We start from the raw sequence: 72,089 nt of genomic DNA, 5'->3' as shown, positions 1-72,089 counted from the left end.
TACACATCCTATATTCGCATCTTGTGTGTCAGATTTATGCATTTTGCAAATTCTGCAAAAATAGTTTGCAGAAAATGACTCTATCATTCCAAGAACTCCATTTAAGCCTAAATTATCACCAGTGATAAGTGCTAATACAAAATAAACATGCTTATCTCCTTCACTACTTTTAATAGTAATACCATCATTTTCGAGTCTTTTTAAAAACATTTACAAGAGGAGCAAAGGTTGCCTTATTTTTAAAATATGGTCTCGTCCAACTTTCAAATAAAAGTACTAAAAAAATATTTTTTAGAATGGAACAACATTCTGGAGGGAGACATGGCACTGTCACATAGACAGCACCAAGTTTCCCTGAATGACTTCCTAGAGGATTGTTTACCTCTAAATCATCGAAATATACAAACAAACGAAAAACAATATCCTCTACTATATTTTTGTTTTTTTTTTTGCCCATAAGAAGCCCTGGACAAAGTTATGAAGACCCTTACTATCTTTTTCAAGGAAATCCATGTAATTTAAAGTTTCTTTTAAAGCACCAGGCAATTCAAAAAACTTTTGCAGCATAGAATCTAATGGAATATACTGACCATATACAGAAATATATTTCCCCTTCATAGTATTATTACATCTTTCTGCACAAAACATTTTACCCATTTCATATGGAATTGGAGCTACATAATCACCTGCATTTGAAAAATATTTGCAACGAAGATATTCTGATTGTAAATGTTTGAAAGAGTTTTCTAATATCTTAAACATTAACTCTATGCCTAGAACTTCATTTTGAGCGCACTGACCAGTTTGTAGAACATTTATAACTTTTTCTCTTAAAAGTGCCACTCCTAACCATTAAACTGGAATCGACAACTACTTTTTGAATTAAATTTCTGGGAAAATGAGGATTACTATAAAGTTTTGCAACAAACAAATCAACTGTCTTAGCAATGATGAAAATTTTTTAGAAGTAACAAATTTCATGTCATTAATATTGTCATTAATATTTGGCTCATTATTCTCAGTAAAGTCAAAATTAATTTCTGATATACTGTTACTATTAGGACCTTGAATAAGTTCTCGCTGTTTTTTTTGTTAAAAAAAAACATTAATTTAAAATATAAGGCTTACAATAACTTTACTCAAAGTATTGTCCATCATTAGAGACCACTTTCTCCCATCTTTCTGGCAGTAATTGAATCCCCCGTCGAAAAAACGATTCATCTTTTGACGCAATCCATGAATCGACCCATTTTTCGGTTTCTTCGAAAGAATGGAAGCGCTGCTCGCTCAAACCATGCGCCATCGACCGAAACAAGTGGTAATCCGAGGGGGCTATGTCCGGTGAATACGGCGGGTGAGGTAGAACTTCCCATTGAAGCGTTTCCAGGTAAGTTTTGACTGGTTTTGCCACATGTGGCCGAGCATTGTCATGTAACAAAATGACTTTGTCGTGTCTCTGCCCGTATAGTGGCCGCTTTTCTTTTAGAGCTCGACTCAAACGCATCATCTGAAGTCGATAGCGAGCTCCCGTGATAGTTTCATTAGGTTTCTTCGTCTTCAAACTTTGTCGGTGCTCCAGAACGTTCTTTATCTTCAAGGTCAAAGTCATTATTTTTAAAGCGCCTAAACCAGTCTCTGCATGTCGTATTCGACAGAGCATTGTCACCATATGTTTCAACAAGAATTCTGTGTGCTTCAGCTGCAGATTTCTTTTGAATAAAGCAGTGCAATAAAATTCCCCGCAAAAACACTTTATTTGGCACAAAAGTAGACATTTTCGCAATAGGTAATTAAACACGTGGTTGACACTGTGGTAAACTGTATCTACTAGAATTTGAGGTTACATATAGTACTACTTAGCTGATGCGTTTCCGTACGAAATTCCATGCACAGAGTGCCGCTACGCCATCTTTTAAGAAACAGCGAGAACTTATTCAAGGACCTAATACATAAATCATTCTCAATAGTTTTTTTCTTTTTTACTTCACATTCCATTGAAAATTTGTGAGTTGTCTGCAAATGTTTTCTAAAGGAATTTTTTAAACTGAATGTTCTAAAACAAAGATTTTCTCCACATTTGAATGTATTATTTATGAAATGTCTTATTTCAAGGTGAATTAACAAGCTTCGAATGGATAGGAGGTTTACGTGACACAAGCTACATACAGACATTTTTACTTTAATATTAATAAACTAACTAAACTAAAAAAATGCACTAAAAATAAATCATATAAATTTTAACATTAATAAACTTGCTAAATTAAAAAAAATAAACTAAAAATAAATCACAAATCGTATACATAAAAGAACATACAAAACTTGTTTTTATAAAATTTAATCTAGAAAGACAACACTAATTTTTAGAAAATTGAGAAAATTTGCGCAAAAGAGCTTCGACTCCACTATAATGAGGGTCGTATTGACGATTTCGTGGCATCTCATAGGCAGCACGCTGAAGGAACTGCCATAATTGAGCGCACTCAGGAGGATACTGAATATGTAGAACGTGGAAAATTTTAAAACAAATATCTACCGCTTTCAAAGGAGTGTCCACTTCATAATATTTTTTGACTCCTAGAACGACGAAACTCTGCTCAATACAGGCTAGTTCTGGTCCAATGATTGCCACCAAAGGTTGAAATGTACAACCGTACTGAATCAGTTTTGCCTCCCGAGCTCTGAGTTGTACTTCCAAATCTCCAATTATCTGCAAATAAAATATAATTTAGATTTTGTAAAATATTCAGCTTCATGCTGTGAGGTTTTTATTATGTTATTAGATATTAATTGAAAACTGCAAAAGATCACAAAAAATATGAACTCACTTTAACATGAAGAACAAAACTTTCCTGCACTTCAGCCTTAGATGAACTCTTTTATTTGTTTTGTTTGTTTCCTTGCATTTATAGGAGCAAACAAATAAGAAAGATTATTCAACACTTGAAGTGTCTTGAGATCTGAAAAAAGTAAACAGTTATAATAATCTCGAAAGGAACATTTTTTTTAAACTAATTTCTGACAATTTTTTTACCATCAGAAACTTCATCATTGAAAAAATCTTTTAATTTTGCAGATAGTTTTCCAAATAAAAAATCTGATAGTTTTTGCCAGTTCACAAACAATTTCATAAATTCGTCAGTATATTTCTTCTCAAAATCAAGCTCAAGCTACACAAAAAAATGTAAATATAGAAAAGATCTACAAAAAAGATAATGATAATCAAGATAATAATGATTTTAATATTAAGTATCTAATACCAAATTCCTAAATTCATTTCGTATTGGAATTGAAACAAAATCTCCAGAAAAACAAAAATTGTTATTACTTTTATACTTATGTTTTAGGTACTTGCATATTAAAAGTGTTAGCAGAATGTTAACACATGTTAATAAATCTGATGCTGTGCTCGCTTACCAGTGTGTACCCTTTTTCGTTATCCAGAGCTGGATACTGGGCCATATATTCTCCTATAGATAGGTTTTCTCTCACTAATTCGATCCACCGCTGACTTGAAGTCAGCTGCCAATATTCTAGTACTTTTGGCCAAGGTTGAGAACTGTTCCTTAGCCACAGTAAAGCATCATGAACCTCAATGCATTCATCATCATTGGGTTCATCAATTTCTAAAAAGAAATAGATTTTTTTTATTTGACCGTTTTAAATAAAATACATTCACTAAAAAAAAAAAAAAATAAGACCAAACCATCATTTTCTCTTTCACGTTTTTTACCCTTTTGATGCTCTTTTCTTCCTCCTGATGAAATAAAATTCAAACGGATAAGTTGCCGGCGTTTATTATACCATTTACTGTATAGTTTACCCTTTCCAGTGTTGCAAATACCACTACTAGCCACCTCGGTCACTTCGGCCACCCTGGTCAGCGGTCCGCTCGTCCTGTTCTTCGTTTGTATCTGAAAAATAAACATAAGTAATTAAAAAGTGCAAAATTGTATTATTTATTGCCGGTTATTATTACACTATAAATTATTGTTCAAATTATTATTATAAGACAGAAATATTAATTTTAACGAATCTAATCTAAATATAAAACACTTTTAGTATAAATAGACAAATACCGTTTTCATTCAATTGTTCTTGCAACTCTTTTTGATGTTGCTGCTGCTGCTGCTGCTGCTGCTGCTGCTGCTGCTGCAAGTACATTAGGTGGTACTGCAGCTGCTGTTGGTTTGCCATCATTTGATCTAATTGTTGCTGCTGTGCAGCGATTTTTTGCTCCAAATCTTCTGCAAAAATAAAAAGAATAAATATATAAATAAAATATAAAATTAAAATAAAAATAAAAGTCAAGTTAAATTATATAAATATAGTTAAGTTATATAAATTAAGTTAAGTTAATAAAGTTAAGTTATATAAATTTTTGACCGTATATAGAGAATATAGACCGAATATAGAGAAATTACTGAAAATAAATGTATAAAATATTTAATGTTATAAGTAATTAAATTTTCAATAATTTCTCTACATATTTTATTTCTCTATCTAAATAGCTAACAATCTTAACACACTTCTTCCGTCTGTTTCAAGGTTTTGCGTTTACTCACTCGCGTTTACGTCTCGCGGTCGACTCTGTACACATCAATAATATATAATGCCTAATATCATAACACATTGTTCACTTTTTAATAGTTACCGTCGGTTACGGTCGATTGAAAATCTTGGTTCTTATATATAAGCACATATATAAAATATTTTTCTAATACGAATAATTATAATGTTATTCTCTACTTACGGGACATTGTTCCACTGCGTGCTGCTGTTGAAACGAAACTGGCGTCTTGAAGAATTAATTCTGTCACCTTATACTGGCAAGTAAACATATTATATATGTGTTTGTCACATTTTCGTATTCAGACAGTTGACTCGCGTTGCAAGGATCCCGACTGTAAGTCTTTCGAATTATTATTTATTTTCTCTATTGTTCTCGAATTTACTGTTTTTATCTATTTTTCACTTAATTGAAAAATGGGTGATAAATCAAAAAATACACGTAAGCGAAGCTTTTCGGAATCTTGGCTTCATGATGATCGTTTTAAATCTTGGATACGCAAAGTATCATCAGATGAAAACCTTTTTTATTGTACTATATGCGATAAAAATATGTCATGCTCCACATCGCATGTTGCAAGACATGCGGATCCTACGTGTCAAAAGAATAAAATTAAAGAAAATTTATCATCGTTATCAGATAATGATGTAAGTCCGAGAACAAAAATATCACGACAATCCAGCAACTTTAAATTTCAGCAACAATGGTTAGATATAGAGCTATTTTAAGCCACGGTTACGCAAAGTGTCACATGACGAGCGTTTATTTTTTTGCACATTTTGTAATAAATCTTATATGAGTGATATATCGCACGTCTATCGTCATGAAAATTCCAAAGGACACAACGAACAATGTAAATTACAAAGAAAAATATCAAATGAAGATGTCGACATGAGAGACGAATCGCTTTTATCTTTTGAAGATTTATCTTTTGAAGAGCAAAGAAAATCAGCAGAAATTCGATATGCTGCGTTAATCGCTGATAGAAATATTCCATTTCAAACTGCGAAAGATATTCTTAATTTTTTCCAAGAAATATGAAAAGATTCTTGCATATTACAAAAAATGTGTATGAGTCGAAAGAAATGTACAAATATTATTTCTAACGTTTTATGTCCGATTGAAACGGACCGTGTGGTGAACAGCATTCAAAATACTAAATTTTCCATTTTTATAGATGAAACGTCTGATATTTGTAATGAAAAATGGATGACGTTTCTTGTCCGATTTGTTGATCCTAAAACATTAGATATTAGCACGCAATTAGTAAAATTAATTAATATCGACGCAAAAAAAGTAGCAGTGCGGACAAAATATTTAATGCATTTAAAACTGAGATGTTGAAATTAATGATCCCATTTTCAAATATTATTGCTTTGTCATGCGACAATGCGCCTGTTATGACAGGAAAATATATATCATTTAAAAGAAAGTTGGAAGAAACTTGTAAACATTTAAAACTATTTCATGTCCATGTCATTCCGCTGCATTGGTTGCACATTCTGCATGTGCTAAAATACCAGAATATTGCGAAGAATTTGTAAAAAAGATTTCAAGTTATATTAACAGTAGTCCCAAGCGTTTGGCTATTTATAGAGAATTTAGTGATTGCTTTTTGGAAACAAGTCGCAAAATTTTACGATTGTCCGATACACGGTGGCTTTCTCACCATTCATGTATTGAAAGAATTCTTGAATCTTGGGATTCTCTCAAGCTTTTTCTTACTGATATGGTGTTGACAGAAAAATCAAAGTCTGCAGAAAATTTAATGCTTATAATGCAACGTCATGATGTAAAAGCATATTTTTTATTTTTAGAACATATTTTAAATACTTTTAATTCATTTAATGCATTTTTTCAAGCAGCGGAAACTAGAGTTCATTTATTGCAACCAAAATCGGTAAAATTTCTAACCACAATCTGTGAATATTTTTTGAAACCAGAATTGTTAAAAAATGTATGTAATAATATTTAATTTTCTCAACAAGAGAATCAAAAATCTCTAAATGAAGTAAATTTAGGATTCGAATGTGAGGAATATCTCGATAAATTAATGAAAGAAGGACACACAGACATAGTTGCACATGTTCGAAAGAATTGTTTGCAATTTTGCGTCACTGCTGCAGAAGAAATTAGTAAAAGATTACCAATTAATGACAAATTTTTGTCTAAATTGAAAGTTTTAGAAGCAAACGTAGCTTTATCGGATAGTGACAGAGAAATATCATTCAATGATGTCTCTTTTATCGCTCAAACTTTTGGTGGTTTTGACGAAGATGGTTTAAAGAAAGAATGGTATCTTTTATATCATGATTTTACACAAGTAAAAAAAGAAAATCTTTCAAAATTAAATTTTGATGACATGTGGAAAGAAATTTTACAAAGTCAGAACTCTATTAACATTGCAAAATATCCCAATTTAAAATCTTTTTTGAATGCTGTTAGATCACTTCCAAATTCGAATGCTGATTCAGAAAGAGTGTTTTCTGTTTTATCAGATATAAAAACAAAAAAACGCAATAAACTTTCGGTTACCAATGTAAATGCTCTTTGTGTTCTAAAATCGGCTTTAAAGTCTAGAAAAGAAACGGTTCTAAACATGGTAATTGATGAAAACCATTTGTCTCTCATGTCGGCAAAGACATTATATGCTAGTAGCCCCATGAAAAAAAAAAGTAATATAACGCTACATGCTGCAGATATTGATGATGTTGCTGGACCGTCAATATCAAAATAACATATAATAATTTTTAAATAAAATAATAAAACATTTTACAAGCATTGCAGGCATAATAAATACAAAATATATTTTGTATTTATAAAAAATTATAAAGTAAGTAATTTTCCCAACTCGCCAATATACACGCAACGCGCAAAAGTACAAGTACAGTGAGTATACAAAGTACAGTAAGTATATAGATACAAAAATACAGTGTCAACTACTGTAAATTATTTTAACCTGTAAATAACAGGTGTAAAAAAAAGTGGTACAATAGGGCTCCAGGCGACGATCCACTTAAAAAAAAATCGAACGCGCCATAAGTGGAACCTCAAAGGTGGTGCGGAAAACCACTACTTATTAATAGTATTAATAAAATTACCAATCTACATCTATTTGACTGCAGTTTTAATATGCTACTGTGTTCCTCCACTAATCTCCACAGTACATGTATATGTAGTTACTGCAGTAACTCTTGCTAATATGCAGTAGTTTAAAATAAATAATTAAAAGCTTTGCAGGCGTGTAATTTTTTATGTTGATAAATGTAAAATAACAAGCATGGCTAAACGAGTAAGGCGAATGGCAAGAATATTAAACATCTCGTGTTTGAAAACTGTGATTTTGTAACTTTTTTTCCTTTTTTGATATTTATTTTAAGTAAATTATTAGATAATGTTTTTGGCAAAAAAAAATTATTTTATCTTTATTAAAAATATTCGCATATGTTAAATTAGCACTTTGTTGCAACATTGTAAAATAACTTCATTTTTCTATTAACAATAGCAGATCTGTATTATTTCTAAAATTGTTAGTTTAATATATGCGAATATTAATAATAAATAGAAAATATTATTTTTTTGGGCAAAAAAATATTATCTAATAATTTACTATGTTAGAAACAAATGTGGAAAAAAGAAAAAAAAGTTGCACGAAGCAGGTTTCGAACAGGTGATCTCTAATATTCCAGCCACTCGCCTCAGAATTTCTTTTATGAATCAGAAACGCTTGCTTTTAACATGCAAGTAGCATGCATTTATCGTCTGTTGTGTCGGCTCGGTGGAAGGGAGCGTTCGCTCTCTTCCATTGGTTGAACGGCCGAGCTCACACGGATACGTGACGTAGCGTTTCTGTAAAGTTGTGTGAGGCAGCGGAGCCGGGACCGCTGTGGGAAATATCGCATCACTGCTTCTAGGACTTCTGTTTCCGGTGCGATAGAGCGCGACACGAGGCGTGGAGAGAAATTTTTGGAGTGACGTGGGAAGCGAGAGGAGAGCGAAAGGAGGAGTGAGAGCGAGTAGAGGAGAGAGTGGAGGTGAGAGAGAGTGTGTGTGAGTGAGGGGAGCGCAGGGTGTGAAAGAGGGAAAGGGAAAGGACAAGGGAAAAGAAGTTATACAGATAGGCATAGAACATAAAATATAGAGACGGACACGATCGGGATTAGGAGAGAGAGCGAGGAGCACATAGAAGATAGAAGGTAATAGGTGAGGGCACGGTGTAAGAATATAAGGTGATTTTACGACCATTGTATTCTATCAAAAAATCTGTGATCAAGATGTCATAGTTAAGCCATGTCACACAAGATGTCACATTAGTACAAGATCTCAAGTAAAAAAGGATAGAAGATGTGGATAAATGTGGATAGAAAAGGATAGATGATAAATCTCTAAAGCACATCTATATATAATTATAGTCCTAAATAATACAAATTTTTTAAAATAAAACTTTTAACATTGTGTATAAAAATATATATTACTAACAAAATATTTTTTTATTTTTTTATAACAAATTATTCTTAGTTAAATTTGCAGAAAAAATAATTAATAATGTATTCCAGTCTTTATAGAAAATTAAGTTTCTTTAAGAAAATGAATATTTATAATTAAGTTTCGCAGGACAATAAAATTTTAATAAAATTTCTATATTTGTATATATATATATATATATATATATATATATATATATATATTTAAAGTCCCTCAACACGTAGCCACCTAGCGGTTCAATGTGGAACAATGACAGAAAAATCACAAAAATTTGTTGCCGTGAAATCACCTTATATTCTTAAGCCTTGTGTCCACGATGCTAGAACTCGGTCCGAGATCTCGGACCGAAAGAAAGTTACTAGAACTCGGATCATGTACACACTGAACTTGGATGCAAAACTCGAACAAGAAGCTTGAACGAAAAAATGCGTTGCGTCCCATTTTTCGGTACGAGTTATTGCGAGTTATTAGATTTTACTAGTTTCTTTTACTATCTATCAAGACAAAATATAAGATACTTATAGTGATACGAGATACTGTAAACAATATAAATAATATTTTAGTAAGTAATTATAGAATTGAAAAAATAAGAGAAATATAATTCTTAAATAAAATAAATTAATAAGATTAATAATTAATAAGATTTACATAAGTAGTTATTATTAGTTTTAATGCAGATTAAATTAGACATTAAAAATATATTATAACCTATATATACATATTATTTTTCAAGAAAAGTATAATAATATTATATATAAAATTGATTTTCAGTAAAAACTTCTTTTATAATAAAAAATGGATAATAAGGAAAATGTTAAAATTTTATTAATGTTATATCAACAACATCCTTGTTTATATGTTACAAAAAGTGTTGATTATCATAATCGTATGAAACGAGATCAAGCTTTACAGATAATCTGTAATCAGTACAAAGAATTAACAAAACAACCACTAACAACTAAAATTGCAAAAAAAAAATTAATAATTTAAGATTACAATATCTGGACCATCTAAATAAAATAAAACATTCGAAATCAAGCGGTGCATCACTTGATGATATCTATAAACCAACTTAGTGGTTGTTTGAAGATATGAGTTTTCTATAACATAGATCAGAAAATCATCGTAAAGAATCGTAACTCGATTACAACGCTAACTATATTCAGCCAAGTATAAATATTATTGTTCGAGGACTCGGACCGAGATCTCGGATCGAGTTCTAGCATCGTGGACACAAGGCTTTACACCGTGGGTGAGAGTGACAGGTGGCGACATAGCGGGATGGAAAGGAAATTGGAATTGGAAATGGAAGAAAGATTAAGAGAAGCGAGAGGGGGGAGAGTTAGACTAGAGCACTAAAGATGTAGATATTCTACCGTCTGCTCTGGTCTCCGCCATTTCTGTTCCGTTCCCCCACTCCTTGCCCTCACGCCTCTGTCACTGAGCTGACAAGTTTATGATAATTAGGTTATGGTTTCTAAGCTGTTCGAACTCTGTGTTTACGTGTATTTTGATTATCCGATGTGAACAAAAAGAGAGTCTTGGACACCAACCAAATCATCGTGCCTCTGTGAAGTAAGTTTATTCTCTTAAATTTCTAATTTACGTATTTTTTCTGTTTGTTTAGAATCATGGATCGTTTTTTTAAGTGTAGTTTAGATTTGTCATCGTTTGAAATGACATAAATATGAATAATTGTAATCAATAAGGACATTTATCTTATAAGCAGTTTTTTTATTTCAGAAACATTTTGAAGAATTACAGTTTGAGACTGCAGATAATTGGCGAAAATTAAAACCAAACGCCATACCAACACTTTTCGATATACCTGATCCACCTGCAATTAATAAAAATGAAACAGATGAACCAAATACAAATGCCATTGCTGAGAAAAACGTAAATTTTTTCATTAATCTTATGTTTATATTTAATCACTTGTACGATGTGTACAAGAGTATTAGTCACGCCCATAAATATAATAATAATAAATAAATGAATAAATAAACAAACAAATTAATACATGTCATTTCTTTTATCTTACTGTAATGTATCATAGAAACTTACGTCTTTCTCAGCAGTGGCATTTGTATTTGGTTCATCTGTTTCATTTTTATTCATTGCAGGTAAATCAGGTATATCGAAAAGTGTTGGTATGGCGTTTGATTTTAATTTTCGCCAATTATCTGCTCGATCAATCTCAAACTGTGATTCTTCAAAATGTTTCTGAAATAAAAAAATTGCTTATAAGATAAATGTCTTTATTGATTACAGTTATTCATATTTATGTAATTTCAAACGGTGACAAATCTAAACTACACTTAAAAAAACGATCCATGATCCTAAACAAACAGAAAAAGCTACGTAAATTGGAAATTTAAGAGAATAAACTTACTTCACAGAGGCGCGAATATTTGGTTGGTGTCCAAGACTCTCTGCGGAGATTACGTATCCATTGCTGTCGACAAATATTATCCACAGGAAATGCAAATACTCGAACACCTTTTTCTGTTCTATTGGTACAATTGACCGCAACGCAGCAAGGCATTTATCTTTTTTTTTTGTTCACAGTCGGATACACGCAAATACAGAGTTCGAGCAGCTTAGAAACCATAACCTAATCATCATAAACTTGTCAGCTCAGCGATAGAGGCGAGAGGGCAAGGAGTGGGGGAACGGAACAGAAATGGCGGAGACCAGAGCAGACGGTAGAATACTCACGTTTATAGTGCCTTAGTTAGACGCGGAAGTTATGGGTGCATAGAGGAGATGAAGAGGAAGAGGGAAGAGGCATGGGAAAAGGGGGAAGAGAAGGAAAAAGGCATATTTAATAAAAGTAAGAAGACAACGAGGTCACCGGGGAAAGAAGAGGGAAAAAAAGAGGGAGAGCAAAAAGGGTTAGAGAAGGGAGAGGAGGAGATGAGGAAATGGAAAGGGGAGATGGAGATGGGAGATGGGGTAATAAAGGAGGTGATAAGGATGGGGTTGGAAGAGTAAAAGGAAGAAATGAGACAGATGAAGGAGGAAATGAAGGAGGGAATAAAAGACATAAGGAAGGAAATGAAAGAGATTAGAGATAAGGAGGAGAGGTGGAGGGAGGAGAGAGAGGAAATGAAAAGATATATAAAGGGATTGGAAAGGAGAATAAAAGAGATGGAGAGAGACGGAAAGAATGAGAGGGAAGGAGGAAGGAAAGAAGGGAAGGGAGAAGAAGGGAAAATAGAAATAAGAATGAAAAAAATAGAAAGGAGGATGGAAAGGAAAGAGAGGGAAGAGAGCAGAAGGAATCTGGTAATAAAAGGAATAGAGGTAAAAGAAGGGAAAAGGAAAGAAGCGGTAGAAGGATTAATGAAGGATATAGAAGCGAAGGTAAAGATAGAAGAGATATGGAGGATAACGGAGGATAGAGAAAAAGAAAGAGAGATAGTGGGGATAAGGCTGGAGAATGAGGAGAAAAGGAAGGAGATATGGGAGAGAAAGAAAATGCTTAAGGGTAGAAAGGAAAGAATAGTAGAGGACTGGACATGGAAAGAAAGGAGGATGAGATGGAAATTGGAGGAGATAGCCAGGGAAGAGGAAAGGAAAGGGAAAAGTGTATGGATAGGATATGGGAGTGTAAGAATAAATGGGCAATGGTGGAAGTGGGATGAGGAGGAGGTGCTAAGAGACGGGAAAGGTTACACAAAAGTAGGGGGACAGGGGGAAGGGAGATTGGGGAGGGAGGGAAGCATAGGATAGAAGAGAGAAGGGAAAGGGACAAAAAGGTGAGGCGAGAGGACGGGAGGGAGAGGGAGTGGAGAATAGCCTTCTGGAATGTGGCAGGGGTGGGAAATAAAGATAAAGAATTTTGGGAGGGACTAAAGAAATGGGATGTAATAGTACTGATAGAAACATGGATGAATAAAAAAGGGTGGGAAAGGGTGAAAGAAAAGTTACCAAGAGGATACGAATGGGGAGTACAAATGGCGGAAAAAAAAATAAAAAAGGAAGGGCGATGGGAGAGATGGTAATGGGGATAAGAAAAGAGATGTTGGACAAAGGGAGGAAAATAGTAACGAAGAGAGAAGGGCTAATAGTAGGAAGGATAAAAAAAGGAAAACAAAAATGGAGGGTGGTGGGGGTATACGTTAATGGGAATATGGAGGAGATGTTACAGAGCATGGAACAGTGGATAGGGGAGAAGGAGGTGGAAGTGAGTACAATAATTGGGGGGGACTTTAACGCGCGAACAGGGGAGGAAGGAGGAGGTATAGAAATAGGGGAAGAGGGAGAGGAAGGGGGAGGGAAGAAGGAAATCGAAGGATGGAAAGATGAATAGGGAGGGGAGGGTGATGGTAGAGTTCTTGGAGGAAAGAGGATGGGGAATACTGAACGGATGCACAGAGGGTGAGGAGGAGGGGGAGTACACGTTTACAGGGGGAAAAGGGAATACGGTAATAGACTACGTGATAGCAGATGAGGATACGAGGGGGAAGATAAAAAGGCTAAGGATAGGAGACAACATAGAGTCAGACCACCAGCCAGTGGAGGTATGGGTTAAGGGAGAGGGACAAAGACAAAAAGAGAAGAGGAGCGGGAGTAGGGGAAAAGAAAAAATATGGAGAGGAGTATGGAATGAGAAGGGGTGTAACAAGTTCAAACAAAAGATGGAAGGGTTAAAATCAGGGGAAGAAGAAATGAGGGTAGAATGGGAAGGGATGGAGAGGAAGATGAAAGAGGCGATAAAGAAAGTGGAGCGGGACTTGGGGAAAGAGGAGGGGAAGAGAAGGGGATGGTGGGACAGAGAATGTGAGAAGAAGGAGGCAAGAAGGGAGCTAAGAGGGTGGAAAAGAAAAGGAGGAGAAGGGAAAGAGTATAAAGAGAAAAAGAAAGAATATAAGGAAACGTGTAAAAGGAAAAAAAAAGAGGAAAATGAAAGATGGGAAAAAAGAGCAAGGGAAGTAAAGAGGGAGAATGAGGTATGGGAAATAATAAATAGAGAAAGGAAAAGAAGGGTTAGGATAAATGATGGGATAGGAATGAAGGAATGGAAGGAGTATTTCATGAGGCTACTAGGGGGGACAGAAGGAAAAGTAGTAAAAGGGGGAGAAAGGAAGAAAGGAGAGGAGGGGGAAGAAGAGATCAGCAGAAAAGAAATAAAGGAGGCGATAAAGAAACTAAGAAATGGGAAGGCAATGGGGGTGGACGGGATACCAGGAGAAGCATGGAAATATGGAGGGGAAGAAGTGGAAGAGTGGGTCTGGAGTTGGTGTAACAAGGTATGGAGGAAGGAGGGATGGCTGGAGAGATGGAAGGAGGGAGTAGTGGTGCCGATCAGAAAGAAAGGAGAGGGAGAGAAAGTGGAAGATTACAGAGGGATGACATTAATGGGTTCATGTTACAAGATATATACAATAACGTTGGCAGAGAGGCTAAGGAGGGAAGTGGAAGAAAAGGGAATAGTGCCACAGAGTCAGACAGGTTTCAGGGAAGGGATGGGGACATTAGACAATATATATGTATTAAATTATTTAGTGAACAGGCAGCTGGGGAAAAAGAAGGGGAAAATAACGGCGCTGTTTATAGATCTAAAGGCAGCATTTGACTCGGTGGATAGGGGAATATTAGTGGGGGCAATGAGAGAGAGAGGAGTAAGGGAAGGGCTGGTGGAAAGAGTGGAGGAGGTGTTGAAGGAGACGAAAAGTAAAGTAAGGGTAGGAGGGGAGGAGGGGGAGAACTTTTGGACGGCGAGAGGAGTAAGGCAGGGGTGCCCATTGAGCCCACTAATCTTTAATGTAATGTTAGCAGATATAGAGGAGGAAATGGGGAAGGTGAAATGGGGAGGAGTAAAGTTAAGAGGGCGCAAGGTATACTCCTTAGCATATGCAGACGATATGGTTTTGATGGCAGAGGAGGAGGAGAAGATGAAGGGCATGATGGAAAGGTTGGAGAGATATCTGGACAGGAAGAATTTAGAGCTGAACACCGAAAAGACGAAGATCATGAGGTTTAGAAAGGGGGGAGGAAGATGAAAGAAAAAGGTATGGAGATGGAAAGGAAAGACAATTGAGGAGGTGAAGGAATTTAGATATCTGGGATACATAATACAGAGAAACGGAGGGCAGGGGGCACAGATTAGGGAGAGGGTAAGAAAAGCGACAACGGTGATGGGGCAGGTATGGGGGATAGGGAAAAGAAGATTCGAGAAGTATTGGGGGAGAAGGTTATGGTTATTTGACAAATTGGTATGGACGGTGATGGGGTATGGGGTAGAGATATGGGGATGCAAAGAGAGGGAGGAAATGGAAAGGACAGAGAAGAGATATCTAAGATGGGTACTGGGAGTAGAGGCAAGGACGCCAAGATACTTGGTGAGAGAGGAACTGCAAAGGGAGAAACTAAGGGGAAGAGCGGGAAGGAGGGCGTGGGGGTTTGAAAAAAGATTAGACAAGGGGAGGGGAAGTGAGATAGCGAGGGAATGTAGGGAGGAGATGAAAGAAAGATTCAAGGAAGAACGAGTAAGATTGGAAAGAGAGGAAAAAAGGAGGAAGTTCTTAGAAGAAAGGGAGATATCAATTGAGGAGGTAGAGAGAAAGAAAGAGAAGGGAGAGGCGAGGTATGAGGAATTAGAGAGGAAGGACAAGGAGAAACAGAGAAAGGAAAGAAGGGAAAAGATAAATGAATCGAGATTTAGTAGATGGTACAAGGAAGTAAAAGGGGAAGGAATACCGGTATATTTAAAAAAAAGGATGGGGTGAAAGCAGATGGAAGAGAGTGGCAAGATACAGGTTGGGGAATAAAGTAAGGGAGAGAAAGTAATGGGAAGAGGAAGAAAAAAGGAGGTGCAGACTATGTGGAGGAGAGAGGGAAACATGGGAACACGTATGGGAGGAGTGTAGAGAGTGGAAGGAGGGAGAAGGAAGCTGACAGGAGGCGGTAGGCTGGGTATTAGGGGAGGAGGGAGAAGGGGAATGATGGATGAGAGAGATAGAGAGAGAAAGAAAAGGGAAGGATGAAAGGGAAGGAAATATAGAGGAGGAAGAGAGAATGTGTGAAAGAGAGAGATGCATAAGAGAAAAAAAGAAAGAGAGAGAGAGAAAAAGGGAGAGAGAGAGAGAGAGAGAGAGAGAGAGAAAGGGGAAGGATGAAAGGGAAGGAAATATGGAGAAGGAAGAGAGAATGTGTGAAAGAGAGAGATGCATAAGAGAAAAAAAGAAAGAGAGAGAGAAAAAAGAGAGAGAGAGAAAGAGAGAGAGAGAGAGAGAGAGAGAGAGAGAGAGAGAGAGAGAGAGAGAGAGAGAGAGAGAGAGAGAGAGAGAGAGAGAGAGAGAGAGAGAGAGAGAGAGAGAGAGAGAGAGAGAGAGAGAGAGAGAGAGAGAGAGAGAGAGAGAGAGAGAGAGAGAGAGAGAGAGAGAGAGAGAGAGAGAGAGAGAGAGAGAGAGAGAGAGAGAGAGAGAGAGAGAGAGAGAGAGAGAGAGAGAGAGAGAGAGAGAGAGAGAGAGAGAGAGAGAGAGAGAGAGAGAGAGAGAGAGAGAGAGAGAGAGAGAGAGAGAGAGAGAGAGAGAGAGAGAGAGAGAGAGAGAGAGAGAGAGAGAGAGAGAGAGAGAGAGAGAGAGAAAGAGAGAGGGAGAAGGGGCGAAGTAGTAGGACATAAAAGATATACAAAAGCAATGGAAACAGAAGTCCCAGAGGCGAGATGTGTGTGTATAAGTAGGGGAGGAGAAGGGTGGGCACATAAGGCTCACGCTCCTGCTTCAAAAGGCGGTTAGGTTAAGATAAGATTAAGTATAGACTAAGTATAGATTAAGTATAGATGTAAGGAAGTGTATGGCGAGAAGGAAAACTTGTAACCCTAAAGGGAACAATAAATTATATTCATTCATTCATTCATTCATTCATTTTACTTCTAATAAAAAATTAATTTTTAAATTTAAAATTATCTTAAATTTCAAAATTACATAAAAGATGTCAATGCTTTCAGTACTTTTATTTTTATATTTTTTAATAATATTTTTCAAAAAGAGGAATTGATTTTATAATTCACATATTCAAAGTTTTCTTCATTTTCAACGTCATTTTTTGATTGATGAGAAGTTTGAAATCTTCTCTCTCTCTCTCTTTTAGCTGACAAGAGGAGCACCAGAGATTGTCTCCTCCAATTTCATTGAACTTAATATATGTTATACATCTATCCTCCCTCTAATTCATCTTAAAATAATAGGACCCACCTCTCAAGCATTCGCGAGAAAAACGCGTTTAAAGATTTACGTGTGTGTAATGTACCGTGTAGTAAGAACAGATTGACAGCTAAGCAGCGTAGTCTAGTCGGTAAGGCGCCTGACTACAATACTGCATATTACTGGTTCGAATCTTACTTTTTCCACTTTTTTTTTTTAATTTTTTTTTGCAACGTACTATTGTGGTGTATGTTTTTAAATATTTAGCCTGTAAAATAACTGTTTTAATTATACAATTAATTACATTTCAAAAATTATAATAAAATTCATCTATTTATTAATGTTTTTAAGGTTTTATGAATAAAATTTATGTAATATGAGAAAGTGTTAATAAAATATTTTATAATATATCATGAAAGGAAAGGAAAGTAAAAGGAAAAAGTCAATAAAAAAGTCAATTTTCTATAACAATATTCATAAGATTTTAATCAGCAAATTTTTAATAAACATATATTTAATCATCTTCGGAATGAGATTCATTTTTGGATGAGTTACATGTTTTGGGATGATATTCATCATAGAAACATACAAAACATAATATTTTGTTACAATGAGCACATTGAATAAAGCCCACATTTTTACAACTACATATTTTTTTAATTATTGCAATAGAAAAACATATTTCGTTCATATTGAGAAATATCGGTCTCTTTTCTATTAATTTTGATGCATACTACGCATATAAAAGTATCGGTTTAAAAACGGGAGCGCTCAATTGATGCAATAGCAAAGAATGTATTTTAATAGCATCTTCACGAGTACCTATTTCTCGTTGTTGTTGTAATAAAGTAGAACAATTTTGCAACTTTTTAATAAAATTTTTTACTTGCCAATAAAAATAAACGTCGCATGGTTGACAAAGAGGTGTACATTTAGGAGGAATTACTTTTACAGTACATGATGCTCTGCCTACTTCATTATCGAAAATATCGTCGTACAATGTCATATCCGTTTGACCTCCCCATGAATCAATCAACAACAAAAATTTATTATTTTCAACATAAGGCGATAAACAATATTTTAAATAGTCTGCATATATATTTTTTGTCAATTTACCTGACTTCGAACATGTTACGAAAATGTTTTTATATTCTACAATTAAATGATCAATTTTTTTTGCACCACAGGACCAAATTTTCCTGTTGATTCCTGCATGCATAAAAAAACGACAGGTAATATTTTTCCCGAAGCAGTAATAGTATATTGTGCTGTGTAAGAGTGAGAGATATCATGCAGACTTTTCTTTTTAATCAGGACAGTCTTTGAACCTTGTGATGCAAGCGTTCTATTATATGTAATTTGATATTGACAGCCTGTTTGATCCGTGTTAATAACAAAATCAAAATCATATTCCGCCATAATTGCTCTTGTTTGTATTTGGAATCGTTCGGCTGATTCCAATATTTCATCTAACGATGCATGTTCTCTGTTACTAATATACCTTGTAATTTTTCGTTGCCGTATTCTATATTTATTCTTAAATCTGTCGATCCAACTTTTGCTGGCAGAGAAGTTAAAGGCATCATTAATGAATGGAAATGCTATTGCCATTGCCCATTGCTGTAAAGTTCTCGTTGTTATCTGAAAATCAATGTAAATATCAATTTAAATTTTTGAAATCTTTGTAATTCTATAATATATGTAGAAGTATTTGTGTAAAATTATACTTGCTCAAGACACGCTCTTGCTTCCTGAAAGTGTTCGAATGTCTGTATTTCAATATATTTCCACTTATCTATTGATGTTCCTCCTCTTTTGACGTCTTCTTTCCATGCACGCAGCATTCTTTTATCTTTTAATTTGTGGCAACCTTTTCTTTGCAAAGTTTTTATGCTCCATGTAGGATGAATCTCGGCAAGAGCAACCGTTTTTTCTTTGTACGCAAAATCAGTAGTTTTATAATCGCGAGAAACTTGCAATTCTGGCTGGAATTCATTGTCAGATTCTTCAGGAATACACTATAAATAAAGTACATTTACGTTGTTAATTTTATGTCAACTTTAATGATTCAACAAAAGAAAAAGATAAAATGATTCAAAAAAGATTCTAAACTTACCTCTTTATATTCTTCTTGATTGACAACATCAATCTCTTCCGCGCATATAAGATCATCATCTATAATTATTTTGCGCTCTTGTAGCATGAATATTATTTCTTTAAAAATTTTTTTACCCATAGCAATGGAAGCCTCCGATATTTTAGTTGGTGGAGTATTAGTTAGCAGATTTTCTGCTTCTAATAAACTCTTGCAATAAATAAAAGCGTTTGTTAGATTGTTTTTCATTTCTTCATTATCATTCGGCGGAGATTCCGGGCTTGGAATATTTTCTTCTGCACTAGAACTTGTTGGTTCTTGCATTTTTATAAATGTATTCGCACTGCAATTTACACACGGTATGCTCCGAACGCTAGCTACTGCTCGAATGAACCCAACGGTCACAAAACCGTTTCAACAACCTTATAGTGTTACAAAGAAAACAAGTTCTCAGGTAACGCGCGTATAACACAGATATCCTTGTCTGTGTAGTCGAAATTCCTTGCGGCAAGAAAAAAAATCGTGGCTAAAATAATTTTAATTTTTTTAATTAAATATAAAATAAATTTCAACACACATACAATTAGTAATATTTTATTAACACATTCTAAAATTGTATAATAAAATTATATTTTATTCATAAAACCTTAAAAACATTAATAAATAGATAAATTTTATTATAATTTCTGAAATGTAATCAATTGTATAATTAAAACAGTTATTTTACAGGCTAAATATTTAAAAACATACACCACAATAGTACGTTGCAAGAAAAATTAAAAAAAAAAAGTGGAAAAAATAAGATTTGAACCAGTAATATGCAGTATTGTAGTCAGGCGCCTTACCGACTAGGCTACGCTGCTTAGCTGTCAATCTGTTCTTACTACACGGTACATTACACACACGTAAATCTTTAAACGCGTTTTTTTCGCGAATGCTTGAGAGGTAGGTCCTATTATTTTAAGATGAATTAGAGGGAGGATAGATGTATAACATATATTAAGTTCAATGAAATTGGAGGGGACAATTTCTGGTGCTCCCCTTGTGAGTTGAAGAAGGTTCAATATTATTTCTATTATTGCGTGTATTATTATTTAATGTTACTGCACCATCTGCATCTATAAAGAAAATGGCATAACTAAAAATAATATAACTCTGCACAGAAAATAGTGTTATACTGAAACAATATTGATCCTTTACCAGTAACAGTTGTAATTCTGGTTTGTAACTCTTCTGTAAGATCCTCATTAGTAAGATCCTCTGTAAAATCCTCTTGTACATTTACTTTAACCTCAGTATTGATTATGACCTGTTCAGAATGCTGGATCTCCTGTAATGTGAGAGTAAAGAAAAAAAGAAAATAAATATCTTAACTATCATATTTTTTTTACTTATTTAATAATAATTTTTTTATTTTATTACCTCAGTATCTCTTAATATGTCAATGGGATCATAAATTTGTAAAATCTCAGCGTTTTGGATCTGAACATTTTGGATTTCAGCTTTAAATTTAATATTAAATAATAGCCTTTCCTCAGCCAGTGGAATTAATTCACGTATTGTATCTTGATCTATATAAGGAAATACTTGCTGAGTAATTTTTTGATCTATAAGCAGAGCAATCTTCTCTTAAAATATGTATGTGGCACACAAACTAAAAGACATATTTAATATAAACTATTTTATTTCTACACAGAAAAAAAGACTATTCTTGTTTTGAATCTTTATTCTCAACATATAAATCTTGAAAAGGGATTATATAGCATTAAATAAATAAAAATTACCTGTTCGTTTAATATTATATAATTCTGACATAAAAAATATATTATTTATTCAAGAATAATTTTCTTCAAAAGAAAAAACATGTTAGAAGTATATGTTCAAACTAAAAAATTATTATAATATAATTAAGACAATTGTAACGGTGCGAATTTATCTCGTGATCTTATTGCTAAGCGCGGAATAGCTCGCCGGTGCCAGGATTCGGGATAAGCGGTCAGACGGAGAGACTCCAATCAACTAGACCAATTTGGAGGTAAAAATAAATATATTCTTAACTGAAAAGGTTACGATACATTGTAATATGAAGAACAAGCGGTAGTTATTACAGCAAGCGAGTGCGGCGTGCAAGCGAGAGCGCGAGAAAAGCGTACAAAAGCGGGTAACGCAAGAGATTTAACGTACTAAGCAGTAGGACGCAAATGGGCGTGCAAAAGCGTATGATCGGGTTAAGCCGCTATGCCCCGGAGTAAGAAACTGTCGCGAGTGGGGGTAACTTAAAGTAAGGCCAGTATCTGCCGCGAAAGAATACAAACTAGCGGACACAAGCTAGTAAAGGCTAAGCTATTAAATATAACAAAAGAATATAAACAAGAAAATACAAACTAGGAAGCGCGAACTAAAAAATACTTAATCCTACGGAGGAAGGAACGGTGAACGGATGCCGAGTGCGCCCGGCGGAGACAAAGTGCTCCCTGCTCCCAGAGGAAAGGAAGAGCCGAGTCAAAGTGCGCCCTGATGGCTTGGAAGGTCTGCAGCGTGCTCACTGCAGACCGGGGAAGGTCTCTACTGGCCGGAGCGACGGCCTTATATACCCGCTTGCCCCACTCGGCGGCCGCATTCCGATGACGTGTTGCGGCCGGCGGCTCGATGCGCGGACGATCGTTGAGGCCGATCGCGCGAGTAGTAACATGGGTTAAACCCATGTTACAAACGGATATCCATTCGGATTCCACGATGCGTATTTCAGCGTCTTGCTCTTCTCCGTCGTCAGTGATATATAGTTTTTGATCGTGCTCGTTATTCCAATGTTTCTGTTACGATCGATTTCAACTCCGTTGAGCTCGTATCGCATTTCATCAAACATGAACGCGACACAATTATTTCCCATTATACACACGTTATCTCTAGCCTCATCAGTAAGATTCGTAACGAGTTTTCGTTCAATGTAAAGAAAACTCTCACACGGCAACGTGTACAAATCCTGTTGCTGTATAGGTATTCGTATCTCATCGCTGTGTCCCAACGTTGTGTTAGCGTACGGATTGTACGCGTGCATCTCATATTTCACAATGCGCTCGTCGAAAACAGGCTCGTCAGCAATGTTGAGTATATCCATCTCTTTAAGCGTTTCTTACAGCAAATCCCAATAATTTTAAAAAGTTTACACTCGATGTATTCAGCTTCTTGATTGACGATTTTTTCTCAATTTTCATTGTTTTCTCAATCACTCACTGTTCTCTTTCGTTCAACACGAGCATTTCCTCGCACCACGTCGTCGCAAGTGCAGTCTGATGGTAATTTCCTCTCCGCGAAAGTCAATCAATCGTCCTTCTTGATCCACCACACGTAGTGTAATATCAGTAACGCTCCTTGCGATGACCGGAAGGCAAATGATTTGCGCCGGCGTTTCCAAGACTTTATATCCCGAAGGCGCGTTCGGTGAAAATTCGTGTATCGTGTGCACAGACTTGTCGTTGGCGTACGCACCCGCAGTAATGCTGCATTCTATTCTTATAATGTTTACATTGACAATGTTTATCGAGGAGTCTGATTCGTACCACCTCCTCGGTTCCAGTATACGAACTGCTGAAAATCCCAACAATGATCCAATGGTATTTGGTTTAGAGAAATTTATTCGAAAAGCGCACTTGATTTCACTCTTCATAGTATTAACATTAGGACAAAGTAACAATGGATAATCATCATCATCACTTTTTTTTCGTTTTTGTAAAATTTTACGTTTCAGATATGCATCAATGGCGTCTATTTCGTACGATCCTTCGGGAATTGTAATTTCCTCATCATTGTCGTCAAAGTAAAATTTGTTGTTTGTCAACGTCACGTTCGGTATCGTGTTGTAGGTCTCTAATGTGATTAAGCCGAGTTCGTATTCTCCATCGCTCAAATCTATCGGTGGAAAATAGTCCACTGTGAGGAGGCTGCTCTTGCCGTTAAGTGTGAGTGTCAGCGACATGATTCTAGCGACGACTGACGTCGATCGACGATGGGTCGATTCTTAAATCCATTTGTCGGAGGAACAATAGGCACAATTGTCCGCAGATCGTTTGATTGTACGTCTGATAGGCCGTGTGATTATATGTTATCGTTGTATCGGTGCCGAGATAGCGTACAATTTTTTTCGGTGGTTGCAAATTACCAAAACTGTCAAAGTACATGGTGCAATCGCCTTTCTTGACGTACGCCATCCAATGCGTGCCCGGTCTATCGGCATCGTCCAAATTTACGATACCACTCTTGTTTCGATATATCTTGTGCGGTAAAGCGTTACGCATGTAGACGCCTCGGAAATACGGTATTCGCATACGTTTCGCCATTTGTATCAACTGTAAATTGGTGGTGACACCTGCGGGCATCTTTATCTTCTTTTCAACGTTTTTTTTTCTTCTGCGAGACTCCTTTGCCTTGTTTGTACGGAGCGAGATAAAGTCCGCGTCCTTCCATAGCGCGATTGTGACGTTGCGTTTCTTCGAGTTGTCGCTGCGCAGCTTTGGCGTCATTCACCGCCTTTGCAACATCTGCCGCTCCACCGGCCAGTGAACCGATAACTCCAAGAAGCGGTAACAATGACAAGACACCGCCACGTTTCGCTACCGGGAGCAGTCGCTTTTTCACTTTTTCCTTTATCTTTCGCTTTGCCATTCCCATGCCCAATTTCATCTTTGCTTTCATCGCCGCCCAAACAGCGGTAGCAGTGATCCTCTCTCCGAGAATCGAGTCCTTAGCGATGATACGTTTCCGCGCTCTATCGGCGAGAACGTGATCGGCGACGTGTCGGTCCGCTAGTTTGTCGCTACGCGAGTACACAATGTCGTGATCGCGGCACGTCGCGTCCAGTGGATTGATTCGTCAATCCCCTCGCTCGAGCCGTTACCGCAGATGAGTTTCCGGGCCGCAAAATTGATAGCCGGGTATGTGTAGTTCGAACGGAAGCGCGTTTATCGCGCGATTCATAAATTGCATAACGCGCAATCTTTAACATACGGCGCGGGTCTGTCGATGTGATCGCCTTGTTGATTGTAATGCTTGAGACACCGACGATAACCTTGCACTTCCGGATCCTCCGTTAAATGTTAAGGAAGTTTCTGCCACAGTTACTCCACGTACCAACCAAATTCTAGCAGAAGAATTACTTTCGGTATAAATCGCAACTTCTCGACCGTCAAAAGTAAAATATCGTCCGTCAGTACGAAAAACATTTTTTTAACTAAAGAATGTTCGAGCCGCACGCACCTATAAATAGTTGGTATCCGTCAAACGTCAACCAGTAATAAGTCGGAAGTTTGTCCGACAACCGTACACGATTCGTGTCAAAAACATGGACGATAAGATGCGAGTGGGAGGGGTTTGTGCATTCAGACACGGTCGAATGCTACCAAACACAATACGCGGTATCATTTGCGGTCCCTCGAATTACGGTAAAACAAATGTTGAGTCTGTTGAAAAGTTCGCACGGTGTGTGCTTTGAAAACGTGTACGTATACTCAAAATCGTTATATCAGCCGAAATATCAGTATCTCGAAAGATTGTTCGGACTGATTGATGATATCGGTTACTTTACATTCTCGGATAATTGTACTGTGATACCTCCGAGCGAGGCGCTATCAAATTCTATATTTATCTTTAATGGCATAGCCTGCGATAAGCAGAATGCGATACGGGAATACTTTGCAATGGGTCGTCATTCCAAAGTCGATTGCTTCTATCTGTGTCACGTACGCAAATATACTTAAACATCTTGTACGCGACAACGCAAACCTGTTGATCTTATTCAAGCAGAATGGTACCAACCTTAAACATATCTACAACGAGCATGTAAATACGGACATGACATACGAAGATTTCAGTACATTGTGTCGCGTATGTTGGCAACACAAGTACGGCTTTTTTGTGATAGACAAGGATAGTGCGCTTGGTGATGGACAATACAGATGTGGTTTTAACGAGTTCGCGGCACCACAGAGTGGTTAGTTGTTCTCGAAACGTCGATGATGACGCTCGACACGAAAGATATCGAGGAGCGGGAAAAGTTAGCGAGAAGATTGCTCGTACTAGCAAATCGATCCGCAAGAAGCATCGGACGTTGAAGACTGGAAGGATGGTGGAGGAGGCGGATTTAGAGAAGCATTTTAAACCAATCGTTGAACCGTTGAAACAAATTGTCGAGAACATTGGCGGTGATGATGATTCAGTTAATATTATTATACGGATGCGACGGTTGCACTAAGTCTCGATATTGAGGTTATGGATGAATCGAACTACAACAAACGAAAGCGATTGAGCACCGAAAAAAAGAGCAAGCAAATGCGACTAAGTACCCTGTTGACGACACCGATATGGACCTCGACTCCGCTCCAATCGCGAAAATTGACATTTGAATTACCAACAAATTTATCGACTGAAAGCGTGTTTGAAACGACGAACCCATCTTTCGTAACATCTGTGAGACGGACGATGCAAACGTCCAATGGCCGAGAAGCGTTGTACGGTCAACTAGACCCGCTGGGGCAAGAGTACATCGGAGCGCTCTTGAGCGGTGATAAGAAGACGGATCAAGTTTACGGAGTGTACTTTAACAATGAGAGTACACTGCTTGGGGACAAGCGCTTTGACATCGATAAAAATGATAACATAATTGTGGATAGTATGATATACGCGGGTACGCCCAGTCTATTTGAATTGATATTCAAAAGAATTCCCGACGATGCAATATATATACGGAGGATGACAAACAAAAATACAAGAGCATACTTTTGGCGACCAATGCTCATAACATGCTTTTACCGGTTTTGGGAAATAAAGGATACAAGTATAAAAATATCATTGCACCTCTAATGTGTCTCAACAAGAGAGGTGGAGGTGTGATGACTCGTCACAATATTGCGTTACCCGAGTGTAGTACGAGACGAAACGTTACACCTCAGACTATGACCGTGACCAACAAAGCGGTCGATTATGTGCACTGGGATAATCCGAATGAATTGGTCGATCGTCTTCGATTATTAGACACCTTCCGTCAGGCGGGAAACAACGCTCATGACAACGAGTTTCTATCAATAATCAAAGAATTGCGTGAAGCGGGTCTGATTATAAATTGATCACCACCTTTCAACTAATGCCAGTATCGCTTGTACAACACTGCAGAAATGTCTATCAACAAGTTTGGAATACAGCTTGTAAAAAACGACGCAAAGAGAGGAGAAGCTCGGTGGAGCGGTGGAGTCTTTAGAAATTACGTACGAGAAAATTGTCTCTGCGTGGATAGTGAAGTTTTCAACGCGAAGTCACATAAAATTAGACGCCTCGCCAGCCCTAAAGCCGATAGCGATGCTGTGAACAAGCAACACCTGGATCATCGCTTCAAGACTATTAGTGACGATATGGACAATTGTATAAATAGAAATCGTTTACTTTGCGAAAATTCCAAACGAGAAGAGCTTTTAAAACTTCAAAATTTGAAGATTACTGTACAGAACTGGAGGAAGGATAGCAACGTTTTACATTAACACAAAATTTGCAACGTTGCAAAAGCAAATTACAGGTCTGCGGACTTACATCAATGAGGATATATCCAAAACCAACAGAAAAATTGCTGCGGATAATGCAGAATTGATGAATCAGATAAAGCAAATGATTAATCAAAAGATTAAAGATCTTCATAGTGTTTTAAAAAATAATATGCATCTTCATAAAATAATAAAAAATGAATTAAAAGAATCGAAATGAAAAACGATATTAGTTTGGAGAAAAGGATTTTCGTGAATGAACTCCACGCACCAGCGAGAAGAAACTTTAAACGCAGATCTGTTGTTGTAAAAGGATACGATGACTTGTAGCAAGCTGACGTAGTCGAGATGAGACCGTACTCGCGATTTAACAGCGGCTACAAGTACATTCTAACCGTCATCGATGTGTTGAGTAAACACGCATGGACCATTCCGCTAAAGACCAAAGGTGGAATCGAAGCGGCTGAGGTTTTTTCCACGATATTTCGAGATTACAAAAGAACTCCGAAAAATTTACAAACCGACCGAGGAAAAGAATTTTACAATGGAGATTTTCGGAAACTTGTCGAGAAACGTGATATCAATCATTACTCGACATACTCAAGTATGAAGGCCTCGGTGGTGGAACGATTCAACCGCACGCTAAAGAACGAGATGTGGAAAGTTTTTACGCTCAATGAATCGTACAGATGGATCGATGATTTACCGCGATTAGTTTTGAAATACAATAATTATAAACATCGAACTATTAGTATGCGGCCGATCGATGTCACTCCCGCGATCGCAAAAAGACTCTTGTCCACGGTGTACAGTAGAATAAAGATTGCCGCGCCAACGAAATTCAAGGTGGGCGATCCGGTGCGCGTTAGCACATTTAAGATTATATTCGAGAAAGGGTACACGCCAAATTGGTCTACGGAAGTATTTAAGATTGCCGCGATGTAACGAACCAACCCCGTGACATATCTGATTAAAGATTCTCGCGGAAATCCGATCTCCGGAGGATTGTACAAACACGAATTGCTTAAGATCGCTCAACCCGACGTTTATCTCGTGGAGAAAGTGTTGCGTCGAAAGGATGATGAGGTGTTTGTAAAATGGTTAGGATTCGATTCCTCGCACAACTCTTGGATAAATAAGAACAATGTATTGTAATAAAATATATTTATTGTACAATAAACAATTATATACATGTACTACAATGATGTTATTTATTCAATAATATATAAACTATACATAAATATTAACACTAGTGTATGAATAATATAAATAATATAATGTACAAACTATGTACAACATAATAATGAACTATACATAAATACTAACACTACAATTGTATACTGTAATGCCCCCACGGTAGAGTGTCGGTGAAACCGGATACGATGTAGCGCTTATCATCGTACGGATTGAGCGCAAGCTTCGACTCTGACACGGTGTACACTTCGTACATCTTTGATCGGAAAATAGCTCGCAGTTCTTTGTGGCGATGGTCTTTACGGCAGTCTTGTCATCTGCGATAAATTCCCCGTTGAACATGGTGTTGATTTTGACACTGCCATGTTCCACCATGACGCTGTGGATCCGCCTATGGATAACCGTATTTTTTATTTGTTAAAAATTGACGGGGTTCGATAAAGTCCAGATTGATTATTGCGCCTGTTAGTATACGGTTTCTGAAGGCCGTCTCGATTTCTTTCCAGGTGAATCCTCTTTTGATTTCGTATCCAGCACCGGTGGGCATGAATCGCTCGTTTAGAGTGTTCCTTACACCCTCCAAGCGTGTTATTTGCGCCACCAAAAAATTGATTAGTCCGGTGCGTTGTTTCTTTCGACATTTTTCCCTCAATGAATTAAGATACAAGTCGCACTCGTAGTCCCATGGGAGGAACTCCCCCAATTAATATTTGCTGCTTGAACGATGAGATCACGCTCTATCTCCATTTCAGATAACTGTGATAATTTCTATTTTCGTAAGCTTTTTATACCCGCTTGTTGCACACGACACTAATTTAAAAAATGCTGAGTTATTTAAAACATTGAAATCTGACAACAATGGCGCCCAAAATGTTGACGCGGCTGCCTGTTGCTATCGGCTTTTGCACATGGCGCTATTAAAAGTGCTGATTAAATATATAGAAATCTGACAACAATGGTGCCCAAAATGTTGACGTGGCTGTTGCTAAAAATAGTGATAATACTATTCTTGTAACAACGCAAAATGGTGTCGCAAGTGCTGACGACGCAAAATGGTGCCTGCAAATTTTAAAAAGTGATGACGTAAAATATGCGGTTCCCTCCAATCGCTTGTAACCTAATACCCACATCGCAAAAGTGCTGATGCTACGCTTTTACAACCGATACCCCCCTCCCCTCCAAAAGTGCTGACGCAGCGTAATCCGATACCCCCCTTCCCCTCCAAAAGTGCTGACGCAGCGTAGTCCGATACTTTCCTCCCCTCCAAAGTGCTGACGCAGCGTAATCCGATACCCCCCTCCCTTCCAAAGTGCTGACGCAGCGTAATCCGATACACCTCTTCCCCGCACTCCCCCTCACATGCCTGAGTTAGAACTCTCCTAGCTATATTACTTATATAGTATAGTATATACAGGGTGTCCCGCGTAACTTGTCCCACCGGGCACTGGAAGGTAGATGGGATTGAAATAAATATAAAAGTCCTTTACCGTTTTACGATATTCGCAATAATAAACGAGATATTAATTTTTACATTTGGACTAATGAGAGCGCGTCGAGAGAAGCGCTCGAGCCGCTCGAGGTCTAGTCCGGCCTAGTCTATCATACATTGGCTGCGAACGGCGCGTTGGAGAGGCAAGAGGGGAAGCGCGCCGTGGCTCGGCGCCCGGCTCACGTCTTGCCGCACCGCGCCTAGCGTCTCGTGTCTATGCCGCTACGCACAATCGCGATTACAATATGTATGTTGTATAATAATGACAGATAATTCATTTAGGGAAGAAAATAATAAAAGATCGCGAATTTGCGATAAAGTACGATACAATAAAGAAAAAAATTACAATTGTGGATACTATAATTAAGTTATTTTGTATTTATGCGTTAATTTTTTACATTAACACGATTCTGTTATTTTTACTTTATTATGATATTTATTTGTTGTGTACATTTGGTATAAATTTTTTCACAGTGCAAGGAAACGCTATCGTTTCCACACCACCTTGAGGTAGATAGCTTGGCGCGTTTTTTTTTTAAGTGGTTTCCCCAGTAAGCCTAATCCATTCTTCTCACACTTCTAATTAAGTGTATGTTCAAAGTGCCTTCCTTGCATTTGCAAACATACTTCTACTCTCCGAGAAATTTGCACGGTGCGCCATATCTGGAGTGATGGTTTGAAAGGCCGCTATGATTTCATCACGTACCTCATTTTCAGTATCATCACGTTTGTGCTCGACTAAAGCTTTGATATAGCCCCAAACAAAATAATCGAGCACGTTTAAATCTGGCGATCGTGCCGGCCAAACGATCGGACCACCCCGACCGATCCACTATCCGGAAAACGATCATTTAAAATTTTTCGTACTCTACGAGAATAATGTGCGGAAGTTCCATCGTGCTGAAAAATCAGCGTTTTCCACTCTCGAAGAGGAATGTCCTCCAAAAGAATGGGCAATTTATTTTCCAGAAATTCTGCATATCTTTGTCCATTGAGATGTGCCGGTAAAAAATACGGCCCGATCTGAAAATTCGCCACAGAAACGTTATGGAAACAATGCAATAGAAAAAATGTCTTTATTTGCAAGAATATTTATTACTCTGTTTGTAAATATTCCTGCCCACACATTTATGGACCACCGATATTGGAAGGTGCACTGACGAACAGCTTGCGGATTCTCCTCTTCCCAAAACAAAAAATTGTGAGAATTGAATACGCTATTCGGCAAAAAAGTTGCTTCGTCCGTCTATAAAATGTGATCGGGAAATGAAACATTTCGCCGACATTGTGCAAGGAATCCTGCGCAAGTTTTATTCATGATTATTATACAGTTAAAAGCGCTATAAATATCAAATAAAAATTAGAATAAAATCATAAAAATACCTTTACAGAAATAGATGCGCTGTATTTCATCTCGTGGAAGAAGTTGCTGCACACGTTGAAAATGGAAAGGATGCAATCCATTTTCTTGCAAAACACGATGCACTGTGATTCGTGATATACCAAGTGCGCGACTTACACGGCGTATAGTATTTTGGGGATTTTCCTCGAACGCACGCAGAATTTGTTCGTCGTTGTTGACGTAAAGGACTTATATTTATTTCAATCCCATCTACCTCCCAGTTCCCGGTGGGACAAGTTACGCGGGACACCCTGCATATAATATGGTAAAATAAAGTATATAATATAGTTAATTATATATACGACAGCTTTATGTACAAGAGTTTTATAGAAGAGTTTTATAGAAATAGTGTACAACTTTTTTCATAGTTCTTTAGTCCAACTTGGTGCCATTTCCTGATATCATATTTTTTTGTAGAAAGTATTGTTACGTCCTGATCAGACTACACGATTCTTTTCTTTTCATTAAATACCAGACCTAGTAAACGCGGAACCAACAAAAACTCTTAAGAAATATTATAACGCCAGAGCTGTTTTTCTCATGAGACACCAGGAGCTCGAATCTTCTCACAGAGAAAAATAGCATGGATATTTCAAAATACCTTGGCCGCTCAGCGTGCCTATCGTCGCCAGAAAAACCGTAAAAGTTAAAACTTCGCGGTAGCTGGAGTCCTTAACCGACTCCAGACGGTTAGAGTAAGAGATAAAAAGAAAAACTGGCACCAACTAGTCATATTCTTGGATTCCACCTACGAGAACTCTAGCTAGTAGATAGGGTTTTACCGAGTAACGATCGGGAAATGACCGCAGTCGCATGCCGAGAAGGCGCGACACCTGATACGGCACACGTGTTTAGTAGGTCTGGGAAATCGAGATGCATTAGTCGCACTCTCCACGCGACACCAAGGGCACGCGACAGTCGTAAACTGTCAAATTTATTAGATCAGTGACCCAAGGCTTTGCGAACTTATATACTGATTCTTAACCATCCAATCCGAAAGCCGAGAATCGGGGCAAGCACTTCTATAGACCACCCATCATTCCATCGTATGGTCTAAAGACTACGCCCACCCAGATCTTAAGACACTGAGATGCACCCCACCTATACTAATTAACACCAACCGGGTTACGCCACCTCAAAAACCTACCCCCATCATATATGGACCCGAAACGACGCTATTCCTTATTCGTTAGGGCCTCTTTCTTCCTATCTCATTTCAAGTAACCTAATCATCTAAACTCAATCCTATTAGCTAAAAATGACGCCATCCTCCCCCACATTAAAAATTTTCTCGCAAGACTAATTCCTATTCGATCCCCGCTCCAAAAACCTAAGATTTTCCAAAGGGATCTACCCCAAAGAAAAAGTATAAAAACCCGTGTTCTGGTGGCTCCGGATACAATCACACACAGTTTTTCAAACAGTTTTGCGCAGTTATTCCGTTTAGCTCAGTTTCTCGAAACAGTTTTTCGAGTAGTTCGGGGGCGCGAATCAAAGAGTAAAACCAGTTGATACTTTATCGCGACCATCTCGTGGTGCATCTCAAGTAAAGGGCCCATCACCCTGACGACACCATCCCACAGCAGGGTGCCCACGCGTTTACAAAAAAAAGGGTCCGACGCTCATATAACACCTTCTCTCAACGGGGCGCCTGCTCAGAACCACCGAACATAGTCAACCCGATCTGAAACTATCCTGCAACGAGTAAGTCAGTTCATTCCTCTTTATTTTATTATTTCTTCTGTCCTCCCTCCGGAAAAATGAAACACTCACACACACACACACACACACACACACACACACACACACACACACACACACATTATTGTAAAGAATACACAAATAAAATTATTAACATATGCGATTAAGAATTAAGTTTTTGTATCCTAATTATAAATTCAATCAAATTAAAATGTTGTCTTTAGTAAATTAAACTTTTGTTCTTTTTCATTTAACCACACCCTCCTCGTTCGTCACTCCCTCACACCTTTCCTCTCAAATTGCGCACAAAGGTTCCGCCCCGGGTAATAGGGATTCAATTCCTTGACCCAAAAAGAAAACCACGAGCGGTTGACTTGTTGACGGAGTAAAAACGACTCTTCCAGTCGCTGACCGGTCGCAAGTCCTAAACGCGCCGCTCGGCTCGTGCGGTCAGACCCGTTTACGTCGATCGCTGAGCCCAACGAAAAAATTCTACATCTATCAGGACGTAACAGTATATATAATGGCTTTTTTAAAAATGTTAATATATACAAGTTTTTTTTAAAGGTTTTAATATATATGATTTTTTTGAAAGGTTTAATATATATATACGACAATTTTTTTGAAAGGTAAAACAATACTGTTTTGTTTTGATTGTGATAAAATTGACTGGAATTTATAAATGTTGAAACTAATTTAGGATCTGTCAAAGAAGCACACGTTTCAGAACTTTAGTATAATTTGTCTAAAATAAATAAAATTAAATACCAAAGTTTAATATTTCTGTTCTATGTATCCTAAATTAATTCCAACAATGTTTATAATTTCCAGTCAATTTTAATCAGTCAAAAAAGCACACGTTTCAAGATTTTAGTATGATTTGTCCAAAATAAATAAAATTAAATATCAAAGTTAAATATTTCTGTTCTATGCATTTTAAATTAGTTCCAACAATATTTATAATTTCCAGTTAATTTTATTTTGTGTATTACAAGATTTCTTGTCGAGTTTATGTTTATAATTTTTGTTTTTTATTTTATATGGACATAAAATTAACTGGAAATTATATTATAAATATTGGAACTAATTTAGGATAATTACAAAAAGTGACCTATGCTATGTTTTTTTACATATAAAATTAACTGGAAATTATAAATATTGTTGGAACTAATTTAGGATATGTAGAATTGAAATATTAAACTTTGAGATATTTAATTTTATTTATTTTAGACAAATCATACACTAAAGCTCTTTGACAGAATGTATGGTAAAATTAATTTCTGAAAGGTTATGTAAAAATGTCAAATTGTAAGCGCACGCCGCGCGGCTTCTCAGCGCCATCAGCGCACCTAACGTCAGAAATCGGAAACTGGACATTTTAGCGGAACATCCTAGGAAAACGACAATTATTTCAACATTTTGACTTTGGACTATTATAACTTTTTTTCTACAGCACCTACAGTAAAAACAAGCATACTTTTATTATATAATTTGGGTATGCGCTATCGATTGAGCCTATCATCAACTCAATCGGCCCAGCCGTTATTAAGATCCGATAATCTCGGCTTATCTCAACTCTCGGGTTCGCGTAAAGAGATACGGTCGGTCTTAAGCCGGGGTCCCACAGCGCGTAGAGGCTCGCCGAGCCAAATATGACAAACCACGCGCCGTGGGACCGGAGTGATTTGCTATGGCTCGTGGCTCGCCTATGCTTGTTACAAGTTTGGCTCGTGGCTCGCTTATGTTCGTTTACAAGTTTGGCTCGTACATTGTCAAACGAGCTTTAACAAGCCACATAGGCTCTAGCGCGTGACTCGTCTTGGTTTCAGTTTGTAAAAATCTGTGGTTAGAAAAATGGAAAAAGCGGAAATAATTATATGTGCAGCGATGTATGTTATTTTAAGTGGAGTCGCTTTAAAAAGTCATCAAAAACGCAAAAGGCGATGGTGGTTATCGTCTCTTAATAGAAATCGAGATAGGCAATATATATATATATATATAAGAGTTTTTTATTCTCTCTACTGAATACTAATTAGGTAAAGACAGGAACAATAACACCACTGAGTTTCTCCTGTAAAAAGAGCATTTCTTTTATTTTACACATCTTATTCTTGTTCTTACTTACAACTATTTATTGAGCTTACCTGTAAAAAGAGAAACGACATTAAATGTCAATTATTCACTCTGTCTTTTCCCCAATTACAGTCTTTACACTCGTCACTTTTATACATTACTCCTTACACGTGGTTACTTCTCTCCTACTCCTCTTTCTTACTTTTCTCCCTCTCTCCTTGTGTGTGTAGAAGCCTATTTTCCCTGCGCGCCGTAAGCGTGCGCGGGATAATTAAAAAGGAAGTACCCCGTACTTTCTTTACATCTCCCCGCTTGGGGACAAAATTTTGTAAAAATTTGTTTTCACTCCTTATAGATGACCAATGTAGTTTTCTTTATTCATCCGTAACGGGTGCTGGTGTTAGTTTCGTTATGTGAAACATGTTTGACTCTGTTTTTTTGTGTCCAGTGTCTATTTCGTATATGGAATTTGATATTTTCTTTAAGATTTTGTATGGGCCGATCTTCAGCTCATCTAACTTTTTCCTGTTCAGTCTGTTACTGTTTTCTACAAAAACCATGTCTCCAGCCTTGAGTTCCAGTTGTTTTCTGCTTTTGTCGAATATCTTTTTGTTGTAGTTGTGTGATTGTTTTGTCCTGTGAAAAGCGAGTTTTCTGTCTTTCTGTAGGTCGCTTTGTGTTTTCTCCTGTTTTAATTCTTTTGGTAAAATTGTCGTGTTTTCCCCTTCCAGTAAGTATTTTGGTGTAAATCTTGTGACTGTATGCTCTGTTTCATTATATCTTTTTGTGCATTCTTGGGCAATTGTCGTCCATGCAATTTTTTTTTTCCTCTCATTTATTGTGCATCTTATTTTATTTATCAATGTCTGGTTTAATCTTTCGTTGAGCCCGTTGGAGAAAGGTGAGTTTACTGCTGTGAAGATCAATGGTATTTTTTTTTCTTCTAGAAAATTCTTAAATTCCTTTGAATTTATTCCTGGATATTGGTCTGTTAGTACCATGCCAATCTTTTCGTCTTTCGTAATTTTTTTTGCTAATTTTATAAAATCATTGGCACTCTGAGTTTTTGATGTCAATATCCAGGCGTATCTGGTAAAATGATCGACTAGTAGGTGCAGATATTTTTTTGTTGATCTTGATCCTCCAATTGTGTCTATTGATATAATTTCGAACGGTCGTTCCGCTGGTCCTAAATGAGACATCAGGCCATATTTATCTTGACCTCTAGATTTATTTTGTATGCATATTGTGCAGTTTTTACATATTTTTTTTATATTTAGCAGTAAATTTTTGCTTGTGTAAAAAAGGCTAATTTTGTTTTTCATTTGTTCTATACCTATGTGGCAATAGTGCTCATGAATTTTTTTTATGAGTTCTATACTAAGTTTTTCTGATAGTACAATCTTTTCTTTTTTTCTTTTCTTTTTATAGTGTATTTTATCCTTTTGTATCATTTTTTCCTTTTCAATCTGCAGATCTTCGTTTTTTTCTTGGTCGCTGATAATTTCTTCTGATGTTATGAGGTTTACAATTTTTAGCTGTTCATCTTCGTCTTCATTTGGTTCTAAAACCGGGTTTCTGCTTAAGCAGTCTGCTTCTAGGTTATATTTTCCTGGTGAATATTTTATGTTGAAGTTGTATTGAGATAAATAATATGTCAATTCACCCAGTTCTTCGTCGGTTCTAGATTTTATATTCATATTTTCTAACGGCTTGTGGTCTGAAAAAACTGTAAATTTTTGTCCTATGAGTCGATGTTGCCAGTATTTTACAGCTTCCTTTATAGCTAGGCATTCCAGATAAATGGCTTTTTTTTTCTTTTGAGCATCATTAAGTTTTTTTGAAAAGTATGCGATTGGTTTTTCTTCTCCATTTATTTGTGGTTGTTTTAAAATTGCTCCTATTCCTTTCAAACTAGCATCCGTGTATATGTTTATTGGTAACTTTGGATCAAATATCCCTAAAATTGGTTGATGACAAAGAAGATCTTTTATTTTGTCGAATGATGTCTGACAATCTTCCGTCCAAATAAATTGTTGATTTTTCCTTAGCAGATTATGTAGTGGGTCTAAGATAATTGCATTGTCTTTTACGTATTTATTGTAGAAGTTTATCTTTCCCAGAAATTGTCTAACGTTTTTTTGTGTTTTTGGTGTAGGAAACTTTCTTATTGATACTAGGTTGTCTTTTAATGGGCGTATTGAATTGTTTTGTATTATGTGCCCCAAATATTTTACCCAATTCCTTGCAAATGCACATTTTGAAAACTTTAATTTGAAACCTTCACTCTTTATTGATTCTAATAATTTTGTCAAGTGTTCAATATGCTTAGCAAATGTTTCCGAAAAAACTAGTATGTCGTCGATATAATTGACTACAAAGTCCGCGAGTTTATATTTTCTTATAATGTTACTCAGAATCCTTTGAAAAATCGCTGGCGAGGTTTTCAACCCAAATGGTAGACAAGTCCATTGAAAATGACCCTCTTGTGTCACAAATGCTGTTTTTTCTCTATCTTCAATCTTCAAAGGTATTGCCCAAAATGCTGAGTTTATGTCTAACGTGGAAAAGTACTTGCAGTCTCTTGTTTTCTCCATAAGATCTTCGATCAAGGGGAATGGTTGTGATTGAGGCACTACTATTTTATTTAAGTCCCGAAAATCTATACATAATCTTGTTTTTTTATTCTCTTCTCGTTTGTATGCCAAGGTTACCGGAGCGGCAAATGGACTGTATGATTCTTCAATTAATTTTGTTTCTAGTAATTTAGCAATTTGTTGTTCAATTTCTTTTCTGTCTTCAATCGTACATCTATATGGTCTTTTACTAGGATATTTTTCAATTAACAGATCTATGTGAGCTTCATAATTCCTCACTGTTCCTATATCATATTTATTTTTTGCGAATGTTGCTCCATATTTTTCTATAAGTTTATCAATCCTATTTTTCTTTTCATGTTCTAGGTGGTCCGTAACTATTTCAAAATTTTCCCTATCTATGTGTTCGTTAAAATTTATTGTGTAGTTTTTCTCTTCTTTATCATCATAGTTTTTTTTTTCTTCTCCTTGTAGATTTGGAATTATCCTCTGTTTTATTTCTAATTTTTCATTTTGGCATAATTTAAATTTTTTTATGCAATCTAGGCCAATTAGGAAATCATAATTGAAATGTTCACTATTTATAACAAAAATATCCATCATGTTTTCTATATTGAAAATTTTTATTTTTACAGTGATTACTCCATCTGCTTTTTTAACGCCATTGATTGTTTTTAAATTTGTATTAGTGGTATTACTTCTCTCCTTTTTTAGCAATCTTGAGTTTATCAAAGATACGTTTGAACCGGAGTCATAAATGCCATTCACTTCCAGAGTTTCGTTGAGCAGTACCTTTATTTTAATCAATGGTGTTAAATCTAGTTTTTTGGATTTTCTTTTATCAATGCGTTTTCTACTTCAGAATTATTTACAAATTCTATTTTTTCATTTTTTTTTCTTCATTATTTTTCGGTTTAAACCAGCATAGTGCTTCGGGGTGATAACGTGAGCCTTTGTTATTTTTTTCACAAATTTTACATGGTGTTCTTGTGATTTTATTTCCATTTTGGTTATAATTTTTTTTTTCTCCAAATTTTCTTTTTTCAGTCATGTGCTCTAGTTTTCCTATCTCATTAAACAAGTCTTCAGTTTCTTGTAATGACTCTCTGTCAATCCTGTCTGCTATGAAATTTGGTAAACCTGCAGCTATTAGATCTATTAATGTACCAGTATCAATAGTTTTCCTTACCTCTAATAGAAGCTTTTCTTTCTTCACTGCATATTCTAGCAGTGCGCCTGTTTGGTATCTATATGATATTGCGTATCTAATTTGGCTCCATCCTTTATTTGCGTAAGTTTCAATAAAACTTTTTCTCCACTTTTCCCACTCTGAGTCCATAGATAGTTTTATCATCATGCTGCTGTATCTAGGCAAGGTTTCTCTAGAAATAGTTTGAAAATTTCAATTTTCTTTCTATCTTGTATTATCTCAAAGCGGTGACATTCCTTCTCAAAGTCTTGTACCCATTGATATGCATTGGTACTTTTTGTTGAGTATTTTTCCAATATAAATTTTTCTGATATTTTTTGTAGGTTTTGGCGTTCATAGTTTTGCTGTTGGTTTATGAGTTTTTCTAGTAATTTAGTCATAGCGTCTTCTGTGACTTCGGTGTCTTTCTTTTCTAATATTTCTCCCTCAGCTTCTTCTAAATAATATTCATTAAACATTATATTTTCTTCTTCATCCAGGTATGTTTTTCTCAAATCTTCTGTGAGAGTTATCCATATCCCTCTCTTCTGGTGCCTTTTTTTAAGCGTATTTCTTATTCTGCCATAAGCTTTTGTTTTTTCCAGAATTGTGTGTAAATTCATTGCTTGGTGTTCTGCCGGCATAATGAAGTTCTTGTTTTCCTGTGTTCCAATTGAGGTTAGGGTAATTGCATTGGTTTTCCCATCTCCTGCTGCTTTCACAACAAAATCGAATCTTAATTTTTCCATAGTCCTGCTTTTCTTGACGATAATGTCGTTTTATAAGAGTTTTTTATTCTCTCTACTGAATACTAATTAGGTAAAGACAGGAACAATAACACCACTGAGTTTCTCCTGTAAAAAGAGCATTTCTTTTATTTTACACATCTTATTCTTGTTCTTACTTACAACTATTTATTGAGCTTACCTGTAAAAAAAGAAACGACATTAAATGTCAATTATTCACTCTGTCTTTTCCCCAATTACAGTCTTTACACTCGTCACTTTTATACATTACTCCTTACACGTGGTTACTTCTCTCCTACTCCTCTTTCTTACTTTTCTCCCTCTCTCCTTGTGTGTGTAGAAGCCTATTTTCCCTGCGCGCCGTAAGCGTGCGCGGGATAATTAAAAAGGAAGTACCCCGTACTTTCTTTACATATATATATATATTGCACATATATATATATATATATATATATATATATATATATATATTTCACATATATATATTGCACATATATATATATGTATATATATATATATATATATATATTGCACATATATATATACAGGATGTTTCATTTTAATCTAGCCAGGCGAATATTTCAAACGCTGTTGAGTTTAGAGAAAAATGTTTCAGACAAAAGTTGTAGGGTTTAGAGGGGGACACAAGATGGCGGGCTTGAGTTTTTGATGAACGTAAAATTGAAGGTTATATAAAGGTCAACTTTGTTTTTTTAAATAAAATGTAGTATTTTTCATTACATAATCTGAAAGAACATAAAATTCTGCATTAAAATTGTCTGACACGTTTTTCATGAAAATCCATAATTTTGAGGAAATTTAACAAATTTAGCAACCCCGAAAGTAAGAGGCAAGGGGACTCACGTAAATCAAGCACCCCGATGGAATCAGATTTTCGTCACGTCCAATCGTTGATTCCGGGTAACTCTAAGAACGAGAAATGTTCATGAACATGTACAAATTGATGCATGATTCTCTTTACGAAAAACAAACTTTTTTTTTTAATTGCTAAATTTCCTAAAAAATTATGGATTTTCATGAAAAACGTGTCAGACAATTTTAATGCAAAATTTTATGTTCTTTCAGAATATGTAATGAAAAATACTATATTTCATTTAAAAAAACAAAGTTGACCTTCATATAACCTTCAATTTTATCTACATCAAAAACTCAAGCCTACCATCCTGTGTCTCTCTCCGAACCCTACAACTTTTGTCTGAAACATTTTTCTCTAAACTCAACAGCGTTTGAAATATTCGCCTGGCTAGATTAAAATGAAACACCCTGTATATATATGCGTGTGTGTGTGTGTGTATGTGTGTGTGCGTGCACGATTAGTTTATTATTTTATAATAATGAAATGGACATTATTGCATTAATAAACATATTTTGTAGATATAGTGCGATAGATATGCTTGATGATTTAAGAAGAGAACCCTCAGGATACTTTGAAAATTTCTATAGAATGTCCTCAACAGATTTCGAAGACCTTTTGAACAGAATTGGCCCAGTTATTGCGAAACAGGATACAAATATGCGTAAAAGCATTTCAGCTAAAGAGAGATTAGCTGTTACTCTCAGATGTTTAGCTACAGGAGATAGTTTTAAAAATCTTTCCTATTTATTTAAAATATCAAAACAAAGCGTATCGAGATGTGTCCAAGAAGTTTGCGAAGCTTTGATAAATAAATTAAACAATGAAATAAAGGTAACTAAATATATTTTATACATTTTTTTGTTTATATATATACAGGGTGTTGCATATATTGGGCAGTACGACGGGTTGCGCGGCATACTTTGCAGGGATAGGCGCAATTCAATGGGTAATGACAGCATATATACGTACCATCATAACTTATTGATCGAATTGATTGCGCGCATTTTTACTAATTTTGAGTTTACAGCGTTTCAATTATAACGGACGAGTAATCGTTGCGATTATTAGAGAAGCTAAAACACATTAAAGATGAAAAATTAAATTTTAGAAAGTTAACACGTTAAAAGAAACAAATATGATACAACAAAATTTCTTTCTTTACCGCTCTATCAAAATTTACAACGCTAACACGCGCGAAAAGTAAAGCGGTAAAGAAAGAAATTTTGTTGTATCATATTTGTTTCTTTTAACGTGTTAATTTTCTAAAATTTAATTTTTTATTTTTAATGTGTTTTAGCTTCTCTAGTAATAATCGCAACAATTATTCAAGTTCGTTATAATTGAAACGCTGTAAACTCAAAATTAGTAAAAATGTGCGCGATTAATTCGATCAATAAGTTATGATGCTACGTAAATATGCTGTCATTACCCACTGAACCGCGGCTATCCCTGCAAAGTATGCCGCGCAACCCGTCGTACTGCCCAATATGTATATGCAACACCCTGTATATATTTATATGGATGTCACATAAAATTCACATAAAATAAAAAGAATATTATAAAGAAAAAGATTAAAAATAAAGAAATTGTCTATTTGGGCTTTTTTAATAAACAAATTATTATATTAAAAAAATAGCTATGTCAGCCCAGAGCTGGGTATTGGTTGCTCAGTAAAAAAAAGTTAACAATTAGTTAATTTAGACGTTTCGGCTAATTTATTTTGGCCATCAGTGAAAATTCATAACAGCAAACGAACATTCAAAAAAGAAAGTAACATGAAAATAATAAAAATAAGTATATGCCGCAAGGTGTTCGCATTTTGGTTACAGAATTCAGCCGTTTACAATGAGCATACATAAACCTGGTATGAAATGTCGAAATTATAAAACTAGAAAACAAATCTTACTTGCATTGTCAGAGATATATAAAAAAAAATTTAAAAAGAAAGAGTATAAATTAAAAAAAAAAAAGATAATATGTCGTTATAATAAAATAATTTTATTAAATTTTTATATTAAAAAAAAGTAAATTTATTATTATTTGAGAAATATTTTTTGGAAATAATATTTGTCAAAGAAACAATATTTATTGGAGAAACAAAAAACGGAAATGTAGAATTAATTATAGGTCTGTAAAGGAATGAGATAATGAAGACGTTGAAGTAAAAGTTTGCGGATTATATTGTTCTGAAGATTGTGAATTCGGAATTTGTAAAAAATTTGGGGAATCATGTTGTTCGTAATTGAATGGAATATTAGTTGTAGTTGAATGTAAAGGTTGTGAATAATTTTGTGCATAATCCGGAGTGATATTATATTGATAATGCGGTTGTTGTTGTGACATATTTTGTTTTTTTAAGGAGACACTACAGTTCTTCTTTACCGACATTATTTTTACAGACACTAATCTTTTTTTTAGCTATACAGATTGAAAAATCCTTCTCCGTAATTCAAGTACTTATAATAACGAAAAACGGACGCTATAATGTTTAGTAAAAAACGGAAAAAAATTTTAAATTACAGTTTTGTTATCTGCACGTGACGTCAATATTTGTTTAACTTTAAAATTCTACAGTTTATCTGTGCAAAAAACATAGCGTCCGTCTTCGGTTTAATATGAAAGAATATCTGTGAATTTTTAAAAGTAAGTTTAGAAGCCTAATAAAAAAGATTAGTGTCTGTAAAAATTTATGCATATGTGTGTGCGAGATTGAGGCACGAGAGTAAAACAGAGCAATAAATTAATTGCCTAATATTAGGAAAGATGGAGCTAAAACGTGCCTGTTTACTCGATAAGAACGGACAATACTATCCTTATTATTTCATTTTTGCGTGCGAGAGGAACAAAAATAATACTAAAACTAATACTATTGAACTTGTTCTTTTCTCTCTCTATCGTACATTTATTTTGTCTTTCTAATTGCTCGCTTACAACATATCGCTAATTGCATGGACTTCGTACTTTTTTCACATATCTGCTTACATTTTTACTGACGGCTTTCTCTCTCTCTCTCTCTCTCTCTCCCTCTCTCTCTCTCTCTCTCTCTCTCTCTCTCTCTCTCTCTCTCTCTCTCTCTCTCTCTCTCTCTCTCTCTCTCTCTCTCTCTCTCTCTCTCTCTCTCTCTCTCTCTCTCTCTCTCTCTCTCTCTCTCTCTCTCTCTCTCTCTCTCTCTCTCTCTCTCTCTCTCTCTCTCTCTCTCTCTCTCTCTCTCTCTCTCTCTCTCTCTCTCTCTCTCTCTCTCTCTCTCTCTCTCTCTCTCTCTCTCTCTCTCTCTCTCTCTCTCTCTCTCTCTCTCTCTCTCTCTCTCTCTCTCTCTCTCTCTCTCTCTCTCTCTCTCTCTCTCTCTCTCTCTCTCTCTCTCTCTCTCTCTCTCTCTCTCTCTCTCTCTCTCTCTCTCTCTCTCTCTCTCTCTCTCTCTCTCTCTCTCTCTCTCTCTCTCTCTCTCTCTCTCTCTCTCTCTCTCTCTCTCTCTCTCTCTCTCTCTCTCTCTCTCTCTCTCTCTCTCTCTCTCTCTCTCTCTCTCGCTCTCTCTCTCTCTCTCTCTCTCTCTCTCTTAAAAAATAAGATTAAAATATATTTATATATTTAATATATATTTAAGAGAGGAATAGTTACGAACAAATATTTCTTTACATTTTACTTTTAATTTTTATTTAAAATTAATATATAATTAAAAAAATAATTTTTTAATTCTAACTTTAAATTTTTATCACTATGCATTGAATGTTCATAATAAAAACAAACAAAATGTCACGTACAAGAATAACACACATTTGTTGAATAAAATAAAATTTGAGGTAAGAATATTTTGAGGTATATATACATTACAATACATTGAGGTAAGAATATTTTTAGTAATTTTAATAAATAACAAGTAATATAAAGGTAAAAGTAGACATTGGTTCATGCTGGTTTTAGAATAATTGCAATCAACCACATCATTCAAGTCTTAAAAAGGACATCGTGTATGTTTAATGTAAAACATGATTTCCTTCCTGATGATCTTAAGATTGGTGTTATTAGAAGAGGCATGACTTTCAAGATGTGTTGTCCTTCTAAACAATTTTTAAATGTAACGAATATAAGAAGATTGTAATATCCGAATTAGTTTTACAAGTAACGATTGTTTATTAATATGTTCCGAATTTTATAATAACTAACTACTGAAGATGACCACAACCAGATGGTCGAAACGTCTAGATTGACCTAAACATTTGTTATAATATATCAATAAATTAAGCACGAAAATCCAGCTTGGGCTCTGTAGCTTGTTGTTAATAATTTATTTGAATAATTTGAGCCAATATTATAGTTTTAATTTAAAATAAAATTATTTTAAAAAGATGTTAAATAATTTACTGATAAAAGTATTATTTAATTTATATTTATATTATAACTTTAATTTATATTTATAATGTATAAATTAATTTTTGTATTTATAATGTGTAAATTAATTTGTAAATGTAAGAAACACAAACCTCTTAATGTATTTTCTTGCAAATCGTGAGTTATTTGATTCAATGTAACTTTATTAGTAGCTTCGTTATTTTGAGTTTGCTTTAATATTTGAAGTACATTTTCATCATCATTGATAACACCAATATTATTTACAGCAAACTCCGAACATCTGGAATCTGTATCATCTGAATTATCATCTGAATTATCATCTTGATCAATTCCTTGTGCCGCTTCTAAATATTGAGATATTTCTAAAATTTCTTTTTCTATGACAGGTTGTCTATAATGAACCAAGTGTATTTTATCAGCATGACCCATGAAGTTCGCGAGTGATGAAATTTCATTCTCCGATAAATTATAATTAATACATATTGTTGCTATATGTTTTCGTAACTCAGTTGTACGTAATGTCTCAGGATTTTCAGCGCCGCACTCTACTGCGTATTGTCGCAACAAATCACATGCCGAGAGATATCTATATTTATTTTTTACAATAGAAGGCAGACCAAATAAATAGGGATTATTTACTGAAACTTTTGCAGCTTTCTTATATTTTAATATCATGTCAATACAATCTCTTAATTCTCCTGTTAATAGAACTGGTACTGTTCGTCCAAGTTTACCTCTTAATGTAAAACGTACATATCTTTTAGCAATCTCTTTAGCACGTGTCGAAAGTGTTTCATACATTTCATTTGTTTGATAATTAATTCCTTGATAAGACTTGTAATCTTCAATGAGTGTTCTTTGTATCTCTCCAGCTCTTCGACGATTGAATACTTGTACCGATGTTAGCGTCATTTTTGTAAGTGTAAGCCATGCTTCATAAGTAAACTCTTCTTTTAAAAAATTATAAGCTGTTCGACGTTTTTCTTGCAAAAAGTCATGTAGTTTAATAATATCTGATTTAGAAGGCAAAACAATCTTTTTATGTCTTTTATTTTGATTCATTGTTTCAGATATCGTTTTAGTAATATATGTTGCAAAATCTTCAGAAAATACTTTTAAGAAATTTTCAGCAAGCAATTTTTTATCATACTCTTCTTTTCTAATAAAACGATTAATTAAAATTTTTCCAAGTTTCTTTATCAAACCTCCAAGTGATGATGCTAATGATGGAGTCTTGTAAAATTTTCCACATAAAGATAAACCTGCCAATCTATTAATTGCTTCAATGCAGGCACTACTATATCGTGGATAATAAATAGAAGCAAAATCTGTAATGTCTGAATATTTATTTTTCAACATTTGTAGAAAGCGGCCGAGTCTCCTCATTTTTTGTCTTATCATGTTATCATGATGTTCTGATGCCTTATATTTTTCACATTGTTGATTTCCAAAAGCAATTATTAATTTATCATAACGTATAAGTCGCACTATATCATCTTCTTTTAAAATGGGAAAAACACGTAGTCTTAAAACTTTATTCGCTTCAGGATGTATTCGACCTATTACTGTTCTTCCTAAAACTGATATCGCTCTGGTGTCTTTATTTTTACGACCAATACATTTTTGAAAATGATGTCTGCTTGTAGATTTTAATATAAATGCTTTGCATTTTGGACATGCAGTATAATCAGAAGGTAACTTATGAAATACTTTTTTAGAACGCCTTTCTACAAGAAGTTCACCATCATTACGTGCATTATCTACGTTGAAATAAAAATCTCCACGTCTTCGGAGTGTTTCTATAATTTTTCTTCGCTCTGTAGTATTTTTTGGTAAATTTTTAAATTTTTGCACTTCTAACTCATTAGCGTGTACTCGTTCCAGATGGCGAGCTATTTTACTTTGAAATGTGTTGCAATACATACAAAAATGCTTTTTTTTGCCTGCATCAGCTGATAAGACAAACATTTCTGCATCATCTCGAGCACATTTACCCGATACATTAAATGATGTTGATATATCTAAGCCACTAGATACATGTGCAGAACTATTAACCTCTTTAGAAATAGCATCTGTATTTATTTCTGTTTGAATTAAGCTTTCATCATCAAATGAATTATTTGGTATATAAGAAGAATCTTTACTTTCTGAATTGTTGTTTTGTACATTATTATCATTATCAAGGTAATCTGCAAAACATTATTGTATACATAATATAAAAATTATAAATTTAGTGAAAAGGGAATTAGAATAGAAAAAATATATATTTTATACATTATATTTAGGATAAATCACAAAGATTGTAATAGCAACATATATACAAGCATTAATGACGTTAAATTATAGATAACTGAAATTTCATATAGAGAAGGCTGTAGCGTTTATTTTATCTATAAATTTTAAATATTTTGTGGGGAAAGTCTGTAAAAAATGAGTAATATATACAAAAATATACTAAGGGAATACGTGTCATACACAATTACATAAATATTAGTATTATAATAATACTTTGAACAAAAAAATATACCTGTAGTGGACATTATTGCAGATACACGTTCAGGTAAATATTCAACAATTGTGGTCTCTAAATTAGTAGGTTGTAATGCATCGTCTGTGTCCGATTTTTCATATACTTCAAGTGTATTGTTATGCCAATTCTAGGGAAGAACATTTTTAGTTTCAGTTATTTGTAGAATATCTAATTTAAGATAACCAAAAAATATTAAATTTTCTCAATCACAATTATTTAATATTATCCATTATAATCGGTTCAATAAAAATTAATATCAACCTTCATTTAAATTTTCGATGTTATACTGCACGTTACATGTTGTATCATGGTACTCTGTTTCTATTATCAATTCTGTCGCCTCTTGTGTTAATAAATTTTCTTTAGTTTGATCAAATTCTATATAATCTGATACATGTGTAGAATTATTTACAACGATTGCACTTTTAGCGTTTGTTATATTGTTCTCAATATTGTTGTTGCAATTAATTGCAACACAGTTTTCCTTATTTGTTTCTGCTGCATTCGAAATTATAGAATTTGTAATTATCTTTTCAGCATTCTCTACAAATGATATTTCAATAATTATTCTGTGTCTGTATGTGCGCATACATATATTTTAAATTAACATTTATATTTAAAGTCTATAGTAATAAACTCTACAGTTGCAATCACATACATTAAAAAATCCTCTCTAGTATTACAAAATATTAATTAATATTAAATTTGATGCTAACAAATTTTTAATAACAATAATTTAATAACTTAATAACTAGAAATAAAATATATCAGTTTTTACCTTTATCTTCAGTTGCAAGTAAAGATGACTCATGATGCATTAACTGTAAAGTACGATGCAATATAATTTTAGGCACATCAGCATCCATCAACTTTTTAATAGCATTAAGAGCATTAAAACTTTCTGTAATATAGATATATAGAAAATAATTACATATATAAGCTCATTGTTACTTTTAAATAAAGAAATATTTTTCTTTTCCAAATAAATACTTGATAATGTAATATATCTTAACACATATTGAACATTTTGGTTCGCATGTTTCCTAAATCTGTCTAAATATGTCTAATTATTCAATACATTTATATAGGAAACGTATATGAATGAACATGTTCTGGATATATAATAGGAATGATTGTACAAGTATCCCATACAGCACAGATCATTGCAATCACATTGCAGCAATGTTGCAATATTGCAAATGGCAATTCAACATTACAAAGACATTGCAGAGATATAGATCCACAAAATACCAGCACGTTTGTAGCAATATGACATTAATATTTCGGAAACATTGCACAATCCAAATTTTATATATAATTTAATATAAAATATATAATATACATTTTAATAATAAAATATTATAATAAAATAGTTTTTTGCAATATTCTTTTTTTAAATTGATTTAAATTGTATCGTATGCTCTGCGCAGCACATGTGCACGTTCACGCTTGTGTTAGCTGGCGCCGGCATCGCTGCGTCTGCGCTAGTCCATCATTCATTATTGCCACGTGTCGTATGATCTCGTATGATCTCACATTTCTTGTTCTAAAAAGAAAGAAAAAAGAGGTAAGTACTTTTTGACAATATTTATGTTTAGTTATAGCAATCTATATACTAAAAATGTTATATTCATTAATAGAAAATCATATATCTAGGGTTAATAATCTATAACCTCAAAATTACTGAGATCGATTAGAAAAGTATTTATCTATGATAAATTGTATTTATCTATGATATGATCTATATCTATTTTACTATATTGTTTCAGAAAATATCATCAAACATCAATATCATCATGTGCAGAAGCTACAAAATAATCGATCAAAGCCAGGGAAAATATGCCTATATAAATATATAGGGTGTTCTACAGTGCAATATATATAATATATTGTTTATATTTTGTTGCTACCAGTATTCTAAATACATTTATTTGGTATTCAACTAATAGGTAAGGATCTTTATCTATATTGAAATTGTCTTCTTATCTTCAATTAGTAATTATTTAATTATCTAAATTATATGTTATTTTTTTAGATTGAACTAAAATATATATTTTATTTTTATAACAATACTTGTGTTAGTAAAACTTGTATGCTTAAGCTTAAATGTACGTATATAACTATAATAATAATATATTGCACGTTATCTAACGTTATTATATATCTAACGTTAGTAACAAATATGTCTAACGCATTAAAACATAAAGTGTATATTTCAAAACGTCACATAAGGAGAATTATTGAAGATCAAATTAATATTGATATAGCAGGATCATCTACACAAATTAAACAGTCATTATTAAATACCAATAGATCTTTTTAAGATAATTGTTTGGTTTTACATAAAATTAGTGATATAAATATTCATGCATTTAATAAAAACATCACTAATGAAACACTTAATCCTGAAATTGAAATCTGTGAAAATGAAAATCATTATCTACAATGTCAAAATATAAATGACAATAATACTGGCATGCAAGTAGACTATGATCATGATAGTATATTGACAATTTTACCACAGAAAGTAAAAGCAGAAGCTACAATGATGTTGATGAAAATAATAAATTTAAAAATGATTTCGTTATTACTGGCAACAAAAGGTGGAATATATGAATGGCAGCAACGCGTAAAGTTTAACTGCATGTCTGTATTTGATTAGTTACTAAGAAATAATCGATCAAAGCCAGGGAAAATATGCCTACAAAGATTGTCCATATTACATGCACTAATTAATCTATCTTCTCAAAATTTCACTTAATAGCGTACAAAATAAGACTAGATATAAGACTGTGGCGGCTCACCGCCACACCGCTGCACTGACGCGGTATAATACATCGCGGCGCCGCTACGCGCCGCAGGCCTTCTACCAGTTACAAGCTTGCGGACCCACCGCCAGGTTGCGCAGGCGGTGAAGAACCTTCTCGCGATCAAGCTTCGATCGACGAGATATAAAAGAGCTGCTCCGCAGATCTTTCCTCACTCACTCGCTTCAAGGCGAGCTCTCTCAAGGGCCCTTGAACTGAGTCGTACTCTGCCTCGGCAGAAGCTAACCAGAGGCACATAGTCTCGCAGTTTTTCTCACGCTGCCTCGCAAGACGCGTAAAAAGAAAACAGAGTCCCAGCATCGGCCGCGCATTTCAACCAAGCGGCCCGCGGATACTCCACTTTCGCCGTCACCTCCTCAGTCTCTAGTGTGGAAATTAATCCCACTAGAGTTCTGCGTCCGGTTGACTCGACCACCAAGGGACACGCTCACACCAGGCGACATCCGAATTCGGAGACCTCTCTCTCCTCGGTACACGGAGCAATCCGTAATTCCGAGAGCCGAGACGGTTGCCACCACCAGCACACCAGAGACTCGATCCATCGCAGTACAGACTTCACCGCTCAGAGCCTGCTCAGAGAGCAGTTGTCAGACGGAAGACCACTTCCCGAACGGAGTTCCACCGACGCCGGGAAAGGGGCTGCAACGAGCTAACTCAGTTGAACCGTCCTTTTTAGGACCCGTTCAACACACTAAGACGCGGCCGGTAATTTCTTACCGCGCCCGTCAATTTTTCTTTTGATTCTCGGCCTTACACTCTTGCCGAGAAAGCGCCTCTGGCGCACTTAATCAAATCAAACACAAAACTTGTACTTTACTCTACTTCTCTGACGAAGAAAAATAAATTATATTTTTCTAAGAAATTGGTCTCAATCTTTCAACCAAGTCGAACACGATCCTTAGGCATTACGCCTATAAAGACTTTATTAATGAAAAATAATAATATAACGAACAAGATTATTTACTTTAAAAAAAGTACAATATTAAAAAGATTTTTATTTTTTTTAATATAAAAGAAAATATACTTTTATTTCAATGTTAACATGTTATGCAATGTTATGTGTATTTTATTTATGTTAACATAAATACAAATAAAAACATTTAATTAAAATGTATTGTCATAGCAATTTTATATTTATATATTAAAAAATATAAAGACAATATTTTCTATAGACGTCTATTAGACGTTTCTTCGACCTGATGTTCTCCCTGGGGAATAATGTTGCATATAAAAATATTGTCTCTATGGTGTTCTCCCTGGGTCTAAGATTGCAATAACAATGCATTATTGCAAATTCATTACATTGCAATATTACCGTAATATTTCGTTGCAATCTTCCTAAAGGCGGACATTTTAACGTTGCTGCAATCCCACAGCAATGATGCAACAACATTTTGCAGTGAATTTGCAATATTGCAACATTGCGATGAAAGATTGATGCAATGTGTATGCAATCTTTGTGTGCTGTATGGGATGTAATTATTTAATAAATATTTCAAAAATTTTATGCAATAATAATTGCTATCATATACTAAGTATTTTTTCGTTACTTTTATTATAGTAGTAAAGTTTAGTTCGTAGGCATCTCATTGAATTTTATAGTAAGAGGATAAGATCAATTATAATCAATGATTGTAAAATATAATGAGATATGAGAATCGTATAATCTTTAACTGATAGATGAAATATATGGCTCATTTATACATGTTGTTGACCGTAGCTCGCTATTCTTGTTTCTGAAAGATTAAGTATTTAATTTTTTTATATTGTTATATATACAATTCCTTATTATTACTTTCTTACACGATATACATATATGCTTAGAAATTTTGATAAAATTATTAAAAGTTACGTATAATGTGTGTATGTGTACGCGCACGCACGCGCGTGCACGCGCGTGCGTGCGTGACGTGATGTATGTGTGGATGATTGTATTTATGCATATATATATATTATGTATACTAAGCAACAGAAGTGGCTTAATATACGAATTTATATATACCGTAACATTTATATATTTTCCATATATTTATATTGTATATATGCATATGTGTGAGAAATATTTATTCTGATATATGCATAAATTTGTGCTAAAGCATACATGTCGCTGAGTGCACTTACATTTGTGTGCGAACATCTAATTATTTGGCTATTAATTATTACAATTTTCTATTATAAGTATTAAAAAGTGATAATTATTACATACCATGTTGAGCTATGACTCGACAAATATATCTTTTATTTTTATATTTTGCTACACAATAATTTTTGTGCCTGACTACATTTTTTTTGTTGCATACGTAATATATCCCGTCAGTAAATACAACGAGTATAAACATTATTAATTATTTAATTATTTTGACACAATAAATCACATTAACGTTCAACTTAACCATTATTTTACAGTACGGCCAACATTAAATCTTTGTACCATAGATTTGTTCTTTATAGCTGCACTGCAACTGTATTAAGTAGGATAGTATAGACTAGATTATCTATTTGTCTTGTATTATCTGTTTTTTAGTGCAGCAATAAAAAACAAACTTAATAATGCTGCGTTACAAAATATATTGTCAATGATGAAAATCTATAGTTCACATAATATGTGTTATAGATATTCAATAATAGTAATGTATATTGAAACATATAATTAGAAGCATTTCAATTAAGTACGTAAAAAAATTTTAGACCTCATCTACAATATAGTCGTCGTAAGCCGTAAATGATTATTTTCCTATAATTTGTCTGTGATTGGTTAATTTCTTACGGCTTACAACTTATAATTTTATTGGGAACAGGCATATGACCTCATCTACAATGGAGTCGCAAGTCATAAACCGTAAAAAATTAACCAATCACAGACAAATTATAGAAAAATAACACAAGTCGACATTTTTAGATTTTTTGTCTGTAGTTTGAATATATCATTTTCCATGTATTTTTTCACACGAAACACGAATCCGACTTCGAAATTGCTCTATCACGTCAGGTTTTTAAGAAAAATAAGGTTAAAAGTGTTAAAAGTGACGTTTTTTGGTATTTTTATGATTTTTTCGCTGGTAAAGTAAATTTTATCTTATTTTCATTTACGCTATCTTAAAGTATCAACTTTTATCTTTAAACTTTTTTGACGTATAATTTTTTTTTCTCTTAAGGGAAACGACCTAGTACTCGAACATATAAGACTTGGGTATCAAAATTGATCGTACATAATTAATTAATTTGATTAAAAAACAAGTTTTTTTTTTAATATATAGATTAACTATAATATTTACAATAGTAAATGACAAACCAAAGATTAATTTTTATTAAAAATTATTATAGTATATATTCATAGTCGGATCTTATATTTAAGACCATCTTAAGTACAGTCTTAAAATATTATAAGCCAATCACAGAGCCGTATTAGCGTCTTAAAACATTACTTAAGGCGATCTTAAAATAAGAACGGACTATGAATACCGCCCTATAATAGTCCATATTCATAGTCCGTTCTTATATTTAAGATTGTCTTAAGTATGGACTTATATTCGCTCTCTTCGTCATATAAGATTGTGTGTAACGAAGAGAGCAAATATAATTCCATGCTTAAGATGATTTTAAATATAAGAACCGACTATGAATACCGTCCTATGAATACCGATCTAAAACAAAATGTTAAGGCCATCACATGTATAAAAATTTTAGTCGTAACCATAAGGCCGTAACCAAATTAACCAGCAAAAAAATCATAAAAATGTTACAAAACGTCACTTTTGACACTTTTAACTTTACTTTTCTCAAAAACCTAACGTGATAGAGCAATTTCGAAAACGAATTCGTGTTTAGCGTGAAAAAATACGTTGAAAATGATATATTGCGCTTGTTCATTTTAGCTGCACTAGGGCTGTTCTGAGTTTATTCTATGCAAGATAATACAAGACAGACTATTTATCTGTTCTGTATTATCTTGTGTAGAGCAAAGCCAGAGCAGCCTCAGTGCAGCTAAAACGAACAAACCCATTATATTCAAACGGTAAAAAAAATCATGTCGGCCAGTATAGTCAATTGTTATGTGGGATCTACAATGCAATCATAGAGTTATAAGTCGTAAGAAATTGACCAATCATAGATAAATCACAGAAGAATAATCGACTATAATTGGTCAATTTCTTACGACATTATGCCATGTCTATTCTGCAATACAGTCTATTGTATTGGTCCAATCACAGACAAACTATAGGAAAATAATCAATTACAACTCTACTGTAGACAAGATTTAAAATTTTAGTATGTGCTTAAGCCCGAATCTACAATAAGTGTAGTAAGTTTTTTAAGAGCCGTAAGAAATTGACCAATCACAGTCTACTATTCTTCTATGTTTTGTTTGTGAATGATCAATTTCTTACGGCTTAAAGCTTACTACACCTATTATAGATCCGGGCTAATTCAGATGCTTCTAATTATGTGTTCCGATATACACTACTATTAAATCTATATATAAAGCCCGTATCACACTACGCATTAAAGATTGAGATTAAAGATTGAAGATTGATAATTTGACTAATCGAGGAGAAGCAAACAAATATTGTTTTTTTCTGATTGGTCAAATTTCCAAACTTCAATCTTTAATCTCAATCTTTAATGCGTAATCAGATACTGGCTTTATATAAGCTCGTATTAAGCCCGTATCAGACTATGCATTAAAGATTAAGATTAAAGATCGAAGATTGGGAATTTGACCAATCGAGAAGAAGCAAACAAATATTACTTTTTTCTAATTGGTCAAATTCCGAATCTTCAATCTTTAATCTCAATTTTCAATGCGTAGTGTGATACGGGTTTTACATATATTATGTGAACAGTGAACTATAGATTTTCAGCATTGACAGTACATTTTGGAACGCAGCATTATGAGGGCCACTTTAACCAACTCTGGTTAATTCGTTTTCCTTTTTCTCTTATGAATATTCGTCTGTAGAAGGCAAAAGGAAAGGAATTAATCGGAGTTTGATCGATGTGACTCTTAAGTTTGTTTTTCATTACTGCACTGAAAATGTACTAAAAAAACATACAGGACAAATAGATAGTCTAGCCTACACTATCCTACTTAATACAGTTGCAGTACAGCTATAAAGAACAAACCTATGGTACAAAGTTTTAATGTCGGTCATACTGTAAAATAATGGTTAGTTAATCGTTCATGTGATCTATTGTGTCAAAGTAATTAAATAATTAATAATGTTTGTACTCATTGTATTTACTGACGGGATATATTACATATGCAAGAAAGATGTAGTCAGGCATCAAAATTATTGTGTTGCAAAATATAAAAATACAAGATATATTTGTCGAGTCATAGCTCAACATGATATGTAATAATTATCACTTTTTAATACTTATAATAGAAAATTGAAATAATTAATTGCAAAATAAATAGACGTACGCACACACATGTAGGTACACTCAGCAACATGTATGCTTTAGCACATGTTGCTGAGTATATGCACAAAATTTATGCACATATCAGAATACATATTTCTCACACATACGCATATATGTATACAATTGCATACGCATATATACAATATAAATATGGAAAATATATAAATGTTACGGTATATATAAATTCGTATATTAAGACACTTCTGTTGCTTAGTATACATAATATATATATATATGCATAAATACAATCATCCACACATACATCACATCACGCACGCACGTGCGTACACATACACACATTATACGTAGCTTTTAATAATTTTATCAAAATTTCTAAGCATATATATCGTGTAAGAAAGTAATAATAAGGAATTGTATATATAACAATATAAAAAAATTAAATACTTAATCTTTCAGAAACAAGAATAGCGAGCTACGGTCAACAACATGTATAAATGAGCCATATATTTCATCTATCAGTTAAAGATTATACGATTCTCATATCTCATTATATTTTACAATCATTGATTATAATTGATCTTATCCTCTTACTATAAAATTCAATGAGATGCCTACGAACTAAACTTTACTACTGTAATAAAAGTAACGAAAAAATACTTAGTATATGATAGCAATTATTATTGCATAAAATTTTTGAAATATTTATTAAATAATTACATACTTGTACAATCATTCCTATTATATATCCAGAACATGTTCATTCATATACGTTTCCTATATAAATGTATTGAATAATTAGACATATTTAGACAGATTTAGGAAACATGCAAACCAAAATGTTCAATATGTACTAAGATATATTACATTATCAAGTATTTATTTGGAAAAGAAAAATATTTCTTTATTTAAAAGTAACAATGTGCTTATATATGTAATTATTTCTTATATATCTATATTACAGAAAGTTTTAATGCTCTTAATGCTATTAAAAAGTCGATGGATGCTGATGTGCCTAAAATTATATTGCATCGTACTATACAGTTAATGCATCATTACTTGCAACTGAAGATAAAGGTAAAAACTGATATATTTTATTTCTAGTTATTAAGTTATTAAATTATTGTTATTAAAAATTTGTTAGCATCAAATTTAATATTAATTAATATTTTGTAATACTAGAGAGGATTTTTTAAATGTATGTGATTGCAACTGTAGAGTTTATTACTATAGACTTTAAATATAAATGTTAATTTAAAATATATGTATGCGCACATACAGACACAGAATAATTATTGAAATATCATTTGTAGAGAATGCTGAGAAGATAATTACAAATTCTATAATTTCGAATGCAGCAGAAACAAATAAGGAAAACTGTGTTGCAATTAATTTTGACAACAACAATATTGAGAATAATATAACAAACGCTAAAAGTGCAATTGTTGTAAATAATTCTACACATGTATTAGATTATATAGAATTTGATCAAACTGAAGAAAATTTATTAACACAAGAGGCGACAGAATTGATAATAGAAACAGAGTATTATGATACAATATGTAACATGTAATGCAAACAACAAAAAGAGGTGGACATACATAATTTTTTTGAGTAATTAATTTCTATACTTACTGTATATAAACAAAATAAAAAAATATATATGTTACATATATTATAATTTTTATATTACAGAATTTTTTTAATGAAAATATAAAATTTTTAAATTATATACTTTATATACTTAATATTTATATATTTAATATGTTGTATAAAATCACACGCACGCGCTTGGTCACTTCACTCACACAAATTATAAATAATGATCCAATATTTCATTAAAAGATTGTATAGTATAGTAGGAAATAATGAAAAAATTTATTATTCTGTATCATAGTGTACGAATTCAACAAAGTTTACAAGGCAATTTTTTTAGTATATTGTGTTTTGTTATTATCTAAAATATTAATACATATGCAATAAAATTTTGTATGCAATTGTTAATAGTTCTAACATATTTTGTTAACATATCTTATCATTAAATTTATAAATATAAATCATTTAAAATAAATTATTAAAAATATATATGTTTAAGAACTTTTTTCTTTTATTTCCAGTGATTTTTCTATAATCGCACATGATGGACCAATGATGATGAAAAACAAATTGTTCTTGATGCTTTTGGATATTAAAAAAAAATGACATAAAGTTACCTACAATTTAAATTGCTGATCTTAAATAACATCCTCGCATTAAAAGAACGAAATATGGCAGTTAAAATAGATACATAATTAAAAAGATAATTTAACAGTATATTAATAGAATATAAATATTTTATTACATGGCACACACACACACACACACACACACACACACACACACACACACACACACACACACACACACACACACACACACACACACACACACACACACACACACACACACACACATCGCATGTACCATGCAATAAAATACACATATCAAAAATGGATATAACATTTCGAGTGTCTTTTATCAGTTTCTAATAAGTCATATATGCGTAATAATACTGTACTTATATTATAATAATAATTATATACAAGTGTTCGAAATAATCGAACCATGTAAGTTAGTAGGGGTTAGTTAAACCAAGTAAGGAAGTCCTCTACCATTTTGTGAGTTTTGCAATAAATGAGAAATTAATTTTAAAAATTAATTGATTTATACAAGTATATAATAAATAATAAGGGCGGCAAAAAGCGCTTATTAGTTACGTTACGTAATCGTTAAGAAGCGAAGGTTATGCACAATTTGTGTGAAGTTGTTGACATTCGTAAAACGCTCTTCTAAACCTTTTATCGTGCGTGTCTAGTAATCAAGTGATAAACTTTATGACTTTAATGAATTCTTTTTATTTTCCTAGCTCTTCGACAATTGAATACTTGTATTGATATTACTATTACTTTTGTAAGTATAAGCCAAGAAAAGTGTTTCGTAAGAAAACTCTTCTTTTAAAAAATTATAAGCTATTCGACGTATTTTTGCCAAAAAATGATATAGCTTAATAATATAGATTTAGAAAGCAAAACAATCTTTATATGTCTTTTATTTTGATTCATTGTTTCAGATATCGTTTTAATAATATATGTTGCAAAATCTTCAAAAAATACTTTTAAGAAATCTTCAGCAAGCAATTTTTTATCATATTCTTCTTTTCTAATAAAACGATTAATTAAAATTTTTCCAAGTTCCTTTATCAAACCTCCAAGTAATGATGTTAAAATAATAGTCTTATAAAATTAAAATGATAGTCATATAAAATATAGATCTAAAATTTTCCACATAAAAATAAACCTGCTAATCTAGTGATTGCTTCAATGCAGGCACTGCTGTATCGTAGATAATAAATAGAATAACAAAATCTGAATATTTATTTTTCAACATTTGTAGAAAGCGATCGAATGTTCTCAATTTTTGTCTTATTATGTTATCATGATGTTCTGATGCTTTATATTTTTTACACTGTTGATTTTCAAAGACAATTATTAACTCATCATAACGTATAAGTCGTACTATATTATCTTTTTTTTAAAATAGAAAAAAACATGTAATTTTTAAATTTTTTTCGCTTCAGGATGTATTCGACCTATTACTGTTCTTCCTAAAACTGATATCGCTCTGGTGTTTTTATTTTTACGACCAATACATTTTTGAAAATGATGTTTGCTTATAGATTTTAATATAAATGCTTTGCATTTTGGATAGGTATGCAGTATATAATTAGAAATATAATTTATTAGATACTTCTTTAGAACGCTTCTCTATAAGAAGTTTTCTATCATTAAGTGTATTGTATACGTTAAAATAAAAATTTTTACGTCTTCGAAGTGTTTCTATAATTCTTTGTTTTGTAATACTTTTTGCTAAATTTTTAAATAATTTTTAAATATATTATTTCAGTGATATTTAGATGTAAAATCTTCAGAAAATACTGTTAAAAAAATCAAATAAATATTTCCAGTGTATTCTAGAGTAGTAAACTTTCAGTTTCAATTATGTGGAATGTGAAGTATCTAATTAAAGATAATATTAAAAAATATTACATTTTTTTTTAATCTTATAATAATTAAAAATTGTCAATTATAAATGATTCAATATAAATTAATATCAAACTTTTATTAAAACAGAACAATGAACGGTCGACTTTTTTTATTTATCTTATTATCCCGTTATGCTCTAAGTTTATATTTTTCTCATTGCAGATTTTCAAATGCAATAAATCTAAAATGCAAAGAATTATTTACCTTAGATTTTTAATAGTATTTTCTGAGGACTTTACTGTACATTACTAAAACAATAGCAGAAATAATAAATCAAAGTAAAAAAATGGAAAAATTGTTCTGCTTTTCGAATCAAATATTAAAAAAAAAATTTTACAAGTTTTAAAAAAAAATGTCGAGCTATTTACAAAATGTTTGAAATTAAATTATAGTATTATTTCTTTTGAACTATAACATTTGAAAAAAATCATACTGTATTGTCTTCTTTTAAAATGGGTAAAACAATAATTTTAGTAAGAAAAAGTATAATTTTAGGTAATATTAAATTATTTCAAATTTTTCTTTTTGTAATTTCTTTTGACAAATGTTTAAGTTTTTGAACGTCTAACTCATAAGTGTGTACTCTTTTAAGATAACAATTATTTATATATTTTGCTTTTAAAATTGTTACAGTACCTGTAAAAATGTTTTTTGTATTTGCATCAGCTGTGATAAATCATTTAAATATACATATTTTTTAGCTAATTTAAGCATATATAGAAAATATTTTATATATTTCATTTTGTTTTATGTTTAGTTTCTTTATAAGTCTCTTATATACAGGGTGTCTGGCAATAATCGCCCCACCGGTCATATACAGGTAGAGGAGGTCAAATCGAGTAGAAAAGTCCTTTACCATTTTTTGATTTTTGTAATAAGTACTAAGTAATTAACGAAAAAAGATTGGTGAATCCGTGCAAGTAAAGCGCGCGCAGCGAGAAGGACATCCCACTGCTATGCGATCACTAGGCGCGCGATGAAGCGTTGGGAGGAGCGCTCTACAAATGACAATGGCAACATACGAGCGGCGCGTAACGCTAGATCCTTGTGTCCTAGTAATCGCGTAGCAGTGGGACGTCCTTCTCACCGCGCGCGCTTTACTCGCGCGGATTCGCCGATCTTTTTTCGTTAATTACTCAGTACTTATTATGTAAATTAAAAAATGGTAAAGGACTTTTCTATTCGATTTGACCTCCTCTACCTGTATATGACCGATGGGGCGATTATTGCCAGATACCCTGTATATAATACTGAATAAGAGTTTACTCTAGCTTTATGATGATTAAATATTTGTACTGATATGTTTTTGTACTGATCTTTTATAAATGCAATCTATGCCTTACAAAAAAATTTATTTTAATAAATTATAAATTGTTTTTTTTTTTTTTTTTAATACACAGTTATGATGCTTGAAAGCATCTAAGTTTTAAGAGAACAATATAATTTTTTATTTTTTTATTTTGATTCTTTCTTTTGAATATTGTTTAAATAATATGCGTTGTAATTTAGGAAAATTATAATTGTAATTAATTATTAAAAAATAAAAATTATAAAAAATTCTTCATTTTTTTAAACATAAAAAATCTTTAAAAAAACTTTAATAAAAAATCTTTTATTATTTATATATATTGTTTAAATAAATTAATAACAATTTTTTTAAGTTTTTCTTTATTAAGCGTCTAAGTAATATTAATTGTGTATGGATTATTTTAAATTATATGAATATTATATATGTATATAATATATTGTACACACACACGCTTGATAAAAATAAAAAAGAATATAATGTTATAAAGATTATAATATTACAAAGAAAATAAATAAAAGAATAATCAATGAAGAATATTATATTTTTATTTGAAAGATTATTGATACTCAATTATGCACTGGTCCTCATAAAATATTAAAAAAAAAAAAATAATAGTAATAAATCTTTTGTATATTAGGAGGACACAAAATTCGAGAAGGTACCGATAAAATACATTGCATTCAGAAAGGTTTTATCAAGACAGTTTCAATAATATACGGTACATAAAAAAAATTAGCGGTACGGTCCTTCTAAGAGCCAAAGGTCCTGTTAATATACATTTCATTTAAGAAATGGTACCGCTAAAATACAAATTACAAACATATATACCCACACATACAAATACATAAACACACACTTAAACACATAGATATTTACACTAATAAACCTATACATAATGCATATACATATAATACATACATTAGATTTAGTTATTAAATTATAAAAATTAGATTAACTTTCCATCTAATTCAGTGCTCGGAATTAGTCTGAACATTTCAGCCGATTTCCGTGGTATACGCCTCCTTTCCTCTTCTTACCGCGCGCGCCGCAGCCGCTAGGGCCAGCGCCGCCGAGCATTAGGAGCGACACTATCTGATTATGAGTGGGTTCTTTTCCCTATTTATTAAAATTTTAAAAAATGTATTAAAATTTATTAAAAATAAATTTTTTATTTTTAAATTTATTAAGTGGAAATATTTCAATAGATTTCCACGTCACCCATGAGATACTAATGCTGACGCGTTTTTTTTTTAAATGGTTTCCCCCGTAGACCTATTCCACTAAAGATAAAAATAAATTCTTAATTTAAAAAAAAATATATATAAAAGAGATTTTCTTAATTAGATTTTTTTAGCCTTTTATGAGAATGAACAATTGATGCAATAATGTAGATAGAAACCACTTTTTGAAAAACGTGTCAGTATTAGTACCTCATAGGTGACGTAGAAATCTATTGAAATATTTCCACTTAATAAATTTAAAAAAAAATTTATTTTTAATAAATTTTTTTAAATTTTAATAAATAGGGAGAAGAAACTACTAAGAAGAACCTACTCATAGAACCTAATCAGATAGTGCCGCTCCTAACGCTCGGCGGCGCTGGCCGTAGCGGCTGCGACGCGCGCGGTAAGGAGAGGAAAGGAGGCGTATACCACGGAAATCGGCTAAAATGTTCAGACTAATTCCGAGCACTGCAATAAATTAAGCCAGAGGTGACTTCCTGGCTATTTATTATAAATATGCATTTCTCATTCTTTGTCTTTACAAAGAGAACATGACGATTGATCTGCAAATATGTCATGAAATTATTAATGAAAACAATATTATTTTCCTTTTAAAATTTTATTGCAAGGTAATAATGTAATTATACAACATAGGCATAAATAAAATGTCTACAAAATGTGAGCTAAACACGATGAAACATTTTATTTGACAAATATATTTCTCATTCTATACATTGAACTGGAGAAAATATTCATATGCTTTCCTTGTTTTTATTTGTGATAAACACAAAATAAATAATTTAATTAATAAATTAATAGATATACTAATACATATACTAATATTGAATATATATTTTTTTTAATTTTTTTATTTTGTACAATGATTGAAAAAATATATACTCATTATTTCAATCATTAGTATAAAAAATACAAAATAAAGATTACCATATTCAACATGTATATATCTATATTTATTAATTTATTATGTATTACGTATTTATTACATAAAAATCAAGTAATGAAAGCGTATTACATTTTTTCTCTGTAAAATGTATAATATTATATATTTTTTAAATCATATTTCGTCACATTTAGTTCATGTTTATTTGACACCTGCATATGCTATGTCGTCTTATCAAGAGACACGGTAGTGTCTCGCGCCAAGTTCACGCGTAGCGTAAGACCGACCGTGTATCTTTACGCGAGACGGAAGGTTCAGATGAGCCGAGATTATCGGATCTCGATAACGGCTGGGCCGATTGAGTTGGCAATAGGCTCAATCGATAGCGCATACCCAAATTACATAAGAAAAGTCTGCTTGTTTTTGCTCTGTGTGCTTTATAAAAATAAATATATGCATTCAAAGTCGAAAAATCTAGAAAATCATCTCGCTAGGATGTATGTCGCTCGTGTCTTATTGGTCAGCGTCATCAACATTCTAGCATCATCATCAACATTTTCTAACATGGCGGCGCTCAGACCTGTCAGCTCGCAGTTTTGATGTATATATTAATTACATTTATATATTAGTATCGGTCGTAAAATGTATATATAACGTGTTGTGGAGACGAATAAAGATAGTGTATATCAAAAATAATAGTATTCTTTATAAAAAAAATTTTTTTCGATCTTAAAGTGCAGAAGTGTACACTCTCAGTATTCTGTAGTTAGATAATTAGTGGACAGAAAGTGTACTTTGTGCAGATGGTGGAATCTGCAAGTTTCTGACGTTAGGTGCGCTGATGGCGCTGAGAAGCCGCGCGGCGCGCGCTTACGTTTGTTTGGCATTTACATAACCTTTCAGTTCAGAAAGTGTTAGGGTGCCGTCACATGAAGCGTAACTTGCGTAAGCGTATCTTGTGTTAGCCAATCAAATCGTTCAGATACTATACGCAAAATTTTGCATATGATAGCTGAATGATTTGATTGACTGACATAAATTACGCTTACGCAAGTTACGCCTCATGTGAAAGCAGTCTTAAAATAAAAAAAAGTAATTATAGTGAATTCGGTCTAACAAATTTGGCCATTTGCACTATGCATACTTAAGAGTACTTATCCAGAGCAGTGTAGTGCGAGTGACTAAATTTGTTAGAAATTCGTATTAAGTGAAATAAGTGTATAAGTGTATATATATATATATATATGTGTGTGTGTTGATTTTACACAGAGTTTTTGGTTATCGAGGTGTGATTTTATTTCTTTAATTGGGTTTTCATTAATCAACGAGATTGTCCTTTTATGGTAAGAAGCAAAAAATTATAATTTGTATTTTGCTTTATATGTTATATAATACTTTTATATACTGTTTAGCGGCGCTCAAACAGAAGCGGTAACTTTCTTGGGCAATCATGAGAGCAGTCGCAGTTTGTACGCTATTCCAGGATTAGATTATGTTGCTCATAAAGATGTATTGTTGCCATATACTACAAATAAGAAAACAGCATTGCAACACGAATTGTTCGATAAATTTTTGACCTATCATCCAGACAAGGAACCATGTTTTGTAGCACAAAAGATCTTCCGAGCATGGCAAAAAAAAAATCATTCATGGCTTGAATTATCGGAAGTACATAAAGAAACAGAGAATGTCTGCGTTATATTACTGTTATATATATATAATTTTTACCATTTACATGGGTTTTCAATATAGTAGTCATGTGTGTTTGCAAGCTCCTAGTGGTTATATGTGGTATAATTATCTAATTCTTATCAATATATAAGCGTTGTTTTTTTAATTTATTTATTTTTTAACTCTAGGGAAACATTTAGGATGGAAAGAGAAGACGGATATTTATTTGATTTTGTAGAATACCACCTTTTTCTTTGGAATCAAAGGAAGAAGAGTCTACACCTAAAGTAGAAATCTGATTTCAAAGGATGGAATGATAATTATAAGCAATGACTAGCCAGTTAAATATATATAACATTTTTTTAGATGACCATGTAATGTCAAGTGCGATTGATGAACTTGACCTGAACGTAATTTCTTGTGATTTTATTCTAAAAGCAAATTAGATAACTAATTAAACAAAAAAAGTTGTAAAATTATTAATTTTAAGATGTTAATAAGAGTAATATATATATTATTTTATTATGTAATTTTACTGTTTCAAAAGAATTCGAAATTTATCAATTTAGAGGAAGCACGTTAATCCTGGGGTAATTATTGATGATGATTGACTGCAAATGTCGGAAGTACATAAAGAAACAACAGAGAATATTCGCGTTTCATATATTAGACAATACTAATGTGCTTTTTGTCAGATCCTAAATTAGTTTCAACATTTATAATTTCCAGTCAATTTTAATTTTTGCGCATACTTCGCTTGGTGTAACACGAAAATTTTTGCGCAATACTTCGCTTGGTGTAATATAAAAATGTTTGGTTACTATCATTACTATCAGATTAATGTTTTTCATAAAATTAATATAATAATTGATAATAATTATTAATAATAAACACAAACTCGACAAGAAATCTTGTAATACATAAATTAAAATTGACTGGTTAATATAATAATTGAAAATGTAATAATACGCAAATTTTAATTATAATATTAATAAACACAAACTCGACAAGAAAGCTTGTAATACACAAATAAAATTTGACAGGTTAATATAAAAATATAAAAAAATGTAATAATACGCAATATTTAATTGTAATAATTATTAGTTACGGATATTCCGCTTTTGCTTAATCCGCCACGACTTAATTATTGACTGCAAATGATAAATATTGTTAGAACTAATTTAGTATACATAGAACAGAAATATTAAACTTTGATTATTTATTTTAAACATTTAGTATACATAGAGCAGAAATATTAAACTTTGATTATTTATTTTAAACAAATCATGCACTAAAGTCTCGAATCATGTGCTTTTTTGACAGGATATATGGTACAACAATTAAATACAATCATAACATTTATCACTGTCTTATGTGACAATTGTTTAGAGACTTTAGTGTATAATTTGTCTAAAATAAGTAAAATTAAATATATAAAATAAATAAAATTAAATATATAAAAATAAATAAAATTAAATATTCAAAGTTTAATATTTCTGTTCTATGTATACTAAATTAGTTCTAACAATATTTATCATTTTCAGTCAATTTTATTTTGTGTATTGCAAGATTTCTTGTCGAGTTTATGTGTATAATTTTTTTGTCTATGGATAAATAAAATTCAATAATATATCTGAAATATGATCTAAACATTCTCTTACACTTTAATTCTCTATCCACATTGTGATGGAACTACAAAAGGCGATTTATGCTATATTTTTTTTAATTATTATAAAATTAACTGGAAATTATTAATATTGTTAAAACTAATTTTGGATACTCAGAACAGAAATATTAAACTTTCAGCTATTTAATTTTATTTATTTTAGACAAATCATACACTAATATCTCGAAACATGTACTTTTTTTGACAGAAAGCATGGTAAAATTGAAAAAATTTATATTTATACAATTATATCAATTATACAATTATACCAATTATTATTATGCCTTATGTGACAATTGTTTTGAGACTTTAGTGTATGATTTGTCTAATAAATAAACTTAAATAGCTCAAAGTTTAATATTTCTGTTCTGATTTATAGTCAAAATTATATTTTTTTTAAATATAGCATAAGTCACCTTCTGTAGTTAACGCTATGGTTGACAACAAAATTATTTTCACGTCACAGTGTGGGCAGAGAATTAAGAAAATATTTTCACATCACAGTGTGGGCAGAGAATTAAGAAAATGTTCAGATCGTATTTTAGGTATATTATTGAATATTTATCCATACAAAATATTTATCATAGTAAATAAGAAATCCATAGTAAATAAGAAACATTATAATAAACACAAATTATTAAACTGGAATTATATAAAATTGACTGGAAATAAATATTGTTGAAACTAATTTAGGATACTCAGAACAGAAATATTAAACTTTGAGCTATTTAATTTTATTTATTTTAGACAAATCATACACTAATGTCTTGAAACATGTACTTTTTTTGACAGAATGTGTGGTAAAATTGAACAAATTTATACAATTATATCAATTATACCAATTATTATTATGCCTTATGTGACAACTGTTTTGAGACTTTACTGTATGATTTGTCTAATAAAATGAAATTAAATAGCTCAAAATTTAATATTTCTGTTTTGAGTATCCTAAATTAGTTTCAATTTATAGTCAAAATTATAACAAAAAAAGTGATATCTATCAAAAAATTACCTTTTTAAAAAAAAGGTAAAAAAAGGCGCCAAGTACACGTTCTTGTCACAACCAAAACAAGTTATATTTTATTGCTTTTATTGCTTTATCTGTCCACAAAATTGTACATATTTAGAACCTTTGTAAAAAACCTGTCGTATATATCTAACCAAAACAAAAATTATATTTTATTGCTTTATCTATATATCACTAGGCGCGCGATGAAGCGTTGGGAGGAGCGCTCTACAAATGACAATGGCAACATACGAGCGGCGCGTAACGCTAGATCCTTGTGTCCTAGTGATCGCGTAGCAGTGGGACGTCCTTCTCACCGCGCGCGCTTTACTCGCGCGGATTCGCCGATCTTTTCTCGTTAATTACTCAGTACTTATTATGAAAATTAAAAAATGGTAAAGGACTTTTCTACTCGATTTGACCTCCTCTACCTGTATATGACCGGTGGGGCGATTATTGCCAGACACCCTGTATCAGTGATGCGATATCTACTACCGGGCTCGCGGCTCTCGAGCCCCAACACAAGTAAGAAGCGCTTACGTCACGCGTCTGTGTGCGCTCGGCCGTTCGGCTATAGAGAGAGAGCGGACGTCTCTGTCTTGCTACCATCGAGCCGACGTAAACACATTGCGGACGGCAAATGCTCAGAAACAAGCGCTTTTAATCGAGTAAGGCGAGTGCCTAGCGGATTCGAAGTCCCGTATTCGAGACTTGATTTTCGCAACTTTTTTTTTTCTTTTTTCCACATTTGTTTCTAACAGTGTAAGTTAGTTAATAATGTTTTTTTGGCTAAAAAATATTATTTCGTATATTAATAATATATTTGCATATGTTAAACTAATAACTAATTATTTCAAAAAGAATACTAATTTGCTATTATAAATAGAAAAATGAAGTCATTTTACAACATACATATTGCAACAAAGTGCAATTTAACATGTGCAATTATTGTTAATAAATATAAAATAATATTTTTTAGCCAAAAGCATTATCTAATGATTCACTTGATGGTACAGTGCTAGAAACAAATATCGAAAAAGAAAAAAAATGTTACAAAAGCAGTTTTCAAATACAAGATTTTCAATATTTCTGCCACTCGCCTTAATCGATTAGCCACGCTTGCTTCTTAACATTTATCTCTATCGAAAGATTACACACCTGGAAAATTTTTAACTATTTATTTTAAATTACTGCATTATAGCAAAAGTTACTGTACTGTGGAGATTAGTGGAGAAACGGTAACATACAATGCAGTCAAATACATCTTACAAATGCAGTCAAATAGATCGAAGATTTATTGCACTCTTATTAGCATGTTAAAGTATGTGTAGCGTATTATTAGTTCATTAGTAATTTTAAGTGTTATTAATAGTGGTCTTCCACACCACCTTTGAGGTTCCACTAACTAGGCGCGTTTGATTTTTTTTAAGTGGACCGTCGCCTGGAGCCCTATCGTACCACTTTTTTAAAATTGAAATTCAAGATAAAAGTAATTATTATTGTTTTGATGTTGATGGACCATCATCTGCAATATGTAACGTTATATTTTTTTTTATTTTCCCAGGACTACTGGCGTACAGTGTCTTTACCGACATCAAAGACAAATGCCTCTCATTAATGTCCATATTTAGCACTGTTTCCTTACGCGATTTTAATGCTGATTTTAAAACACAAAGAGCGTTAACATTGGTGACCGAAAGTTTGTTGCGTTTTTTGGTTTTTAAATCAGATAAAACTGAAAACATCCTTTCAGGATCTGCATTAGAATTAGGCAGTGTTTGAATAGCATTCACCAAAGATTTCATATTAGGATATTTTATAGTGTTGTTACTTCGTAAAATTTTTTTCCACATATCATCAAAATTTAAATTAGAAAAATTTATTTTGTCTGTCTCAGTAAAATCTTCATGTAATTTCAACCATTCTTCCCGCAAACCGTTTTCGTCAAATCCGCCTATAGTTTTGGCAATAAAAGAAACATCGTTAAATGATATTTCTCTATCATTATCTGATAAAGCTACATTTGCTTCTAAAACTGTCAATGTGGACAAAAATTTGTCATTAATTGGTAATCTTTTACTAATTTCTTCAGCAGCGGTGACGTAAAATTGTAAACAATTTTCTCGTACATTTGTAATTATGTTACATTTGTAATCGTACATCGTGTCTGTAGATCCTTCTTTTATTAATTCATCGAGATATTCCTCGCATTCGGATCCCAAATTTATTTCTTGTAAAGATTTTTGATTCTCTTTTTCAGAAAATTTAATATTAGTACATACGGTTTTCAATAATTCTGGCTTCAAAAAGTATTTGCATATTGTTGTTAAAAATTTTACTGATTTTGGTTGCAATAAATGAATTCTTGTTTCTGTTGCTTGGAAAAATGCATTAAATGAATTAAAATAATCTAAAATATGCTCTAAAAATAAAAAATATGCTTTTACATCGTAACTTCCCATGACAGACATTAAATCTTTTGCAGACTTTGATTTGTCTGCCAACGCCATATCAGTGAGAAAAAGCTTGATAGCATCCCAAGATTCAAGAATTCTTTCAATACATGAATGGCGAGAAAGCCATCGCGTATGAGACAATTTTAAAATGTTGTGACTTGTTTCCAAAAAGCAATCACTAAAGTCTCTATAAATAGCTGAACGCTTAGGACTACTATTAATATAATTTGAAATTTTTTTCAAAAATTCTTCGCAATACTCTGGTATTTTTGCACATGCAGAATGTGCAATCAATGCAGCAGAATGGCATGGACACGCAAATGTTAGTAAATGTTTACAAGTTTTTTCTAATTTTCTTTTAAATGACGTATATTTTCCTACCATAACAGGCGCATTGTCACATGATAAAGCAATAATATTTGTAAATGGAATCTGTAATCTCCACATCTCATTTTGAAATGCATGAAATATTTTGTCCGCACTGCTACTTTTCGCGTCAATATTAATTAATTTTACTAATTGCGTGCGAATATCTAATGTTTCAGAATCAACAAATCGAACAAGAAACGCTGTTTCGTGAAACGTATTCAGCTGTTTTAATAAAAAAATAAAATATATACAGAAATTGTTGAAAATTAAATTACATATAACACTAAACTTTCATACATTTATTTTCAATAATTTCTTTATACATTTTATTTCTCTATATGTACTTTATACTACTTTATAACAATCTTCAAACCATAAAAGAATTTTTTAATAGACGGTCAAGAATTTAGAGAAATTTACTTTTATTTTAACTTTAATTATTTATTTTATTTTTATATTTATTTCTTTTATTTTTGCACAAGATATGGTCCATCAACATCAAGACAATAAAAATTACTTTTACCTTAAATTATAATTTTAAAAAAGTGGTACGATAGGGCTCCAGGCGACGATTCACTTAAAAAAAATCGAACGCGCCTAGTTAGTGGAACCTCAAAGGTGGTGTGGAAGACCACTATTAATAACACTTAAAATTACTAATGAACTAATAATACGCTACACATACTTTAACATGCTAACAAGAGTGCAGAAAATCTTCGATCTATTTGACTGCATTTGTAAGATGTATTTGACTGCATTGTATGTTACCGTTTCTCCACTAATCTCCACAGTACAGTAACTTTTGCTAATATGCAGTAATTTAAAATAAATAGTTAAAAATTTTCCAGGTGTGTAATCTTTCGATAGAGATAAATGTTAAGAAGCAAGCGTGGCTAATCGATTAAGGCGAGTGGCAGGAATATTGAAAATCTTGTATTTGAAAACTGCTTTTGTAACATTTTTTTCTTTTTCGATATTTGTTTCTAGCACTGTACCATCAAGTGAATCATTAGATAATGCTTTTGGCTAAAAAATATTATTTTATATTTATTAACAATAATTGCACATGTTAAATTGCACTTTGTTGCAATATGTATGTTGTAAAATGACTTCATTTTTCTATTTATAATAGCAAATTAGTATTCTTTTTGAAATAATTAGTTATTAGTTTAACATATGCAAATATATTATTAATATACGAAATAATATTTTTTAGCCAAAAAAACATTATTAACTAACTTACACTGTTAGAAACAAATGTGGAAAAAAGAAAAAAAAAAGTTGCGAAAATCAAGTCTCGAATACGGGACTTCGAATCCGCTAGGCACTCGCCTTACTCGATTAAAAGCGCTTGTTTCTGAGCATTTGCCGTCCGCAATGTGTTTACGTCGGCTCGATGGTAGCAAGACAGAGACGTCCGCTCTCTCTCTATAGCCGAACGGCCGAGCGCACACAGACGCGTGACGTAAGCGCTTCTTACTTGTGTTGGGGCTCGAGAGCCGCGAGCCCGGTAGTAGATATCGCATCACTGCTCTGTATATATATACTTTATTGTAATCACAACGAAAGTGGATGTAATGTTGCAATAAAATTTTAATACATATTTACAATATCGCATTATATGATATCTTGCTTAGTTTATTTCTGGTCAGTTTATTTATACTCCTATTTAATAACTCCAGATATGAATTGTTAACACTTTTTATTTAGATCACTTTGTAAATTCTGTTTAATTCTAATTTTGTTTAGTGTACAAATTTATGTTAGTTGTTTTGTAGTTAATATTTGTTACTTGTAATATAGATATCCTGAAACAGCTGCAACATTGTCATATGCAACATTGAAAAGTACATTGTACCGTGAAAGACTCAAGTTTCGTCCAAGTTTACCAAAAGATATGGAAACTCTTGCGGTGAATTTATCAACTTACGGACCTCTTGAAAGATTTTATAAAGGAAGTGTGACTTGCAGCGATGGAAAGAAAGCATTAATATTTACAAGTAATGAACTGTTGCAAGAATTACAAAAATCAACAGAACTTTATGTATATATATAGATGGCACATTTAATGTAAGTTTGTTTACTTAGTATATTATTATGTTTATATATAAAAATAAAAATATTACAGTTTAATAATATAAACATATCAGATTGTTCCACGTGTACCATTGATGAGTCAAATGTATACACTACATACTCGTTATATGAATGTAGTAAGTATTGAA

General features: G+C 33.1%; 1 protein-coding gene, 1 long non-coding RNA gene and 1 pseudogene across 2 annotated transcripts; 1 reads left to right on the top strand and 2 right to left on the bottom strand.

The window, feature by feature from the left end:
• Positions 1–17,719: 17,719 nt before the first annotated feature.
• Positions 17,720–20,557, bottom strand: LOC137000041 (uncharacterized; annotated as a pseudogene).
• A 22,921-nt stretch (positions 20,558–43,478) lies between these two features.
• On the bottom strand, positions 43,479–46,728 carry LOC137000040 (uncharacterized). The gene has a single exon (XM_067355601.1). It carries the CDS (start codon positions 46,407–46,409, stop codon positions 44,493–44,495), a length of 1,917 nt encoding a protein of 638 aa, XP_067211702.1. The 5' UTR covers positions 46,410–46,728; the 3' UTR covers positions 43,479–44,492.
• A 1,651-nt stretch (positions 46,729–48,379) lies between these two features.
• LOC105676012 (uncharacterized) lies at positions 48,380–49,755 on the top strand. Its single transcript, XR_010890344.1, has 3 exons — positions 48,380–48,538; positions 48,741–48,920; positions 49,007–49,755. It is a non-coding gene; the product is annotated as an uncharacterized lncRNA (long non-coding RNA).
• Positions 49,756–72,089: the final 22,334 nt, after the last annotated feature.

The sequence above is a fragment of the Linepithema humile genome, chromosome 5, assembly GCF_040581485.1.
Source record: "Linepithema humile isolate Giens D197 chromosome 5, Lhum_UNIL_v1.0, whole genome shotgun sequence".
In the NCBI taxonomy this organism is placed as follows: domain Eukaryota; kingdom Metazoa; phylum Arthropoda; class Insecta; order Hymenoptera; family Formicidae; genus Linepithema; species Linepithema humile.
Note: the sequence above shows the minus strand (reverse complement) of the source record. Positions and strands in the feature narration are given on the sequence as shown.

What these genes read in the sequence shown, in the direction of transcription:
- LOC137000040 (XM_067355601.1), bottom strand. Translation starts at nt 46,409, where the DNA reads ATGTTTGTCTTATCAGCTGATGCAGGCAAAAAAAAGCATTTTTGTATG.